Source organism: Vigna umbellata, chromosome 1 (genome assembly GCF_029865625.1).
Source record: "Vigna umbellata cultivar VRB3 chromosome 1, Vumbellata_1.0, whole genome shotgun sequence".
Classification (NCBI taxonomy): Eukaryota; Viridiplantae; Streptophyta; class Magnoliopsida; order Fabales; family Fabaceae; genus Vigna; species Vigna umbellata.
This window is the reverse complement of record NC_142165.1, coordinates 6777993-6848320: the sequence shown is the minus strand read 5'-3', so window position 1 is coordinate 6848320 and position 70328 is coordinate 6777993. Positions and strand designations below refer to the sequence as shown.

Below are 70328 nucleotides of genomic sequence, written 5' to 3'. Positions count from 1 at the left end.
CTTCCTTAACTTCATTGTCTATCAAACATAATGTTTAAGAAAAACAATTACATGAATGTTATGCATCTAGTTCTACCTCTTCCATAAAGAGCTAGCAGACTAAAAAACAATATTGTTCCAATTGATGTGCATTTATTTTTGTTCTTATGCCAGACCATCTCTAATTTTTGAAGACTCTAGATCACCAATTGCTGAAAACCTTAATTTCATCTATCTTTTTCAGATAAAATGCACCCAAAGAAGTGCACAGTCTTCCCTTTCCACCCGTGGGATCCGAAAGATAATAGAAGACATGGAATTGTACTATGGATTCCACACTCCATCGAAGAGCTAATCAAATCAGCGGCAGAACTAATAGAATTTTCTGGGGATTCTTGTATTTTATCAGAAGATGGTGGTAAAATTACTGATGTGGACATGATTAAGGATGATCAGAAGCTGTACTTAGTCCATGAAACACATTAATGCCTCTATATAATGGCTCTTTACAACCATATAAACAAAGTGCCTCTTAATGTGTTATGCGTCTAGAAATTAGCACATAATTCGATCTTATTAACCGCACAATAATTGTTTATACTGTCAAAATACAGACGAGTGATTTAGATCAAATAATGTGCTGATGATGTGCATGTGCTTTAGTGGTACAATTCTAAGAAGTTCGTGCTGATGAAGTGCTCAATAGTTGTTAGTTGTGTAGCACACGTCAGAGTTCAGCTGGAATAATATCAAAGATTAGGGTGTTATTGTACTAATCGGTCCCTCCTATATGCAGTATACATATAAATAGTAACTCCTCAACAATTGAGATTTAGAATTTGGTAGAATTCTGGTAACGTTAAAAAGTTGAATACATTAATTAAAAAATGCAAGCATTCAATAACTTTTCTTTAAATAACTTATCACGTTCTATAAAATCAAACCTTGATTAAAAACTGTCACCAACTCCTCAATCGTTACGCGTTTAGTCTTGATCGAGTTTTTAAATGTTTTAGTTAACTTATGTTTACGATGTTCAACCCAAAGCTTGTGACATAAACTAAACCATTGACTACTAAATTACAATCTTCTGGATTTGATTTAATTAGAAAAACCTTGTTTATGAGGTCATTGGCTCAAAATGTTTTTGTTTTTCTTGTCGCATTAACGCGCTGTTCGCTCGGGTGAAGTTAACTGTTCATGTGTATTGGAGAGATGGATTTGCGTTCGCTTGGAGGAATTCGGAAGATGATACACAGATTTTTCCATTTGTACTGATACCCTGAGATTTGCGGGTATATATGGGTGAAAAACCCTTTTTATCCTCAAAGAAAATGCATTGACAAGGTTCTGAAAACTCCATGCATGCTCCTGGAATTGATTCCAGGAAAAGAGAGAATCAATTCATGATGCAAGTTGCAAGGGAGCTGACAGCGTCCATAGTCGTCCAAATGGCATCGAGGATGAGCTGACAGAGTGCAAGGTGTCCAAATCAGTTGGAGGTTGAGCTCACAGCATCATTGAAATGGGCTCGAGGTTGACGATGAAGATGAAAGACTTCGCGTTGAAAAGTAAGCGATTCTAGAGGGAAATAGAATCGATTCCACCAAAGGATTACACGAACACGTAACCAATTACAGTGTAGCGAATAACCGATTTCCCCTCCTTGTAATTTGTTCCCCTCCCCACTCCTATATATATATATATATATATATATATATATATATATATATATATATATATATATATATATATATATATATATATATATATATGTCATATAATATAATAATAATAATATTATTATTATTAATATAATAGTAATAATAATAACAATATTAAATAATAATAATAATAATATATTAATTTTAATTACAAAGATAAAACAATAATCTTATATATTAACTTAATTTCTTTTAAATATTTATTAAAAGTCTATCCAAAGAATTTATCAAATTTATATTTTTTTATTTTATATAACTTACATGTTTCTTCTTTATTTTAATTATTTTTTAATTCTTTCTATTTCTACTATTTCAAATAATTTGTACTAAATGTTACTCATAAACATTATTTTATATTAATATTACTGGTAAGAGTAATGTTGTAATCTTCATTTTCTATTAATTAAATAAAGGATAATAATAAGTGGGGTTAAACATAGATAGTGTCACTCGCAATAAAAAAATTCTACTACTCGGTTGCCTACGTTGATATATGTTTAAAAAATATTTACCCGCGTTGATATCTGTTTAAAAAATATTTACAGTTATTTTAAAATTTGCATGTCCTAGTAGATACTTGTGAATATTTAAATAATATATTTTAGAAATTTTTAAAATAAAATTTAAATGAAACTAAAAAATATATATAATATAATATAAATTAAATTAAATATAAATTAAAATTTAATTTTAATAAATTTAACCTGATCGAATATAAATTAATTTTAATTTTAATTAAATTTAACTTAATAAAGTATAAATTAAATTTTAATTTTTAGTTTTTGGAGAAGTAGATACTTATGGATACAAATAATATAATATCTACATATGATACATTTATAGATAGATAATGAAATACTCGCTACTTGCGGATACCGTGCACGAGTATTTTTATTATTCGAAATATTTTTTTTAATCTATTACATCAATCAAATCCTATACAATTTTTCACACACTTTACTTACAAATTTATTTTAAATCACTTTCAAATCCATTCAAAAAACAATACACAATTTACTCTCAAATCCCTCCAAATCAATCCATTTCCTCTCATTCAACTCATCTCAACAAATACTAAGATATGGTTTCTTTTATCAGCATTTAAGAGTGTTGAGTTCGAGTGTGAAACAGAGAAACAAAAAACCCAGAAAAGAAATAGAGAAAACACAAAGAGAATTGATCTGAATATTTCAAGATTGAATTAATTCTGAAAAACAAAGATAGGCTACAATATATAGTCAATCCAAGCGACAAAAATAAAACTGAACAAACGTAAGCACTAGAGGCCGAACGTAAGCCGAGTACAACAAAGACCGAACAACACAACCAAGAACAAAACGATTGTACATAACCGAACACTCACAAGAGAACGTTCGAGCACAAATGACCAGAACAAGTCGAACGGTTAAGAACAAGAAACCGAACGGTCAAAAGTAATAGAAGAGTCTAACTAACAAATCTCCACCTAGAGTCAATTATTATAAGAAAGAACAAAATTACTGAACGATACACAAATTACAGACCGAACGGTAAAAAACCAATCCTGGACAACAACTTCAGAAACTTCTCTTTAGCGAGCGGCTTAGTCAGCATATCTGTAGGGTTGTCTTCAGATGCAATTTTGCAGATGTGGACATCACCGGATTCCACAATGCTCCTGACAAAATGCAGTTTGACGTCAATATGCTTTGTTCTAGAATTGTAGATCTGATGGTTGGCCAAATGTATGGCGCTCTGACTGTCACAATGAACTTGGACGGTCGTTTGATCAATACCTAATTTCCGAATCAAGCCTTTTAACCATAGTGCCTCCTTTACCCCTTCAGCGAGCGCACAGTATTCAACTTCAGTGGTTGAAAGGGCAACGACTGATTGCAATGTAGACCTCCAGATTACAGCAGTACCGAACAGTGTAAACACATATCCTGAACGAGATTTCCTTGTGTCCATGCACCCGGCAAAATCTGAATCAACAAATCATTCAATATAACTTCCACCTTGAAAGTTATTCTGGAAGAGTAATCCAGTATCAAGAGACCCCCGTATGTATCTAAGCATCCACTTCAACGCTTCATAGTGAATTTGTCCAGGATCAATCATAAACCGATTGAGAACACTTACCCCATGCGCTAGGTTAGGTCTTGTGCAGACCATGCCATACATGATGCTCCCAATCCCACTTGAAAATGGATCAGATTCCATCTTCCTCCTTTCAGCCTCGGTCTTTGGGCATTGCTCTTTGATGAGTTTCAAATGTTGACCGATCGGTGTGCCAGCAGTTTTGGATTCAGTCATCCGATACCTTGAAATCACTTTCTGCAAATAACTCTTTTGAGATAAAAACAAGTTTCCCTTCAGTTTATCTCTCTTTATGTCAATGCCCAAGATTCGCCTTGCTTCTCCAAGCTCCTTCATTTCGAAAGCACCACCCAGCTTTGCTTTCATCTCATGAATCATGCTTTTGTCACTACAGGATATCAAAATATCATCCACATATAGAAGAAGATACAGAACCTCACTGTTACGATGCAGAGTATACACGCAGTCATCATAATTGCACCGCTTGAAGTTCAGCTTTATCAAAAAATCATCAAATTTCCTATACCACTCTCTTGGACTTTGCTTTAAGCCATAAAGTGAATTCTGTAACAGGCAGACCCTATCATCCACATCAAATCCCTCTAGTTGCTTCACATAAATTGTTTCCTCCAGGTCTCCATGCAGAAACGTAGTCCTCACATCTAACTACTCTAGATGCAAATTGTAGTGAGTAATTATTGACATTAAAACTCTGACCGAACAGTGCTTCACGACAGGAGCAAAAATCTCATGATAATCTACACCTTCAATCTGAGTAAAGCCTTTGGCAACAAGCCTTGCTTTGTACCTTGCTTTCTCACCCCCTGGTATAGCTTCCTTTTTCTTGAAGATCCATTTTGAACCTACAACCTTCTTACCCTTTGGCAGATCCACCAATCTCCAGGTGCTAGTTTTCCTCAACGCCTCCAGCTCTTCCTCCATAGCACCCTGCCAAAGATGTCGATCGCTGTTGTGAAGAGCCTTCTTGTAACTTCTCGGTTCACCCGAGCTTTCAAGATCTTCAACAGCATTCAAGGCATAGCAAATTAAATCTGCCTCTCCAAACCGTTTGGTTGGCTTAGAGATTCTCCTTTTCCTATCACGGACAAGCTGATAATTCCTCAATTCATCACCAGCTCCTCTTGAGTGACTCACATCACCAGATATACCATCTGTATTATCACCAAGATCTGTACGTATTTCACCCGTTCGGTTCTCCTCTAATGACCGAACGTTTTCATCTTGCCCTTCACCCGTTCGGTCGTCCTCAGTTAACGACCGAACATCCCCATCAGTAGTATGTTCCACCTCAACGAGCGTTTTCTTCTCGCATCCAGGATTTTCAGCATGCATTGTCATTCTCGTTTCGTCGAAAACGACATCCCTACTAATGATCATCTTGGACGGTTTAATATCTAACCTCCACAACCTGTATCCCTTAACTCCTTCAGCATATCCAAGGAATACACTTCTCATAGCTCGGGCATCCAATTTATCTCCTTTGACATGAGCGAACGCCAAAGAATCGAACACCCTCAAGTGTGAGTAGTCAGCCGGTCGTCCACTCCAAACTTCCATTGGTGTTTTGTAATTCAGAGCCGAAGACGGACTCCTGTTAATCAGGTATACGACTATATTGGCAGCCTCTCCCCAGAAAGCCTTTGACAACCCTGATCCAAGCAGCATGCACCGAACCCTCTCCAGAATTGTTTTGTTCATCCTTTCAGCCAAACCATTATGTTGAGGAGTTCCCACCACAGTTTTGTGCCTCCTGATCCCTTTGACCTTGCAGAACTCATTAAATTCCTCTGAAACAAACTCATGACCATTGTTAGTTCTCAGACATTTCAGCCTATACCTCAATTGGTTCTCGGTCTGAGTATGCCACTCCTTGAATTTTTGAAACGTTTCAAATTTATTCTTCAGAACGTAAATCCACACTCTTCTTGAAAAATTATCAATTATGCTCAGGAAATACGCTCCTCCAGCATGAGTCTGAGTTCTTGCAGACCCCCACAAGTCAGCATGAGTGTACTCAAATGGTCGTTCGGTTAAGTGCTTCCCTTGACCGAATGGTATCCTGTGTGATTTTCCCAAGAAGCAATTATCAAAGAAATCCTGCTTCTGCAGTTTATCACCCAGAAGTAAGCCCTACTTCTCCAATTCTTCAAGACCCTTCTCGCTGATATGAACCATCCTCAAGTGCCAAAACCAAGCGGTGTTCTCAGTCTTCCCACTTGCTACCGAGACATGACCAATGATTGTGGATCCCTCCAGAATGTACAAGTCATTCTTCCTTCTGCATTTGACAACCACAAAATCTCCATAACACACCCTCATCACTTCACCCTCGACTTTCGTGGTGTAACCTCCAGGATCAAAGGAACTTATTGAAATTAAATTTCTCTTCAGTTCAAGCAAATACCTCACATCCTGTAGTACCATCTCTCGGTTATCAAACATCTTCAGCCTTACCGACCCCACTCCTTGCACTCGGCAAGCCTTATTATTTTCCAGCAGCATGTTTCCATTCTCCTTCTGATCCAGACTCTCAAAGAACTCCTTCACCGGACACATGTGATAGCTGCAACCAGAATCCATGACCCAGCTCCTTTGAGAATCTTCAGACGAAGCCACTAGAACACCAGCAGATTAATATCCTTCAGAAGCCTCTGCCACATCAGCAGTTTCCTGTGGTCGAACGTTTTTGCCCTTTTTTGGACAATACTTCCTGATATGTCCCATCTTCTGGCATTTGAAACATATCACCTGTTTCACACCTTCTGGCTTGGACTTCTTCCCATTTCCAGTCTGCTTCTTCCATTTCCCTTTCACCGAAATCAGCCCAGATGCCACCTCCTCGGTTGCTTGAAGCTTTTGAAACTCCTTGATTCGAATTGACGTCACAACCTCCTCTAGGGTAACCACCTGATCCTTACCATAGAGTAAGGCATCCCTGAAATGCTCAAAGGTTCTTGGAAGTGCATTCAGAAGAATAACAACTTTATCTTCATCTTCCAACCTCACGTCAATATTTTCCAGATCATCAACAATCTTGCTGAATTCTGCAAGATGCTCCTCTATGGTTCTTGATTCTGTCATCTTGAAAGAATAGAGTTGTTGCTTCAAACACAACCTATGAGCCAACGATCTCGTCATGTACAAATTTTCCAACTTTGTCCAGATTCCAGCTGTAGTCTTCTCCTTCGCAACCTCTCTCAGTGCCTTATCACCCAGACACAGTATGATTGCGCTTCTTGCTTTATCAACCATTCTTTTCTTCTCTTCTTGCGACATCTCAGCACCCATGTTCAACTCACCCTTCAATGCTTCATCGCATCCCTATTGTATCAAGATAGCCTCCATCTTGATCTTCCACAACCCGAAATCATTAGAACCATTGAACTTCTCAATATCGAACTTGGTTGTCATCGCTCCTTGAGTTTCTTGATTCACTGCCCCACGGCGGACACCAATTGTTGAGTTCGAGTGTGAAACAGAGAAACAGAAAACCCAGAAAAGAAAGAAGAGAAAACACAGAGAGAAATGATCTGAATATTTCGAGATTGAATTAATTCTGAAAAACAAAGACATGCTACAATATATAGCCAATCCAAGCGACAAAAATAAAATTGAACGATCGTAAGCAGTAGATGTCGAACGTAAGCCGAGTACAACAAAGACCGAACAACATAGCCAAGAACAAAACGATCGTACATAACTGAACGCTCACAAGAGAACGTTCGAGCACAAACGACCAAAACAAACCAAACGATTAAGAACAAGAAACCAAACGATCATAAGTAATAGAAGAGTCTAACTAACAAAGAGATTGTCAATTGAATCAAAAGGAAAAAAATTGATTGTGAAAGCTACATTCATATGCTTTAAGTAGAACTTGGCCTTTCTGTTTTCAAGCTGATAAGACTGGATGAAAATGAAATTCACCACCATTGAAAGCAATCGGATGCAGGCATACATACATGCATACCTCACAAATATTATACTGGATTTTGAAATTTGTGGTGTTGATGAATAATTGGTGAATAAGTCAGACAGGAAAGTTAATCATGGACACAAATGTCCCACCAAGTCATGCTCCAGTCTCACCTCAGCAAGACAGGAACAAACTAAGTTCAGGAAATCAAATCAGTGTTCCCAACAACACCATCCTCAATTTACGGACATATTATCACGGAGCCAAACTAAGTTGTCTCTGAAATTACCTATGGTTGAGTTGAGGTTCAGATTTAGTTTTCAGCTTTCTCTTTATCATCACTATGATGAATAAATTATTCTGTATTATACATTCAACATTCAGAATAGCAATGTTTGAGTTACATTTAACAACTTCTCTCTGTCAGTGCAACTCTCGCTTGTTTCCGCACTTCCACATCAGCTGCCACCAGCTAGTACTAAATTTTCTTGTACACCAGAGTCAACAATAGCAACCCTAATAATCAACTAACACAATACAAGAAGCTCTCGAACAACATCAACTTAGAAAATTAAACATGACTCCTAAACTCTATATCGCACCTCCAAAACTCTAATCCAAGATCCCCTTAACATATGTGCTGAATTTGGCGAAAGTGCTTCTGGGCTGCCACGTTAGCAGTGACTGATGCATCATCGTCTTTCTTCTTGTCAAACTCAGTTTCCTCGGACACTGTGTTGAAGTGTGGTTGAGAAGCAGTGGCAGCAACAAAAAGTTCCATGAAACAGCTTAAAAGAGGCAAAGCCGAGCACACAAGTAGTCCCACTCTGATGATATTATTCATGGCTAATTGCTTCACAAAGTTTAGATCAGTTTTTGATGAGTTTGTGGTTTTAGCACTGCAGATGGGAAAATTTATAGTGGTGGGAGAAAGTCTAAATGAAAAGTCTCCAACGTGTTGAGCAAGGTAGAGAAAAGGAAAGTTCTCGTGCTAGCCTCTGGTCTAGAGTCACTGAATCCATTTCATGATTAGAACAAATTGTTACAAAAGTAACGAGACTTTGATTTTAGCTAAAATAAATTCCAAGCAGAAAGAAATTTCTTTGCTCGTGCTTGGGAAGGAAGAAATTTCTTTCGCTCTCTTTTAGTCAACATAGTCACCTTAAAATATGGAGTGAATAATATCAATTTCAGGAGAGAAAATAGGAAAGCAAGGAAAGAAAACATTGACATGACTGGATGAAAGGAAGAGAAGATTTTTCTTCGCATACATAATTGAATTGCACTGATTAACTATTACAAAATTGAAAGAATTCGAACATGAAAAAAAAAGAGAAAGTATTTTGATGGTAATTAGGTTGTAAGTTAAGTGTTTTTATTATGATAGAAATCCAAAATAAATAAGAAAATAAAAGTTCTAATTTATATAATAAAACAGGTCAAAATATAAAAGAAAAATAAATTCTACGACATCATCTGTATGTTTTAAAATTTCATTATATAATAGTATCTTTCCCTGTTAATAACGAAGAATCTAAAAAATTAAATCATGATTTCGTGTGAAGTTTGAAATTTTGACGAGTTCAGTTGACAAGAACACATTTAACTAATCTAAGTATCTAAAGTAACATATTCAAGAAAGGCCTCATTTAATGGAAGTCTCTTTCATTCTCCAAACAGAAACCTCGGAAATTTATTGAGCAATAAGCTTGATAGCTCCTATCATTAATTATGAAGTCGGCTTTTCTCATGAGTTTGAAGTTACTCCCTCACTCAAAATGCTCTTTGGATTTCCATTGTCAAATTGAAAGCCACTAATCATAGGATAAGTTATTGATTCAACCTAAAGTGAAGGATATTTATTGTCATCAATAACCTCAGCTGTGTTTTTCTCAGAAATATTTTTTATTTTAAAATTATTTAAAAAAGTATCTTTCGTTTATAAAATAAATTATATATTTATTTTGTCCTTATATTTTATGAAAATCATGATTAACAGAGGGCATTTTTTAATTGTATACAGAAGACAAGGTGGAGGAAAATTGTGACAGAAGCTCTTATCCTGTAGAGACTAAGTTGTGGTTGATTGCTATGTGATTTGACTCCATTATTCATCTATCTATAAATGGTATTTGCATATATGGAGAAGAAGAATCAGAAGTGGGGACGGAAGCAGCTTCCTCCTCAACTGCCAAATCCAATTCCGGTGATGCTGCCGATGGCGAGAATTAAGGTGGGGTTTAGTTAAAAATAAGGGTAAAACTGGAAATACAAAATGTTGGAGTGTATGAGTAAGTGATCGGTGCATGATGTAAAGGCTTAAAGAAAAGGAAATAATGGGGAAAAGGGGTGTAGAATAAAAAACGCTTGGTGCGATGAGAAAATAATGTGAGGTGTATGCAGTGAAAAGTGTAGGTGCAGCGAGTGAAATTGGAAATAAGCTCAAAAAGATACGGAACACACATGGGACGAGGAATTAGCAGGGGGCTTCTTCCTGCACCCTAGCTTTTTCTTGCTACACCCCTAAAGTTTTTCATATTTTGCCATTTTACTTCAAAAGAAAGTTGTGCACCGGAATGGATACTCCGATTGATGACTTTGGATTCGGAAATATGTATCGAATTACTAAATTCATAAAGTTTGACAACTCGAAAGATGCAATCCGATGAACAGCTTTTGAGAAGGTGTAGTTATCAGAATGATCAATTCAAAGTATATCTCTAAATTCGAAAAACAATAACCGAAATAATCCAATAGTTCTCGCCACGAATTGAAAAATTCATTCCGGAAATGCCTAATCGGGATTCGTCAATTTGGTTATGTCTAATCGGAACATAGTGGCATGTGTAACACCTCTCTTCTCTTTTCTTCTCTAGTGTGCGAGACCTTTCAACTATAGGATTAATGAGTTTGTTAGTTTGTTAAAACTGTTAGAATTGTTACTTAGAAGCAATAATCACTTTATTAAGGACAATGTCGCAACCAGAATCGCGACAGAGAAGACTAGCAAATTCTTATAAAAATAATTAATGATGTTTGAAAATCAGAGTTTGGAATCGTCACCATAGTTTATTCTGAAAAACTACGGAAAAACATAAAAATAAGACATGGTCTATGAAACAAGAGATTATGGATCCAGGAGTCGGTTACGCATAGGGAAGGTATTAGTATCCTACATCGCATGCCCAAGAGCAATACCTTTAATTGTACAGAGATGATGTCGTTTTCAAAATGATTATTTCCACCGAAAATAACAATACAAGACAATACAAATGAAAGAAAAATATTTTTTATTTTTAGGAAGCCCGACAAAGATTGACCTTGCTCCTAAACGTAGTTCTTTTAAAAATAAGTTTGGAAAGAAGTTTGAGAAATTGATTTGGAAAATTGAGGATAACGTAGTTCTAGCTCAGATTAAATGCATGAGAATTTGATATTTTTAGCTTTTTTGGATATTTTATATTTTTTGGTATTTTGATATAATATTTAGATTATGCGTAATGAGTGATAACTTTTTGGCAAGTATACCAAATCGTTACAAGTAATACAGTGATAAGTAAAAATGTATCGTTCTCCCAAGGAAATTTGAGTTACGTTAACCAATTAAAATTATTTATCAAGATCAATTACTGATGATATTTGTGATTTCAATTTGGATTTAAGCATGAAATTAACAATGTAAAAAAAATAAGATTTGAAAAATGCGATAAAAGATCACTGGAATTGGTCTTTGACTAACATTACAGTAAGATCCTGAACAACATATATTCTCTGTTCAAGCATTCACATGAGAGTATCTTGGTTCAATTCCTTAAAACAAGTTCTAAAATTATCTATTGAATTATTAATTCCTTAATTAATTCATCAGATAATTTTGCATTAAGTTCAGATGTGAGAATGACCAAAAATCACAGAAGTTATTCCTAGCGTAATTTACTTTTAGTTTCTTTTCTTACGTTTCTGGTTCTAAAAATACTTTCCAGTACAAAAGAACTTTTAAAGAGATTAATACTTCCGTATAATCAAAAGCAAGTCAAGAAAAGAACATGAACAAAAACATATATTGCACAGGAAATTAACATTAATGTTTCGTCATACAACCAATTCCAATGAACAGAAAATTTAGCCTATCCTAGACATCTCAAACGTACTCTTTACAGCAATTCCTTGCATAAAGTGAAGTCTTGATGTCTTGACAGGTCTCCTGGTCGTCTCCTGAATTCTCCAGTATTTCTCCGGCTATTTTCGTGTGTCAGAAGATGCTTTATGCCTTTCTGTCACGTCTTTTAAAACCACATAACTTCATTAATTTGCTCAGCGCACCGGTGTGTGTGCTATGCGAATTTCGTGTAACTGCTGTCTCTCAACTGATGTAATTCGCACAGCGCACAGGTATTGGTGCGCTATGCGAATTTGCTTTTTCTGGCAGTGCGAATTGAGTCTTGGGCTATGTGAGAATTGGCTGACAGACTCCCAATTATACATCTTTCCTGTACAATAATTTACAAAACAATCTACTTCCTATTACAATATTTCACTGAGTAATAATATGAAAAATGAGAAGATTGAGATCATTTATAAGTGTAAAAACAACTCTTTTTCACACTTATCAATGAGTACTAGGCTGATGCGTAAGATCGCACGAGTACTCACATGACTTTTTGTTTATTTTTATTGTTTTGCGTAATGAGCACTAGGCTGATGCGTACGATCGCACGAGTACTCATACGTTTTTTTTTATTTTATTATTTTGCGTAGTGAGCACTAGGCTGATGCGCACGATCGCAGGAGTATTCATATGGTTTTTTTGTTTATTTTTATATTTTGGATAATGAGTACTAGGCTAATGCGTACGATAGCACGAGTACTCATACCGCTATTTATATCATTATTTTTTTTAATTTTATATATTTGTTTTTATTTGTTATTTTATTATTATTTTTTAAGAGAGATTAGTTGAAGGATTTATGACACACAAATGTAAGAAAAACGTAACATAAAATAAATATTGTAGAAAGCAAGATAAATTTATAAACTAAAAAAATGATCAAAATGTGTAGATAAATAGAATAAAAAGAATATGTGTACCTTGTTGAAGATTTGCATGATGGAGGAAAACCTTACTTGCAATAAGTTGTGAGAAGAGGTAGATGGAAGGTGAAGAAGATGACCTTGGAGTAGAAATGGGGTGTAAGAGAAGAACGAATCAGAGTTTTGGTATGGAATGAAGAAGTTTGGTGCAAGAGAGAATAGATGGATATTGAGTAATGGTGTGTGTAATGGAGTGAAGAGAATGTGAGTATTGATAGAGTTAAGGATGGAGAAATATTAAATAAAATATAATCTTTTTAAAAATGAGTGGGAAAATGAGAAAAGGTTAAGGTGGAAATAAGCAAAAGAAATAATATAAAATGTTGGTGGAGAAATTAGGTGAAATAAAATATAGTAAATAGTAAAAGTTAATGTGAAAATTAAGTGAAAGAAATAATATGAAAAGTTTGTGGAGAAAGTAGGTGAAATAAAATATAGTAAATAGTAAAAGTTAATATGAAAATTAAGTGAAAGAAATAATATAAAAAGTTGGTGGAGAAAGTAGGTGAAATAAAATATAGTGAATAGTAAAAGTTAATATGGAGAATACGTGAAAGAAATAATATAAAAAGTGGATGGAGAAAGTAAGTGAAATAAAATATAGTAAATAGTAAAAGTTAATGTGAAAAATAAGTGAAAAAAATAATATAAAAAGTGGGTGGAAAAATTATGTGAAATAAAATATAAGAAAAAAAGTAAGTGGAAAAATTAGAAAAATTATGAAAAAAATAAAAATTAAATAAAATATATATATAAAAAACGTAATAGTAAATTTAATAGGTAGGTGATGTGGAAGGATGTGGAGGGTGATGTGGAGAGTGAGGTGTGATAAGAAAATAGGTGGTGAAGAAGTAAAAAAGTGTTGAATTATTTTGGGTCATTGGACTAAGGGTTAAAAAATTAATTTGGGGGTGCAAAGAGTAAAATAAATAGTATTTTTCATTTTTTTTCATTTTTTAGTTTTTTATTTTTCTGATGAATTTAATTTATCCGGACAAAATTGGGTGTTGATAAACAGTATGCAAGAATCATTCAGTTTTCAAAAGATTTTATTATTTTTAACGTACTATATATTTTATATTTCTCTTTTAATCTAATATATGTTTAAAGTCTAACTAGGACATAAATTGCACTCTAACCTTATCTACTATTATTTGTCAGAGATACAGGACAACTTTACCTTGAAGATGATTGGACATAGTAATGTCTACAAAGACCTCTATTACTTACAATCATTTTCTATTTTCGATCAAAATTTTGTTCCTAAATTTGTTCTTTTTTATAAATGTGTTGGTAATGACTTATGGCATTATATATTAGGCCATCTTGGACACAAAATCATATAACATATATGTAAAATTTTTCTTATGTTCAAATCCATCTAATATTGTTTGCTGATATCTTCCATTATGTCAAACAGCATAAACTACCCTTTCCCCAAAGCACCTTTGTATCTATTAATTATTTTGACTTGATGCATTGTGGTAAATTGGCCTTGTTCCTATACCCTCTATTCATGGTCATAGATATTTTTTTTACTATATTTGATAATTACAGCAGACACACTTAGGCCTTTTTGATGCATAATAAAGGTAAAAATAGAGATTTACACCAAATTTTTGTTGTAAAAATTAAAAATCAGTTTAGCAAAACCATTAAGATCATTAAATAAGATATTGGGCCTAAATTTGACTATGTTGCATTATATAACTCTTACGGTATTGATCACCAAAATAGTTGTGTTGAAACTCCTCAATAGAATTCTACTGCGGAGCGCAAATGATAACGATAATTTTTACCATTATTTGTGGTGCATTTTTATACCAAATCAACTCTCTTTGAGCATGAATCTTGCTTAATCCTCTCTTTTGTCTTACTTTTGTGAATAGGTTTAGTCTAGGTTATACTTAATGGTTTTCATCCCTAATTCCCTCATTTTGTAGGCAGATTGTGTGCATTGGAAGAATATCAAAACCATCAAGGAGTTGGAACCCAGGAGAAACAGCAAAAGCACCAAACTAGAATGTTGATGAAGGCTCGCAAGCTCACCTGGACGCCCCTTCCAGGGGCGTTGAGTGCCATTGTCTCGCAGTCTTGCCTGGGCGCTCCCTCTAGGGACGCTGAGCGTCATTGCCTCGCAAGCTCGCCTAGGCACCCTCTTGTCTAGGCGTGAGTGCGACACTTGTTGATGTGACACCCTAGACCTATTTAAGGCTACCATGCAACGAGGGTGCCATCTTTTGGCTGCTGAAGCACGAACCTTAGAGTTTTGGACCTCTTGGAGCAAGTCTGGGTGTGTGGGAGCTCTTCCTTCTTCTTCCTTGGGTCTCCATTCCTTTCCATTTCTTCCATTGTAAGCTCAAGTTGTCATTGACAAAGGATAGCTAACTTCATTTCTTGTTAGGGAAATATGTAACCTATGAACTTCATGTATATGAACATGTTTTGAATATATTAAGCTTCTTTCATTGAATGCTAGTGGTTTTCTCCTACTCTTATGTTTGTTATGTTTTGGCCATTCATAACTTGATGTTTGGGTTTGTTTGTTATTGGAAGATAGCTCATGAACCATGACTTGGAGTAAGCTACCTAAAGGAAATAGTATCTAGAAATGGAGCTAGCACCTTTAGTTGCCATGAACTTCTTTTCTTAATGCAGAGTTGATTATTAGGATTTTCAAGAGATTAGAGTCTAATAACCAAGTCTAGGCTTTTTACACCACAGAATTGGGTTCTAAGTAATCTAGTAAGTTGACATTAGCATTTTAATGAAGAAGATGAGTTTTAATATGCATGAAAGTGAAGTAGGTGAAGTCTAACCCCAACATTACCATTTCATTCTTTCAAATCTCATTCATTTCCAAGTGTTTTTTGCTACAAAAGATCATTTTACTATTCACACAATTTGTTTACTTTAAGTGCATTTAAACCTTACTTAATGGAATCATTCTTTATTCTTAATTAGTTAAACAATTATACGATCATTTAGTGTTACACGAGTCTTTTGGGAAATGATATCTGGTCTTATCGATTTATTACTTGATACAATTCGGTACGCTTGCCGAGGTCTTAACAACAAACATTAAAATATATTGGATAAAACCCACAATCTTCTTTTCCAATCAAATATTCCTAATACTTACTGGTCTTATGTTGTCTCTCATTTCATTTATTTGATAAATAGGTTGTCTACCCCTGTTCTTAATGATAACACTCCCTATGACCTAATGTATGACACTTCTCTTACTTATCTAACCTCGAAAGCCTTTTGTTGCTTATACTTTGCTTCCACTCTAAAAAACATCAAAAATAAACTTGACTCCAGGGCTAGAAAGGGTGTTTTCCTAGGCTATAAGAATGGTGTGAAAGGATACATAGTGTTTAACATTAATACTAGGGAAATATTTTTAAGTAAGAATGTCATCTTTTATGAAAATGTTTTCCCTTATAAAAACTAATCAGGCAACCAACAATAATAAAGAAATGAAAATGATTTTTTAATAACTTTTTATGTGATTATGACTGTGATGAAATATAAAACCTTGTTGAGAATGACAATACTCGACAAACACCTACTGAAAGTGAAGATGCCAACACCAACAATAACACCAATCCTACTGAGGACAAAGAAGGTCACAGTTAAGAAGATTCACCAAAGTCAGAAGAACCTCTAGATACCTAAATGACTATATACATCAGGTTAATCAATCCTTATCTAAATCCTTATTTTGTCTCAATTTAGTCCTTTCTTTTTAAATTAAACAATTTTGTTCCTCCCCAAATTCAAACAAAATTTGATTTATATTTAAATCTTTACAAATATTTTTCTTAAAATTGATATTTTTATTAAATATTTTTAACAAGATTAAGTTTATTTATATTTATGTTTAGTTAATTATATAAATGTTAATTATGTTTTTTTAAAAGAATGATAAGTCAAAATTTATCCCCACCCGCCACCGTTTAACTAGTACAATATGACTGTGAAAAAGGATGTGAATTAGTTTCCAATAATTTAAGAAAATTTAGAGATAATGAAAATAGAAAGTGTTTATAAAGACTACGAAACATGGAAATGAATAATGAAATATATAGGAGTAATTAGTATTTTGGTTCTATATCCAAAGCAAATATTCAATCAATTTTTAATAATTTTTTTATTCAATTTAGTCTTAATTTTGTTTAAATTTGTGTAATGTTGACTTTTTTTATTAAATTGGTATTAACATCGTTTTATGGATACCATATAATAGTATCTTGAATTTTTATTTTTGTATTTTTTGTTTTCTTTTTTTTTAATTTTTTTCATTTTTCTTTCACTCGTCGGCTACCATGGCCAGTCATAGGCGTCGTTGTTGCCCCTCCCTCCTATCTCGCCAGAAGTGCTATCAATCAATCACCACCAGAGACCTTGTCGACGTTAATGCATCATTTTTCCTCTTCATTCTTCTTTCAATGTGCATACCGAATAAATCATGAAAAAGTAATTCGCCTAAATCTGCATGGATCCAGATAGAGAAATCAAGTATTTGTAGGTCTCAAATGTTATCATGTAATCCTATTTCAATTTGCTGATCACCTTTGATTCATCAACCTTGAAAAGTTCTTTTCTAAGGTTGATAAGTGTGAAAAAGAGTTATTTTTACACTTATAAATGAGCTCAATCTTGTAATTATTCATGTTGTTCCTCATTGAAAAGTTGTAATAGGTAGTAGATTGTTATGTAAAATATTATACACGAAAGGGTGTGTTATTGGGACTCTGTCAGCCAATTTTCGCAAAGCGAAAGCCAAAATTCGCATTGTCAAATGAAGGAAATTCGCATAGCGCACCAGTACATGTGCGCTGAGCGAATTAATGAAGTTAAATGGCTTTAAAAGACGTGACAGAAAGACAGAAACTATCTTCTGACACACGAACAAAGCGAGAAAAATACTGGAGAACTCATGAGACAATCAGGAGACCTTTCCAGACATCAAGACTTCACTTTCTGCAAGAAATTGTTGTAAAGAGTACGTTTGAGATGTCTAGGATAGGCTAAATTTTCTGTTCATTAGAACTGGTTGTATGACAACATATTAATGTAAATTTCCTGTGCAATATATTTTTCTATTCTTGTTCTTTTCTTGACTTGCTTTTGATTATATGGAAGTATAATTCTTTTTAAAAGTTCTTTTGTACTGGGAAGTATTTTTAGAACCAGAAACGTAAGAAAAGAAACTAAAAGTAACTACACTAGGAATATCTTCTGTGGTTTTGGTCATTCTCAACATCTGAATTTAATGCAAAATTATCTGCTGAATTAATTAAGGAATTAATAATTTAATAAATAATTTTAGAACTTGTTTTAAGGAACCATGAGCCCTCCACCACCACCAGCCATCATGGCATAGCGACCACCGTCACCCAGCAACACGCAAAGCGACTACCTGCGCACCACCACCCACCAAGAGTCGCCTACCAACCACTAGTCGCGCCACTCTCGCGTCACCGTGAAGCCACTATCGTGTCACCACTGTTACCCAAATTGCCATCAGGATCGCGCCACCACCACTGCCACTAGGGTCGCACTCGCTGCATCGGCACTGCCACCAGCCACCAACATCCACTATCGCGCCACCACCTATGGTGTTTTCGATTGGGGGTTGGCGGAGGTTGGGGTGAGGGCTTTTGGTGGAAAACAAAAATGGGGAGAGTTAGAAACCAAGTTTTGATTTCATAAACTCGAAGGTTGGGGGAGGTTAGGGGAGGGTTTTTGGTGGAAAATGGAAATGGGGAGAGAGGGAAACCAAGTTCTGATTTCATGACTGAGGATCGTTACCGACGATATTACCGGTGAATACATTCGTTGATAAGTAACGAAGTTCATTATCGACGACCATAGACCCGTCGGTAAATATCATTCTACACTCCGTTGGTATATTATCGATAAATATGTCTTAACAACGAATCATTAGTAGTCGATAATAATCAGTCAATAATATAGTATTTTCTTGTAGTGAACATTGAACTTAATTAGGACTTATTTTTTGAATTATTCCAACTAAACTAATAAAACATAATTAAGATAGAAATAACAAAGTTACATAATTATAATTATATAAGTTAAAAATAATTTATTAAACTAACATTTTTTTAACAAAGCGGTTTAATGTTTCGGTAGGTCCCTATTTTCGTCCAAAATATCAAATAGATCCCCTCCTTTTTCGACGTCTCAATTGGGTCCTTATTTTATAAAAATTGCATCAATTAGACCTCTACCGTTAAATTGAAGCTAACAGCGTTAATGTATCTTTGACGTGGCACAATATACTATGTTTTTAATTTACGTGCCTGAATGACGGAGATTTGAGTTGTTTTAAAATTAAAAAATTAAGGAAAACCATCGCCCCCTCCTCCCTCCGCCACTCCTCCTCCATCGGCCCCTCCCTTTTTTCACTATCGACCCCCTCCTTTTTTCACCATCGCCTCCGTCCTTTCCACACACCCCTCCTCCTCCCTTCCCAACCCCAACGTCGCCACCATCGCCGCCACTAACAACAACCCCAACACTGACACCACCAACAACACCTCCTCTGACTACTCTGTCTCCCCTTCCGTGAGCTCTTCAGAGAACACATCTGATCCCTCGAAGCATTAAAAAAAAGAATTAATTGTTTAGTATGTAAACGATAATAGTAAGGATACGTGGAGGTAGATGTTGCCTAAGGGAATGAGTACTTTCAAGATTCCTGACGCCTGCATGTCAAAATCTAAGGGCCGACGCGCCCACCACCACAACCATAGACTAATTCCTTATAATTTTTTCAAAGAAAACAGTAAAATCATGAATTTTAATTTTATTTTTCTTCGAGATGGGTGACCTAAATGCCAAACGGAGAAAATATAAGAACCCGTAAAAGTTTATCATTGATCCTACCTCAAAGCCCCTCTCTGCGACGCCCAATTTAGGTTTTCCAGTTTAGGTTTTTCCGATTGCGAAGCCATCCCGACAATTATCTCCGATTAATCCCGACAGTTATCTCCGATTACGGTGAGTCCGGTTTCATTTACCGCGCTGACAACGAAGATTCTACCACCTTGCCCTGACCCTTGGTCTTCATAAACCCTCAGAATGGTGGTCACCACGACCCCACTCTCAAGCAGAGACTCCAGCAACTCTCTGGTGGATCCCAATTCTTTTTTAATTTTTTATTTTTAAAACAACTCAAATCCACGTCATTCAGCCACATCAATTAAAAATATAGTCTATTGTGCCACGTCAAATATACATTAACGCCGTTAGATCCAATTTAATGGTAGGGGTCTAATTGATGCAATTTTTATAAAATAAGGATCCAATTGAGACGCCGAAAAAGAAAGAGAGATCTATTTGATATTCTGGACGAAAATAGAGACCTACTGAAACATTAAACCTAACAAAAGCATTATTTCCGTTACCTTTAATATGATAATGTATTAATGTTGAACTTTGAATTTGTTGAAAAAATCATTATTAGTCTTAAATGGTTGTTATTCAAATAATGTAGCAATTAATCTTTTGTATAATAAATATTTTGATTAGCAAATGGCCTTTTCTGAATTGAAAACATTAATAAATGTGTTTGTAAAGGAAGTACAGTAATTGGGGATAGGGCCACAAATGAGAGTGAAACGGCTAGAGGTAGTGTTTGGCTCTCATCGATTTTTGAACAAGTTGAGCACAAACGCTTCCGTTTCACGCCTATTCCGCGTTGTCTTTGTTTGTCCTTTTAACTCATTCTTCTTCAAACACTACAAATTCCTAGGTAATCTATTCTGCGTTACTTTTCTTATTCGTCTCATTCATGCAATTCCTCCTTCAACATCTTTTCATTTTCAAATATTAATCTAATTTCATTTCCATTTTATTCTGCAACAAAGGACATCATGAGTGCTTCTTCCTGCAGAAAACTTCACATGGTATGTGCCCACAAAACTTTTCCTCTATATTTTCTACTTCTTAAATTAAATTCAGTGCCATTTAGCATATACTTTAATTTCTTAGCTCTACTCTTATAAATTTAAATATTTCCCCTTTCACACAAAATAGTTGCGTAGGAAAAAATATGCTTATTTTACCAGCTTTATTTTCTATGCTTAGTTCAGTTTATAAAGAATTTATAGAGCACAGTTTGTGAACTAAGGGGAGAATGATATTATCAAATGCAATTGGATTATTATTTAGCCGGAGAAGAAACATGAAATGAAAGAATTATTAACATTTGATTTCTTCGGTTCAATTTCATACAAAAATCAAGAAGTAAAAAAAGTATGATAAGTTTTAGGTTTTTTAAGCTTTTACAACATTTTGTTTCAATGAAATTATCACACTCTTCAAGCATAGAAAGCAAGAAAAATTTCAATCAAGCTTCAATATTCTATTTTATTGATATTTTTTTATCAAAATTAGATTGGTCTGCTAAAAATTAAACTTCAACAAAAATTATTTTTTGTCAAAAACTATATTGATTAACCCTATATATATATATATATATATATATATATATATATATATATATATATATATATATATATATATAAGAGATAAAAGAATATTTTTTTCTTATAAAACATTTATTGCAATATATATTCAATTCAATATAACTAATATTTGAACATTATGGTGTATGTTTATTAAATATCTTACTTTTAATATAAATTTTATATTAAAATGTATTATTTAGTAAAAGTAATCATTAAATACACAAACACAAATATTGAAATAGTGATTACTTTTATTGTCATTTAAAAAATTAACTTACAAAACATACTTAAAAATCGAATTCTTCTTTCAAAGTATTAGTTATTGTATTTATTGACATTAATAATAATATTAAATTTTGGTTTTACTACATAGATGTAATATATCATGCGAACCTCTACAGATGAAATATATTTAATAAACCTAGAGTAGTTTTTTTCAAAATTTAATGTCTTAACATATATAAATATATAAAGAGAGCTTAATTTCTATAAACATTCCTGTGAATTGTTAGTCAATACATTAAACATTGTAATAAATATGACTTTTAATGTATTATAGTAAAGGACAAAGAAAATTAATTATCATAAAAAGTTATTTTAGTGATATTATAGAATTTCTTTGTAACGTCAATCCTAACGCTGTTTTATTTAAAGCAGTTAGTAAATGTATTATTTAGATAAATGAATTTCTAATATATAGACTTTTTCAATAAACATAAAATTTTGGAATTTGATTGATAATTTTAGATTGTTAATTTATTCATATTCATTTATTTATATGATCTTGCAAACAAGTCTTTAATAGATTCTTATTGAATAGTCGTTTGCGACTTTGTATTTATTTGAGGATGATAAGTTAAATTAAGATCAATTTAGTCATATTAGCTTTATATAGTATCTATCGCAACCTAAAAGGAAAGTTAGAAGAGAACTTAGTATCTTTGTTAAATATTATACTTACAAGTACTCCAGGTAATCTATCTTCATAATAAATAAATAAAATCAAGTTTTAATATATTATTAGGATGAAAGACTTGACATATTCTTATAACCCCATCAATAATTATTATCTTTAACTCATCATTAGTAGATAAACATACTCTTTTAAACCTTAGTATCTCATTTGATCCAACTAAAAAATTAGTTTGATTAGTATTAACAATTTTCTGTACCTTTTTCAGACAATGTCAAGAAAATCATTAGTTCATATTACAACTAATATGATCATATTTTATTTAATTCAACCCAAAACACTCTATTCGCATTTTCTATTTCATTCAAAGGTTGATCTTTATAGATCAATTGGGTTAAAGGAGTCATATATTTGTGACTTCCTTTATGAACCTTCTACTGAACAGTCAACTGCACAAAACTCTATCTTTAAAATTGTCTTAGAATGACTCTAACTAGAGAACAACCTTAACTTCATAAAAATTAATAAAGATTCCCTCAATTGAGAAAACATGTTCGAAGAAGTACATCACTAGCGTCTAGAATCCTTCCTTAGACAATTCGACATACAATTACTTTTCTCTCAAAATATACAATATGGTCCTCAAGTGTAAAATAAACATCACCACAAATGGATATTTATATATATATATATATATATATATATGGTTTGAAAATCCTATTCCTATAAGATATAGTTGAGCATTAATCATCCGATGAGGCATAATTACATACATGTCTTAAAAATTATCCTTTTTCCATCTTTAATCTTTACTCTAATATAATGATCCCCATATCTCAAATAAATCTTGGAGAGTACCACCACTCCATGTAGCTGATCCAAAATAATTGTCAATGTTTGACAACAAATATTTATTGTCAACTTATTCAAGTGCTTGTATAATCAACGCATAATCTTGATTATTCATTTTTCTTCTTTATCAACGACATTGGAACACCCCACAGAAAAACACTTTGTCTAATTAATATTTTCTACAACAAATCTACAACCCATTTATTCAATTTTGCCAACTCTACTAATGTCATCATGTATGATGTCATGGATATTGGTCCACATTCTACACTATATCAATAAAGAAATCTATCTCTATTGAAGGTAGTAACTCATGAATCTCATTTGGAAACACATCCATGAATTCCTACACAACTTTCATATTTCCACTAAATTATCATCATTTGCCACCATTATAAAGCACTTTGCATCATCTTGTACATCTTGGAAAATGTACCCTTCTTCTAAAGACTAGCATACATAATTTTTTTTCATAATATATAAGAATGAGATTGATAAATAATTAATACATCTCTAAGATCACATTCATGTCCTTTAGAGTCATAAACAATAAGATTTATCTTGAACTTGCATATCCCTCAACAAACACCTTTCATCTAAAACATACCTAAGATGCAATCACCATACTAGATTTTGGGATAGACACCAATATATCACATTTCAGCTCTTAATGGAAGTTTCAACTATTCAATACATAATTTGAACACAAAAGAATGTGTCACTCCAAAGGTATACAACATTTTCAAGGATGAACCTTCTTAGAATATATTTTATGCATCAAATTATCTCATTGTCAACTCTACTGATATTAGACTTTATTGGTTGTCTTTGCTCACTACTATGGAATTCTACTACACTCAACTAAATGAAGTAACATCAATCTTAATCCAACAATCTTTAGACAAATAACTTGGCTTATGACATATAGATGATGTCTTTGAATAAAAAAATTATTAAATAACGACCAAGATCAAAATAATTAGCCACTAAGTTAGATATGTTTTATAAATTAAAAATTATTGATATCTAGAATACCTTTAATTATGAATAAAAGATTATAATTGATTTAGTAATTGAAATCTAAATTCATCTCTAACACTAGCTACCAAGATTTTAATTACTTACAATTAGTGATTTTAAATTATCCTTTAATCTTAAATTAGAGACTAATTTATACATTAATTTCTTGATAGCTAAAACTTTAGTGATGAATGTTAGTTTTTTGTTGGCCAACAATTTTTTGTCACCATAATATTGATGTAAAGTATTCATTAATTTCATCTTATTAATACTTTTCGAAAATATGAATTGGTGTACGATTTTAGAACTTGAACTCATCAATATACATTATAACGTAATGATATGGATTTCAGACAGTAAAATCTCAACACTCATTATAGTATTTATAAGGGAAGGGAAATAATAGCATTGACAAAAAAAATCAAAGGATAAATAATGATGGAATGAACATTGATTTCCTTTTATAGTACAAATTTATTTGACATTATTTACTTTGTAGGATGAACAAGTGACTGAACGAAAAATCCACAGACCAAGGTGGCTTGAGTCTTTTCTGAGAAAAATTTTCTTTAACTCGTGCTCAACTCATCCATTCCGTAAGAATGAGTTGAACAAGTATTGTATAAACTGCAATTTGTCAGTTTGCCAATACTGTCTAGCTTCGGGTCCTCATCGCCATCACAAAATACTGAAAATCTATAGACATGTTTATAAGGATGTTGTCTCTCTTGCAACCATGGAAAAGTATATTGATATCTCACAAATTCAGGTATGATATGATTTGATATGTTTTTATTTGTGTTAAATATTTTATATGTAACATTCAACATGAATGTTTTTCATGTTCTTCAAGAAATTATTTGGATAAATTGCCTATAAAAATTTATATTGTGGATTTATAAAATGGGAGTTTCCTAGGTGTTCTTTCAAAAAAAATGTTGGGAAATGTCATATGTAATAATTTTAAATGATGTCATACTAGTTTAGTTGGCTGTCAACTTTATAAAAAAATAAAATAAAAATTATAATTGATGTCTTCATATACAGTATAATTGTCATCTAAAATTGTCATAGCATTTGAAATTATTACATATAATATATTTTAATTGGATTAAGGTGAAATAGCAGCAAAACGTCTTTATTTAAAGCACACTCATGTAAAATTTATATCCTTAAAAGAATATAACCTATGTGTGATTTGGTTCCTTTCTGGTTGTTGCAGCCTTACAAATGCAACAAGCGACTGGTTATTTCACTGAATCCTCTACCACATTCTGGTTCAACGGCAAACAATGAGGCATCATGCAATACTTGCAAAAGAAAATTGACTGAACCTGAATTATATCGCTATTGCTCCATTTCTTGCAAGGTGATGATGATAATTTGGCAATCACAACCATGTTTTGTTCTTCATTGTGACATATTAAACTAAATTTATAATTTTAATCTCTTGCTGGTTTACATCTAAACTTGCAGGTTAGAGCTGTTTTAAGTAACCCTGATGATTCAACTCCTCCTTTCATTTCCATCCAGACTCCTCGTCTTCCCCCTCAGCAGGAAAAGCAAGAGGAAACTAATTCTGAACCTCAAAAGCCACAAAAGAGGAAAAGAAAGGGATCACCCCATAGAGCTCCCTTCTTCTGAAAGTCTCGTGTATGTCACATGCCCTTAATCTGGATATGGAAGATTGGAATAAATTGCATCTTGGAGTTTATTAACCCTGACATTTGAACTAAATATTATTACTCACATACTGTGTTTCAATTCTTAAATATTATGGATATTGGTATTTTCTGGATTGAACTTTGATATTATCATGTCATGTAGTAATATATATATATATATATATATATATATATATATATCGTGTTTTATTGTTGTAGATTTTGTTGTTGAAACAGAAAGAAATCTTTTAGCATTTCAGACACTATTAACACCATGCTTATGACAATATAGTAGGTCAATCTGATAGGATGGTTTAACTACTTTCTTTCATTTTAAAGAAATATAATCTAAATTGTCTAAATGATGAAGATTTCAAATTTCACAATTTGGGAAAATTATTCATCTGGAGAATATAAGAATCATTTTCGTCCCAGAAATATAAGAGGACGATTAGATATATTTTTGTTGTGCAGTGATAAATGTGTAACCGCAAAAAAGAAGACTCTATGAGAGATGGCTGATTCGTTTTCTCTAAAACTACGTTTTCAACTAGATTAAATTAAGAAGGTATTACAAAATAAAGAGCATTAGAATAGATGATTTTGTAGGTTAAGCTCAAACTTCTAAGAAAAAACTCAAAGGAAAGTATAACACTTCTTGATGATTAAACTTTAAAAAAGTAGCTGTAGACTGTCCTTTTAAGATATATCATATCGTCTACGTTTTGCTGAATATACAATATAATTTAATTTATTAACGGGTTTTTGGTATGAATTAAAACAATATTTTCAATTGCCAATATATATTAGATCTATTTACTAGATATAAATAGTCTATACGGGATAGACATTTTTTCCTTCTAAACGAGTTTTTCCTACGATTGTGAACTTTTTTTTGTAAGATTTCTTCATAAATATTAAATCCTCTTGATACACCTTGTGTTAACATAAGTTATCATTATGATTATTACGCATCTCAAGATGAAAACACGAGATTTTTTTTCTTATTTAAATGCTTAATGAATGGCCACATGTTATTCAATCTACAATAAGTTCAATACCATGCCAAATTTCACTACCAAAAGGTTTAATTTAACCTCTAAACTAGAGGAGAATCACCATGACCATTACATTAAGATATTAATGCGCTCAACTTTACCTTTTTATTGCGGTAGTTTATGATGTCAATGAATCAATTATTTTTTTTTATGTTACTGGTGCTACTTTTCAATCATTAATTAAATTATAACATTTACAAAGTTGATGAAGAAGTTTATACAATAACATCTAAAAGCACTTTAAATTGTTAACCCAAACCAAAGGAAAACACTATTTATGTGGAGTTTTGTAGGTAAAGCGCAAATTGAGACATGAACAAATCTAATTAAGACAAGTACTATTCCTTCCACTTACTATATCTTTCTTCACTGAATGAAAGTATCAGATCACCAAGGGGGAAAACAAAACGTTATTTCAAAAGGGACATTAAAACACCACGTTAACAGAAAGAAGTGTGAAAAAACTATAAGACGAAGATATATGAACAAATGAAACGAGAACAGAGACAGGTATTTCCTAACTTTGAGCAGCCAATGATACAGTAGTTTTTCCTCATTGTTGATTCCTTTCAACTTTCACATTGTTTTTTCTTCACTTGAAAGTATAAAATCACCAAGGAATAAAAAAACAAAGGGAGCTATTCTTTGGTATCACCCACATAAAACCAACGTCTCACATGGGAGACGTTAACATACCTCATTAACGAAAGGAGGTGTGAAAAAAATAAGACCAAAATATATGAACAAATGAATTGAGAATAGAAAAAAAAAAAGGTATACTCTAATTCTAAGCAACTATGTTACAACAGTGTTTAATCACGCATATACTCGTATTCTAGTATAAGAGAAGGGTCTGCTGGAATGAGAAAAGAATCAGGAGAATCTGAACAAAAGGATGATTCGGTCCTGGAGGGTACGAGTGAATCACAGCAACCAGTGCAGACAAAAAGTGGTGGCACTGTCTCAGAATCGTCTATGCCACAGCAGCGAGTATGCTGCCACACTTCACAAATGTCACAAGCCACCATTCTCTCCCCATCATCATCTTGAGCTCCACACTCGCATCTCACCTTCCAGTTGTCAGATCCACCCTGATACTTCAAATTGGTGCACAAATCAATGGCAATTCCCCTCACACAAAGTTCTACACCGGACTGGATTAGTCCAAACAGCACTTCCTCATCACTTACTCCCATAAGTTGTTTAATGTCTGTCACTATAAGCCTTTCTGCAATGCAGTAAGTGTCCCTAAGAGCAGCCTCAGAAGCCCTCTTCAAGTCTCCAACCGTTGCATGCAGTGGAACCACCACAACCTCACCACATGGTAGACCTTTCAACTCATACTTCTTGTCCACAAAATTTGGTTGCAGTCGGCAAATGAATGTCAATGACTGCTCCTCTATTTCATCCCTCTCTGCCCACTCTTTTACGAAATATCTGCTGTCTAGAATTGTCTGAATGGCCAAGTCCACTATTTCTGAATCGGGGTAGCCCAATAGCACATTCTTGTACAAAAACAGTACGTCGCAGTAAACATCGTTACCAGGCACCCAAGATGACTCTACAACTTGTTGATCTACATAAGCCATCACCTCAGTCTCCAATTCAGGGGCTTTGTACCCGTTGCCAAGATCGTGAATTGTGTACTCTAGAATTCTAGTTGACGGATTCACCATCCGACGAACAACATAGTTTCCAACAATGACATTGTTGAGTGATTTAAGTACATAATCAAGTAAACCTGTGTCACCAATGTGAAGCCTAGCTGCATCTCTCACATCTTGCCTTGCCATCCCACCTGTGCCTGGTTTAACAGCCTTGTTTTCTTTCAGTGCGTCCACAATCACTTGAGCGGCAAACTCTAGCCTTCTTGTGGGCCACCTACTATCCATGTTAGTCACTGCATTGCTGAACTTCTTATACCTAACAGATTTCTCCTTCATGGAATTTGATCTGGTTGAAAGAGTGTGTTTGGTTGAATTTCTTGACATTAATGCTGAACAGGTAGAATCAGCAGCTGCGGCGGCGGCAGAATAGGAGACTGTTGTCTTAGGCGCTGGAGCACGGGAAGACTTTACGGTAAGCATAAACCTTAGAAGATCCCTGAGTGAGATAATATGAGTCTCACTCATATCTCTATAGCACCGAATCATTTGTTTGATTTCTTTGTTGTACTTTGTCTTACTCAAATCTTTTGCAATCATGTCTAGCTCCAAGGAGCCAAGCGTTGTCATTGCTTCATTGTAGTCTGATTCTGTCACTCCAAAGCTTCCACGGCAAAATCTATAACCCCATCTGCCAAACCAGGAGTGTCCATAGGCGACTCCATGAAGTAAGCGAAGGTCCATAGACCTCTTACACGAAACATCTTCAACTGCAACTTTCCTGCCATACAAAGCAAGTATCATATAAACATCGACCCTTGAACGCTCAATAAATTAATTTAAAACAACGAGAATGAAGATGAACGTTGAGTTGGGGTTTTATTTACCTTACTCGGAGGTTGGTACATACCCTATCCCATAGATCCATAATCTCTCTGCCACTAAGAACCTTGGAACCTCCTTCAATGCCATTTACACAGAGCAAATGGCCATATCCATTGCAATGAATCACCCCATGCAACAGATGCCTCTGACTATCTATAGAATCTTCATCTAAGGGCCTATGCCACCCACTGTCCATCGGGATTATAAAATGATACCTTCTCTTTGATACAAAATGGCCACTCCAACCTATCAATTATTAACCAAACAGGGTATTTATATCAGCATCATCCAATTTTAGTTTCTAAAACCCACTCAGAAGTCATCAAACCTCCAACCAACAGTATTCATAATAAATGAATCATCACTTTTGGAAAACTAGTCGAAAAAATGCTTCTTTTTTCGTTTCTAATGACTAAAATATCATTTTTTTTTTCACTTTGTCTCTGTTTTCAGAAGTATGTATGATAAAAAATGAATGAAAAGTTTTTTTTTAGCTTTACAAACTTTTAAAATTGAAAAAGTATGATTTTTTTTAATTCAAAATGTAAGATAAAAGTTAAACTAACATTTTCTCAAACTAACTAAATCACTAATATATCCCTCTCAAGAGTCATAGGCTAAGTCTACCCTGCGATAGAAAATTCCAAAATTAGAAACAACCATCAATGTCAAAACCGGCACCCGAAAGAGCTAACTCCATCTCGACGAGAACAAATTACGAAACACGTAAAAAAGAAACCCTTTTCACGAGCAGAACGCAATCACCGCCATTTCAGAAAAGAGCTAAAAAACCCAAACTTGAGCCAACCCCATTTCAAGAAACAGAAACCAAAGGAAACCCAAGAAATCGAAATCGGAAACGAACCTACGCAGCGGCAGTGATCGCAGAAGGGGTGCGAAGAGTGGTAGACGTGCTCTTCGACGGTGTAAAGAGGAGCCATTACGTTGGACTTATCATGGATGAGAAGGGTACACCATAGGGGATTCCCGGAGACACTATAATCTTCAGGTTCTCCAGCTTCTTGAAGGAAAACCCGAACGTTATCGCGGAAAGTACCCAAAGGTACAATTGGGATACCAGGGTCACCGAATGAATGAAACCTGAAAAATTTTGGCCATCGTTTTCGCTTCTTGCAAGCTTCGATGAGAGCAAAAGACATTGCGAATTGACGAATATGAGAAAATGGCTTCGGCTTCGATTACGATCACTCTCGCATCGTGATTTGGTGCGAGGAACAGAGCCCAGTGCAAACCAGAGAAGAGAGCAGAAGAGAGCTTTAACTCAACAAACTAATTCCGTTATAAAGCATTGGCGCCTTTGAATAGCTTCACGTGGGTATATACGTCATTTCGCGTGGAAACTTTAAGTTTGGTGGAGGAGCTGTGCTAAGCGTTGATGATGTATCATCGACGGTCAGAACCCGGACAACGAGTAGAGAAAAAAAAAAAGTAAAGTTCATTGTCAAAATTTATCTAATAACATAAAGATTTCACCATGGAATTTTTTTTTTAATTTAAGTTAAATATGGTTTTTATTTTCAAATTTTAAAAAATAATGTTAATATCTCTAATTTAAAAAAAAAAATACAAACTTATTGTTTAAAGATTAAAAATGGTTTCGAGAAAACATGTTAGTCTTTGAAATTTAATATTTGATACTGAAAGCATATTTCTTTTTAAAATGGGACACTAAATTTAAAAGAAAATTGAGAAACTAAAGTATTTTTTTTTACATGTGGAAGTTGGTGGCAGAGGAACATGTTGTGTATGGACTCTAAGATTTGGGAATGAAAGATTTGTGTATCTTTAGTGGGACAATGAGGGTTGTCTGATAATTTTGCTTCTACGCGGCACGTCGAAAACGGATGGGGTGACCTACTTTTCTCGGCCAGCTCCATAATTGTGGGCTTCAAGGTATTTTAGTCACATATTTAATAAAAAAAATTGAAAAGAAAGAAAACTTTAGCAAAATTATTGGAAATATTTTTATCCCAAGTCTCAAATCCTCCAAAAATTAAAAATTTTACATATTTTTCGATGATTTTGGTTACCAATATCTTATTGGAAGCAAATTTCACTAACAAAAAAAAAAGTACTAATAAAGACTTAAATAAACGTTATAAAATGTACAAGGATGGATAGATTGACCTGATCTTTATGAAAATCTTTAGCCCGAGAAAAATTTATTGGAGAGACAATACTTAGATTTTTCAGCACTTTATTCACAATACATAATAAGTCAAAAGAATGGATATAAACTAATGTATCATGTCCTATGTTTATAGTAAGTGAGAACCTTACTTTACATGGTTGACTTTACAGTATGAAAATCATTTTATGAAAAAAAAAAGTATTTTTTGAATTATGTAATATATAAGTTTATTTTAATGTAAAAAAATAATTTGTAGATTGTGTAACTTAAAACTCAGAAATGACATTTGTAGTGTGAAATATATAATAGAAAACTAAAATTTAGATTGTATAATATGAAATTTTCTTTTTTTATGCAAAAGTAAAAATTGACTAAAAGCTGCTGAATTATACAATTTTAATTTTTTTATTTTAAAAAGTTACAAATTGTATAATCTAAAAGTCATTTTTTTTCATAAATCATAAGAATAAAGTAGATATTAGGAATGAAAAATGAACATCTTCCAATATATATTGTTTGAACTCGCGACGAAATTTATTTTTCATACGGAATATGATAGACATAAGTAAAATTTTATTATTTTCTTAAAATCAGGTAATCTTTCATTCCCATACTCATTTGCGTTGTCATAACCATTCTTATTTTAAATTACTAAAATACTTTTAACTTATTAAGTATTTAATATATATATATATATATATATATATATATATATATATATATATATATATTAACTTTAGTTTGATTGTCATTTTTCCTGCAATATTAACTTTTTTTTAACTATTGAGCACTAGATCAAGTTCATTTTGAATGCATAATTCTATATGTAATTCATTTGATAAAATATTTGAAAAGTTCAATCTAGTTTATATGATATGAATTTCAGACAGAGAAATAATCTCAGGGTCATATCGAGCTAATTCACAAGCACAAGATAGATCATATATTCGTCTCAAAACACATCTATAACTTCCACTATCAAATATTATATGCTTCACTTGATCGAACTCTTGAGCAATGAATCTCAACATATTTTAATACATGTTCACCCAATCTTTTATATATGCTTACTTTAAAAGTGTCACTCATAAGATTTATACATTTTTCAAAGGACGTCTTTATCTCATTATGTTGTAGGATTATGACGTTATGTATTGCATCCCAACACGAACAAAGGTCTCTCATATTGTTCCATAATACTTTCTTAAGGTTCCAATGAGTAGACTCAACCTTGACACAAATTACATGAACAATATCATAAAACATCAAATAAAGCAACTAAATAAAATAAAATTAAAAAATACTTGTTTGATATTGTGTTTCCTAAATGCATAACTCGGTTTGTCTAGACCTTTACAAAGTATTTCTTATACATAATGATCAAGACTTATTGACATATTCAAAGAATAAAGGTCATGAAATACAAACATGATGAAGGCGATTGACACAATCAGTAAACCTTAATTCATGTTCACAATCTTGACATTTAACCATGCTTCCATGATGACATTCCATGTCCCAACAAAATTGACTAACAATTTGCACTTGTCTTTCACATTTTTCTGAAAGTGGAAGCAACATAGGAGATGGTAACATTCAAGGAATGCAGTGCCAATGACATTCATCAAAGTTAGCTCTTTGTCGCTAACAATGACTTATGGTCTGTCCTCATATGTCAAAAATAATTCTCTTAGTTTTTCCAGAGTCTAAGTGAAATTATTTTGTCATTCACTTGATAAGAATATAAAGACCGCTGAGAAAATCAACCTTATTGATGTAACCCCAATTATCTTAAGCAATAATAATCAATATTTGTTTGTTTTGTATGTGTTATCCATCAACAAAACAACAATAAATGCATTCAACGAGTAACTGCATCAAGATGTGTCCAAGATGTCACTTATCACCTTAGATTCGTTCACACATCTATTCTAGTGGGTGTATTTATCATGTTTTAACATCATCATTAATTATTGTAATTCAGTTATCAAACCTCTCAATGATTGGTTGTAAGTATATCTTGCATCATATACTTGTTTGATTGTTGACACATTATAATAATTATTTTCTTTGAGAATAAGGAGAATGTTTGCAACATTCACTTAACTCTTAGTCATACCAATAAGAAATGATTGTTCAGTGGAAAAGGGTGACCAACTAAAGTCTGTGCCAAATCATGATTATGATATTCAGACATTACCTTTAATACTCACCCCTCTCCATTAGAAATTGGTTTGCCTATCAATTTAAAAGGACACTCGCATTTTCTTGTGCCAAATATAGTAGGATGAACATTAGATTGCATTTTTTTATACTTTTCACCCCTTTCACATCCTAACAATACAAACGTCTTTCTCCTAGGTTGACCATTAACTTTATCCGATCTTATAATGACGAAAACAAAGTCAAGGTCAAAAGCAATCGTTGGAATCCAGTTATTTAACTCGTCATATGTGAGGAAAATGTGATCAGTTGTAAAATTATTTGTATAATCTCCCTTACACATAAAGAAAAATTTGACATAAAGCTTGAATTTAGTTATAAATCCATTAAACTGAAGTAACATCATCATCATCAAATACCTTACTTTTGTGGTAATAATAATAATTGGAGATCAAGAGATTATTAAAATAAAACAAGTAAAACCAATTTTTTAAAAATAAATAAAACAAAAAAGAATATCAGATTTCAAAATACAGGAGAAATAATTAACGAATTTCAAATTTTTTAGGAGTGTTTACCAAATTTTGAAATCCAAGAGAAATAATTATCGAATTTCAAAATCCATGTAAAATATAATAAAAATTATCGAATTATCCTTAAGTGAATTTCAAAATCCAATAATTTTTTAAATCAGATCTTGAAATCTATTATCAAATTTCAAAATTCGATGAATTTGTTAAATTAAATTTCAAAATCCAATACATGTAAAATATAATAAAAATAAATATAAATTTCAAACGAAATAAATAGAAAATTCCAAACTAAACTTAACCAACAATTATACTTCAAAGAGAAACAAGATGAAATGAAGAAGATTAACAAAATCAACTTAACAAAAGAAAAGCGAGGTCGAGCTACATAAAAGATGAAAGCACACCACCATATCACCAAAAAAACCATGAAACAGATGAATACTTGGGAATGCATGCTTCAATAAATATAGAATACACAGTGTTTTGGTAATCAATTATTAATGCTTATCTAATTCTTTTTTATTTTATAGATATTTTTAATTAAAGATGTTTCAGTCAATTTGGAAGTGCAAGAAGAAAAGTTGAAAAGATAGACAAAGCCCTTTTGAGAGTTGCTCCCTCCACCACCACCAACCGCTCCCTGCACCTCCCCATACCTTATTTGCCCTTCTATAAAACGGATGTCAACATCCGTTTCACCTTCAACGGATGTTGACATCCGTAACATCCATTTACATATTTCATATTTTAGTTTATTATTTTTATTTAAAAGAAAAAAACTTCAACGGATGTGGCCACATCCGTTAACGGATGTGCCACATCCGTTTAATAGATTTTTAAAAAGTTTTTAATTTATTATTTAAATAATAATATATAAATTAAAATAATAATTATTATTTTATTAAATAAAATAAAATTAATTTATAAATAATTAAATAATAATTTTTAAAAAATTAAATAATATTTATATATTAATTTAAAATATAAAAAATTAAAAAACTAAAAATTAAAAAACAAAAAAAGGAAACGGATGTCGCCACATCCGTTAACGGATGTGGCGACGTCCATTTTAATATATTTATAACAAATTTTTTAATTATTATTTAAATAATAATACATAAATTAAAAGTAATAATAATTATTTTATTAAATAAAATAAAATTAATTTATAAATAATTAAGTAATAATTTTAAAATAATTAAATTATATTTATATATTAATTTAAAACAAAAAAAATAAAAAAAACTAAACTAGAAAACAAAAAACGTAACGGATGTCGCCACATGTGGCACATCCGTTTTAATATATTTATAATAAATTTTTTAATTATTATTTAAATAATAATGCATAAATTAAAATTAATAATTATTATTTTATTAAATAAAATAAAATTAATTTATAAATAATTAAGTAATAATCTTAAAATAATTAAATAATATTTATATATTAATTTAAAACAAAAAAAATAAAAAAACTAAAAACTAAAAAACAAAAAAAGGCAACGGATGTCGCCAGATCCGTTAACGGATGTAGCATGTCCGTGGAAGAATTTTTTTTTCAACGGATGTTGACATCCGTTGAAGAAAAGGGGTGGGGTGTGGGATATTTTAAAATATAAAGGATAGTTTTGGCATTTTAAAAAAATGTGGTGGTGCAGGAAGTAAAGTGGGGTGGTGTAGGGAGTAAAACCCAGCCCTTTTTAGGAGTTATGAAAGAAGCCATTTAGGACCAAGAGGACACGGCCTAGAGGAAAACATTCTTGGGGGTTACTCCCTACACCACCCCACTTTGCTCCCTCCACCACCACATTTTTTTAAAATTCCAAAACTATCCTTTATATTTTAAAATATCCTACACCCCACCCCTTTTCTTCAACGGATGTCAACATCCGTTGAAGACAAAATTCTTCCACGGACGTGCTACATCCGTTAACGGATGTGACGATATCCGTTGCCTTTTTTTGTTTTTTAGTTTTTAGTTTTTTTATTTTTTTTTTGTTTTAAATTAATATATAAATATTATTTAACTATTTTAAAATTATTACTTAATTATTTATAAATTAATTTTATTTTATTTAATAAAATAATTATTATTAATTTTAATTTATGTATTATTATTTAAATAATAATTAAAAAATTTACTATACATATATTAAAACGGATGTGCCACATCCGTTAACGGATGTGGCGACATCCGTTGCTTTTTTTGTTTTCTAGTTTAGTTTTTTTTTTTTTTTTTTAAATTAATATATAAATATAATTTAATTATTTTAAAATTATTAATTAATTATTTATAAATTAATTTTATTTTATTTTATTTAATAAAATAATAATAATAATTTTTAATTTATGTATTATTATTTAAATAATAATTAAAAAATTTGTTATAAATATATTAAAACGGATGTGCCACATCTAACGGATGTGGCGACATCCGTTGCCTTTTTTTGTTTTTTAGTTTTTAGTTTTTTAATTTTTTATATTTTAAATTAATATATAAATATTATTTAATTTTTTAAAAATTATTATTTAATTATTTATAAATTAATTTTATTTTATTTAATAAAATAATAATTATTATTTTAATTTATATATTATTATTTAAATAATAAATAAAAACCTTTTTAAAAATCTATTAAACGGATGTGGCACATCCGTTAACGGATGTGGCCACATCCGTTGAAGTTTTGTTTTTTTTAAATAAAAATAATAAACTAAAATATAAAATATGTAAATGGATGTTACGGATGTCAACATCCGTTGAAGGTGAAACGGATGTTGACATCCGTTTTATAAAAGGGCAAATAAGGTATGGGGAGGTGCAGGGAGCGGTTGGTGGTGGTGGAGGGAGCAACTCTCAACATTCTTCCATACAATTTTTCCTATATTCGGACCTGACCATTTCTTCCTACACCCGTTTTTTCTTCATGCAGTCCTATGAAATGTAATATACCCATTTTACCTTTGATAAATTTATAATAAAATATGAAAAAAGTTAGCATGCTCTTCTCCTCTTCACTCTGGTGTGTGGTGACTAGGGTGGGGGTAGGATCTGGTATGTGTTTTTTTAAGAAGTTTGGGATTGCAATCCAAAATGTTACTGGTTCCTGAAAAATGTTTCAAATTCACCGTTCCAAAATATTTGTATTCGAATATCTTTTGAATTATAAAATTTGAAACATAAACATGTATTTTAAACTGTGCAGTCTGAAGTATGTTTCCAAATTTGTAAGTATATTTTGCTCCCTCGAAAAAGAAAGTAACTCTAATATATAGGCTACTGCACAGAAGTCTTACTTCCTTCTCGTCTTTAAACTAAACTGTGAAACCTTACACAATTGCTTGGTCTCCTCTAATCTATGGCTCATATCAGTATTCTTTCTTAGCCATTAAGGTCCAACATTTTGGGGCAATCATAATAAAAATCTAAAACCAAACACGATGCCATTTTAAAAAAAATGTGCAACAGTTTTTCTTTCTAAAATAGTTGAAATTCGATATTCTTTCAAAACAAAAATTAATTAATTTTGGTCCTTCAAAATTTAAATTATGTTGCTTTTAACCTAAAAGTCTAAAGTTGTTGGTGAATTGTTTGCGTGATTAACGCATGCTGATGTTATCATGGAGTGCATGGCTATCATGTGTAGGATTTGATTCGATCTAAGCCTCAAATATTTGATTCGATCAAAATCGAACACTAATATTATTGGACCGTGTGAGCATGAGTTTTCTTTCTGATATTTGGATTTTGGGTCAAACAAATATCAAATACATGAAAATGGATTTGAATTTGATATTATTGCGGGAAGTTTCACATCATTATAAATTAGTACAAACTTCACTTAACTAATAAATTTTATAAAATTAAAAGTAATGAATGTTTAATATATTCATAAAAAGTATATTAATTATTAAAAGTTCAAGTATGAGTTTAAATTTTAAAATAATTAGAAATGATAACTTTAATAATATATAAGTAAGAAGATACATAGATTCTTTATTTGAATTGAATGTTAATATTTAATGTGAGTTTATATAGAATTAATTCATGTAGCAAAATCTGACGACGGAGTAACAAGCTTGATCACGGAGTTCTATTAGCTAGATGATGCATCTTTCGATAATTGTTCCGTGCGATATTTTTAAGAGCTAATTAGAAGTTTCCTCTATCAGGCAATCCATAACTATATGCATGCATCTTTTCATATAGAGATGCTTCTATTTGCGAAGTTGGTAGATACTAGTTCTGGAAAATCGTATAATTTAAAACCATCGAATAATGTCTTAACCTAATAAAAAAAATGGGTAAATAATGACAGTGAAAAAGAAGAGTTATATGAAGATATGGACACTTGATGCAGTTTTTTAAACCAGTATGTTTGTTTTCCATTGAAAATTAAATGTGGATTTTTCTGATATATATGGATACGAGATTTCGAGCGCCAAGATCACAACCAGGTTTTCAACATTTTCATGCAGGAAGACAGATACCTACGTGTAGCTTAAAATTTTAATAGTAGCTTCTTCGTAAATCTGCTTCCATTTGGAAGGAATAGCCTATGGATCAAATATCCCATATTAATCAGTATATTATAATTTCATAGACGGGTGGTTAAGAAATCCTAAATGAAAAATGAATGTTTGTGAGGTTGCATACATAAACCGAAACATCTTTTATTGTAGCTCTGAATTTGTGAATTATTACAAGAAGCTTTCAGCATCTCCGTATGTATGTGTAAAATCTAAAACTTGCTTAAAAAATGAATTTCAAAACTTGAATTGAGTGTTAGAGATACATTTTGTATCGTCCGTATGAGAGTGTGTGTGTTTGTACAATATCCTGTTTCTACAATATATATGGCCTATACAAAAGGGAATTCGAAAGTCGCCATTCAAAATAGCAGATGAATTAGAAGGGTTTCTTCAAGTGCTTGAAATCCAAGGAGGAGTCCACACACTCAGCTTTGCTCCTGCAACCATTCAATGATTTCAACAACTCCGTAGCTTTCTCTTTGGTGCCCTCAGCACAACCCACTTGCAACAAAACAAGGAGTTTATGAAATACTCCAATTTGAAGAGCCTCGACCAACATCTCTTCTTCTGTCTTGTCACAAACCTTCCAAAGAACCGAAACAGCAAAGCTGGAACTCAACTCGGACACCCTCAAAAGCTTCTTAATCACAACAGGCAAAGTCAAAGCATTACTTTTAGCCATTTGCAACCCTTGTTTAGAATCACAAAGACAATCCAATACCCCCAAAGCCTTCTCACACACCCCTTTCTCCGCATCAACAAGAACCTCCAACAACACCGAAACCAAACCCAACTCCACCAATCTCTCGCAACTCCTACCCCTATTACTCATTGATGAATTAACCAACTTAAAAATCGTTGATAAACATGCCTTTGAGGAAGCACTACCGGCTGGCTCCTTAACCATGTTAACCAAAGCTTCCAAAACCCCTTCACATTTCACCAACGCCTCAACACGCATTTCCTTCAGCAACAAAGCAGCGTTCTGCCTTGTCGCCAATTGTTTACCATTCATGAACCAAACCATGCAACCAATAGAACTCACTGACCCCAACACGGATCTACCATCTTCGGAAAGAGGACGCATCCACGTCAAGGCCCCCAGAATCTCATCCAACACAACCACGTTCTTCTCAACCACCCCACGTGAGAAAATGTTAAACGCATTAGCCAGTGCTAGAGCAGCACCGTTGACCACTATGCACCTCTTGTTCCTCTCACTCTCCTTCCCCCACGCCTTAATCTTCCTCACCAACTCCACACACTTGTTCTCGTCCCCGTGCTGCGCCGCCGACAGGATCTTCGTACACGTGTCAGCAACCTCGTACGGAGACACCGGGATCCGAGGAGTGGGGATCCGTTCGATCCCGTAGGAACGGTGCTCCACGCACCAATCCTGAATCATCCTCCTAATGGAGTGGTTCGGGATCATCTCGAAGCTGTTCAACTCCGTCTTCGTAACCGGGCAGGTGCGGTTCCCGGACTCGATCCACTTCTCGATGCTGTCTCTGTCGTAGGTTATCCCCGTGGACATCGTCACGGGGTCTTTCATCATGTCCAAGGTTACCGGGCACCGGAAGTGGGTGGGGATCGCAATCTCTATCTCCAAATCGCTACCGGAACTCAACTCTTTCCCCTTCCGAGCACGCCGGAACACTCTCCCTTTGGTCCACGACAACACCATTTTTCTTCAACGGTAAAAATTTACGATTTTTTGTATGTATGTTTACTGGGCAGATCTAATTAGAAAGGTTGTATATGCGTGAATATGATGGGGGAAAAGAAAGCTGTGGTTTGATATATATACTCACGGGTCAAAGGTAGCGTGATGAGACCGTGAGGGATGAATAGTTGAAGAAGAATGCGTCAAATAAAGGAAAGAAAAATAAAAAAAGGGTGATTTTTATTTGTTTATTTTGTGCGCGTGTGTGTTAGGACTTATAGGGATTATAATTTGAACGTTGAACGTTGAAAGTTTGAACACAGTCACTCGGAGCTCGAAGATGTTGAAACATATGTTATTTAGTTAATTGATTAAACTGAGGAAATAAAGTAGTAGAGGAGTAGTTGGTTGAGGTTGAAGATGAAGTTTGAACGGCGTGGGATGGAGTTGACTGGGACTGAGTCAGCAAGGTCGGTGTGCTGACTTGCATTCCTTTCATTTTTTGCATTTGCAATTTGCAGTTGCATGCACTTTTTTAAGGAAAATGTTATTTGGACAACAAAAGTTTGACACAATTTTGACAACGGCGACGTGGCAGCTGTGCATTGGCTCAGTGAATTGAAAACAAACCAGAAAAAACCCAAAATACCCCTCATCCCGGTTCACTGAGCCAATGCACATCTGCCACGTCGTCGTTGTCAAAATTGTGTCAAACTTTTGTTGTACAAATAACATTTTCCCTTTTTTAAATGTTCTCTTTTTGGCTTTTTCTAGTTGTAAAATTGCGTTTTTGCTTTGATAATTTGTGGCGATGGCGTAGGGTGAGTCTACGAGTGCCTGATTGTGCGTGTTTGATTGAAGTTGTCCCCGCCGCTTACGGAAACATGGGTCGGTGTTTACTACTTTTACCAAATTCTTTTCGTTCAACTCAAACAAGGTGGGTACTGCCACTTCCTACTGTTCCTGCCATGCCAATACAACGCGGAAGAACATGCTTCCTTTTGTTTTTTTTCACGCGTGTTCTGTGCTTATTCGTTTTGCCATTTCATAAAACGTGTTAGAAGAATTATAGAAACTACTCCATGAAAAAACCAAGATTATAAACGTTACTAATAACGCGTATAGTGACATGCGAAAGCAATTTTAATATTATTAGTTTTATTTCAATGCAAATAAAAATATATGAAAAACTAAAAAGAAAAGAACTATAAAAGTTAATCATTATAAAAAAAATGCTATAATATTTTAATTTATGTCCCCAACCTATTCAATTCAATGAATAAACAATTTAATAAAAAATGTAAGTTAAAATAAATAAACTTTCTCAAACATGTTTTAACTATACAAGTTTAATATGATGGGTTTAGTAGACTATACAACAATGATATATGACTTAATTTATATAAGTGGTTGACATTATCTTTATTAATTCAAAAAGATAATAAAGTTATTGATTTATTTATCTTAGAAAATGTATGGATTATTGACCTAACTTCTATATTTAGTTTAATGTAACAAAAAATGAAAGATATAGATTTAGAAACGATGTAACCACTCTTTTTTCTTTTTAACTTATTACGTTGTCTTATGGATAACCAATATTGTTCTTCCTCTTTCTTCTCTGGCGATACTATCCATGTAATTGGTTATAAAGTTGATTTAAAAGCATTATTCATATACAAAATACATACTTAATACGATGAGAGTAGATGATATATAGTGTAAAATAGGATGTTGACGTAGATTGTTTGATAAAATAAAAGTCAAGTTGGCATATATGTGGGTGTGGCTGGGGGAACATGTAGAGAAGAAATGGATTGTATTAGATATTACATATATATGGTTGCTGGTCCAACTACGTACAGATAAGGGTATAGCTGGATTCAACTTTGACTTCAACCAAACTCCCTTTGTCCCATTAGGTAAGAGAACATCGCCTCAATTCTTAAAAGCTACAAAAATTACTCTCATACTCTACCATGTTTTCTTATCTATTTGTCATATTCTTACAATTTTATCTTTTTATCCACTTGTATATTTTCGTCTTGAGTGTGAGATTTTAAACATAGATGGTCTTATAACAGATGATATAAAGATTGAAGAAACAAAAATTCAAGTTTGGATAAGCTTTTAAGTTAGTTTTGATATCATATTATAAGAAGAAAACTTTAAATCAACCTCACAAAATTAATTTATAAAGTGGGATTTATATTTAATGTACTCTTAACTGATCTTCTCTATAATTGATGTGAAACTTCGAACATCTTCATATATCATATTATTACGATTTAATCTAAAAGAATTTTAATTTAAGATTAATTATTATATTCAAATGAATGACTTATCTTTATATATTTATGTAACTATAAATATCTTTAAAAAATAAATCCTTCAAAAGACATAATAATATTATTAAAGATGCTTTATTATTCCAAATTCTTTTTCAAGCTTCTAATTTACTTAATAAAAAACTTTACATGAGATACTTTACATAGAAAAGCTAATTAATGAACATGATCGTGTTGAATATAGGAGGAGATTCACCGGAGAGACACAAACATCAATGAGATATAAACTCAATCATGTAAGGGATTGACACCACTCTCTACCCTAATGGTTAATGGATCTTTTACCTTTATATAATACTCTACTTTTTTATTTTTATCTAATGTAGAATTTAGACTCACACTTAAAAACTTGAAGTTGGACATTGTACTCAAAGAGTTAACCTTGACCCCAAAAACAAAATTTATCTTTCTCTTTTAATTTCTCTAAAATTTTATGAACTGGATAAGCTCAAATCAGTAAACTCTCTGCTCAACAACAAGATTAAATTTAAAGAAATAATATGTGAATTAACATATATAGTAATTTATCGGCTAAGAATATCATGTTCAAACTTAAAAACTAAAATAATGAGAAATTCTTATTCTCATACGAAAAGTTGTTCTAAGACGAGAAAACACATACAAATAATTTACTTGTCACTGGGTGCTGCCATCATTTATTCAATGTCAATTTGTTCGTTCAAATATTCATATTATATCGTTTTCGACTTCTGTTCACACCAGCCTTTAAATTTGATATTATGTAATTAAAAACAATAATTTATATTAAAGATATGCATAAAAATAAAATAAATTCTTTTTTTAATTTCTTTATAAGTAGTCTTTAATAAAATAAAATTATTTGTTTTACATGATCCATCCTAAATAATTTAGTATCTTATTTAAAATCCTGCAATAAATGAAATCAATTTACTGTATATATATATATATATATATATATATATATATAAGCGTGGATAATTATCACCTAATAAACCTTGTGAGAATTTTCTAATATACTATGACTTTGTTATAAAAAAAATTAATATCAATTACAAATAAAATTAATTTACATTATTCAAATGAAGTTACTTTACAAGTTTATCCGTCTTGTTGTGACCATGAATCCCATTAAAGCATACTAAATAGGTTAAATCTTTCATTCCTTTGTTCATTTATTTATTCATATGTGATTTAAATTTCATGAAATAAGTCTATCCATGAAAAAGCCAATTATATTTGCAGCATGCATAAGCTACCAAAAATCAGTGAGGTTGACATGTTGAACCTCTAAATAAAACCAAAACTTCATCTATTTCCTCTTTCTACAGCTATGCATAAAATTTGCTTTTATAAAATGTTGGTGTTTTCAATAATGCTGGAAAATTTTGGCTGTCATTTTGACAGTTTCTTCTCTTCCATATTTCAAACTCAGGATTATCATCAACTTTTATACTAAAATTCATTCAACAATCACTGAAATATATTTATTGACAACCTTCTACATTTTACGTTGTCTTCTAATCTGATCATTATATTGAAAATTAACTGTTTAGAAAAGAAGTTAAATATCGGAAACATTATTTAAGTTTTGGTATTTTCAAATATTATATTATATACGAATATGAAATTGTAGTTTAATTTTCTTAATATTTTTTCATTTATATATGCATTATTTTTTAACAGTTTTTTCTTGCATTAAAAAAATAGTTGTGTTAAAATTACCTTTTAGCGAACTTATCCGTTTAAAAATTATTATTATCATGATTAATTATAAGAATAGTTAAGAGACAATAACTCTTTTACTGCTACCTGCGATTAAAACTAGTGATTGTTTACTAAGATGATTTATCTAAATGATGAGAAAATTAATTATTCTTTTAATAAAGTTTTAGAATAATAAATCATGAGTGCAAGAGGGTGAGTTTCAAACAAAGAAGTTATATCCCATCATAATAATACTGAATTTGACTCGTGGAATTAACTGAGATGGAATGAATTAACTGAGATGGAATGATGGAGGGTTATTACCAAATAATTAATCATGTTTATTATAATTTGTTATGTTTTTGTCTTTTTTCTTCATGTGAACAGTTTTGTACACTTTTTCTTTCCTGAAGAGTTTTGTACAGGTTGTTATGACACCTGTCCAGTTTGTTACACATGGATGATTTTCTTCATCTTAACATATATAGGCTTTGCCTTTCTTGTAATGACACTAGTGCAGGCAGGGGAAACGACAACGGTTATTTTTGCGAATAGGCAGCGGTTCCTGAACCGAAGCATATTCAGACGAGGTAAAAAGTGATAGACTTTTTGCCTCGGGTTAGAACCGAGGCATAAAAAAAGTAGGATTTTGCCTCGGTTCAAAGTTAACCGAAATCGTAAACTTTTTAATTTTTAAATTCTTTTTTTGCAGAACTTTATGCCTCGGTTCCCTGTGAACTGAGACCGTATGTCCTCCTCTACTGCCTCGATTGGACCTTGAACCGAGGCAGTAGGGTCTGCTTTTTTTTCTTCTTTCGCCAGATCATGCACCATGTATTCAAATACAAGATATAAACTGCACGACATTCTAGAAGTCACTAAGCCTTCAAGTTTGATGACATTGGGATGATCTAGACGACGGAGAATCAAAATCTCTCTGGCCATTAACTTCACACTTTCAGGCTCTAAATTGTCAAAACGGACCTTCTTTAGAGCAACAATTTTTCCCGTCAAAGAATCCCTAGCTTTGTAAACATTATTGTATGTACCTTGCCTGATCAAATTGAAAGATAGCAAAATCACCAACAAAAGATTTAATATTTGTCCGGTAAGTAGCCAGAAGAAATAACTTTTACACAATTTGTTGGAAGGTTTTTAAATTTACAAATCCCAAACCCTAGAAAAAAAGGCTAAATTCCAAATTACTACTTTACCAGAGGCCCTTGTTTGAATAAAGATAACAAAAGAAAACCAACATATTGTCAAAACTATGTTAAAACAGAAAATGGAAACCCAGTAGGATCAACACCTTGTTGAAGGAAAAGTCCAATGGAGAAGATCACAAGAATCCACATATTGTCAAAAATCAAATCCAGACAACAAGACCATATTAGCATTCACCAAACCATAATTGGCAACAAAACTAAATATTGTTGAGTGAATCTGAGATGTTCTTTACCTTATCAAGCTTCTCAAAGGTGTAAGCTTTCCGAGGCGTGATTCACCAGCAACCTTAGAGAGCCAGAAGGGCCACTCTGCTGCAACCTGCTCACCATGAGCATGGTTAGGTGGGTTGCTCAACCTCGGATTCGGCTTCGGCTTCGAAGATCGCCTCCTCTCTCCCCTTGCCCTTGTCCTCTTCTCCTCTCTTTCACCCTCAATCTCCTTCTCCTTCTCAATGTTCTCATTCTCAACAACCTCTGCTCTACTCACATCAGCTTTTGCCTCTCTCACTTCCTCTCTCCTCTCCTCTCCTCCCTCGAAGACTCTCTCCCAAATGCATACCCCATCTCTCAAAATCTCTCATTTACTCCCCCCACTACCACCAGCCATATTTTTCGTCACTTTCTCGCCATCCCAACACCACCCGCAACCACTCACCCCCCTCCAAAACCCTAATCATAAATCTGGAAAAGCTACACTGTGCAAGCAAACGCTAATTCTAAAGACCCTAACTTTGGCAGACAAAAGTGAGATAGCAATGATTTGGAGAAGAAAAGTGAGCCCACGAAGAAGAAAAGAGCACGCGATGAAGAGATAAATGAACAGTAGGGTGAACATTTTGAATTTGGGTAAATAAGCCGAGCTCTATTACCTCAGTTCCATCTTTGACCGAAGCATAAACAACCTTCTACACTGGTTTTTCAGCAACCCGAGGTCGTAGGTTAGAGCAGGTCAGGTACAGTACAGTCAGTTGACAGTGAAAAAGGTGGGATTTGACAGACCCTTAGGCCTCGGTTCTGTACTAACCGAAGCATAAACCTATTTCGACACCGGCTCTATAGAGAACCGAAGCACTAAATCACGTGTCAGAGTTTTCCAGAGGCGCATGTGACTTTTTCATAGAGTATTAGGCCTCGGTTATGTTTTGAATCGAGGTAATATGCGCTATATGCTTCGGTTCTTTTAAAACCGGAGCATATAAGTTCGTCAAAACTATAAGATTGCGATCACTTTCGGATAGGCTTCGGTTTTCCTTTGACCGAAGCCTATTAGGCGAGTTAAAATGCGTACTTTTTACTAGTGTGATATGGAATTAATGAAACATTCATTTTGAGAAGGATATAAAGAAGGAACTAAAGGATACTTATTGTATGATATTCAATCCAGACAAATTTTTGTTTCAAGAAATGTGGTCTTTTATGAAAATTCTTTTCCTTTTAAATCAGGGAATGAATCTAACATTACTAGTCCAACTCTGCCAAAACCAATATGTGATAATGTGATAATATTGCACCTTTGGATATAGATGATCTCACTATTTTTTCAAATCAAGAGAGTGTAGATAATTTTAATTCAATTACTGCTACAACATCACATCCCACAGTTTCACAACCTTCTAAACACTCCATGAGACAAAGACAACGTCCACACTACTTGAGAGATTATCACTGCTATTTGTCTGTTGCTTCCCATACCAATCTGTCATATGGTAACCATTCTTCCTCTATACATTATCCTTTATCTGCTTTTCTTTCTTATAATAAATGCTCCCCAGTTACATAAATTTTTGCTATTGTGTATCTTCCTTGATTGAACCAAAAACATTCACTCAAGCTTCTAAAATGGATTGTTGGGTGCAAGCCATGAATTCTAAGATTAATGCTCTTGAACAGAACCATACTTGGGAGATAGTTAATCTTCCTCCCAATAAAAGGCCTGTGGATTGTAAATGGGTTTATAAGATCAAATTACATGATGATGGTACCATAGAGAGGCATAAAGCCCTTTTGGTTGTTAAGGGATACAAACAACTTGAAGAAGTAGATTATTTTGATACTTTTTCTCCTGTTGCCAAACTCACAACAGTGAGGGTCATTCTTGCCATAACTGCTGCCAAAAACTAGTTCCTTGAACAATTAGACGTTAATAATCCTTTTTTACATGATGATCTGCATGAAGAAGTTTACATGCACTTATCCCCTGGTATGACAACTTCGCATCCCAATAAAGTTTGTAAATTAAAAAAATCATTATATGGGTTGAAACAAGCTAGCCGGCAATGGTATGCCAAGCTCACCACAACTTTATTAGCTTTTAAATTCACACAATCTTCAGTTGACCATTCTCTCTTCATAAAGAAAACAAGGGCATCTTTTACTGCATTATTAATCTATGTTGATGACATAGTTCTTGCAGGCAATGATTCTAATGAAATTGAATCTATTAAGGCACACTTGGATCATGAATTCAACATTAAGAATCTTGGGAAACTTCGTTACTTTTTAAGTCTTGAAATATCCCGCTCTTCTACTGAGATTGTGGTTAATCAAAGAAGATATGCTCTTGAATTGCTGGAAGAGAATGGTATGCTTGCTACCAAACCTATATCCACTCCTATGGAGCCTTCAACCAAATTCAATAGCTCTTCAAGCAATCCTTTATCTGATCCACAACCTTATTGCAAATTAGTTGGTCAGTTGATGTACCTTACAACCACCAGACCAAACTTAACTTTTGTTACTCAACAGTTGAGTCAATATGTTTCTCAACCAATGGATACTCATCATAATGTTGCCATGAGAGTTCTTCGCTACATCAAATGTTCTCCTGCTAAAGGTCTTCTGTTAGGAGGTTAAGAGTGTATGAAAGAAGAAAGAAACATTAATTAGCCTAACTGCCTTGGCAGTTAGGAAAGGTGGGAAGGGATTGTATAAATAAGCATTGTATTTTGTTTAGAGGGGGTTTTTGGAAGAATTATAGTTTGATAGGAATTCTTTAGTCCTGTAAGGGGGAGGTTAAGCTCTCATCATTGGTATACTTTATATTCTTTATTGTTGATCATACAAAGAGAGGTTATACAACATTCTGTGAAGTCGTTTGGAGTGTGTGAGTGTGCGTTTCAATAGGTTTCTTTATCAGAAACCTATTAATTTGGTCCGACCTGCCGGATCGAGTGTTGGAGGAGAAAGCCATGGAAGGGAGAATGGAGGCACTGTAAATCACAATGGAGGGGATGAAGGTGGAGGCTGCCGCTATGCGATGGGATATACAGCAAATGATGAAGATGATGGGGGTGAGAACGAACAATCACGACGGAAACTCTGAAGGGAGTGACAGTTCGGTGAATGATAATGGGGAAGACCTGATCATGTGGGGATACAACACAATTGGCGAAAACAGGTGGATCTACCATCTTTCGAAGGGGGGAACCTCAGTTGGATTAATCGAGCAGAACGTTTCTTTCACATTCAGAAGGTAGCAGAGGAGGACAAGGTGGAGCTTGCATATATTAGTATGGAGGGTAGTGCGAGTTACTGGTTTAACATTTGGAAGGAAAAAGCCAAGATTCGTTCTTGGACGGTCCTAAAAATGGAGTTAGTTAATCGATTTGGAGGGAGACCCAGAGGAACTTTGTTTGAGCAGCTTGCGACAATACGGCAAGAAGGATTAGTGGAGGAGTACGTCCGAAGCTTTGAAATACTAATAGGTCAGACTCGGGGGTTATCGGAGGAGTTGGTGATGGGGTTTTTTCTCGCCGGTCTGCGAGAAGACATAAAGAGACAAGTCCGCATTCAAGATCCTCAAGAGTTCATGGTTGCGATCAGGATCGCGCGGGATGTAGAAGATGCGATGATGAGGGCGAAAGGAGGTGGCTGAAACGGAATGAAAGTTAACCCATCGGGGTCGCGCATGGTAGGAGCGATAATACGTGGCGAAACCGAACGTCAGTCCACAAACCGAATAGGTGGAACAGAGGGTAATGGACTAGCTAGGAGAGATGGAGCTAGGGATGGCAACGGATCGGGTCGGGCACGGATAGTGCCTACCCGCAACCCGACCCGACAAAAAAAAATCCACCCGCTACCCGACCCGCTACCCGCACGGATATCCGCTTAAAAAATATCCGCGGATATTTTAAAATCCGCGGATATCCGTGGATACCCGTGATATCCCATAAATATTTAAAAAAATATATTTTTATAAAATATTATAATAAAATTTAAATAAAATTACAAAAAATATATAAAATATAATATATATTAAATTAAATATAAATTAAAATTTAATTTTAATTATATTTAACTTTATAAAATATAAATTAATGTTAATTTTAATTAAATTTAACTTAATAAAATATAAATTAAATTTTTATTTTTATTTTTTGCGGGTAGCGGATATCCGTGGATACGGATAGTATAATACCCGCACCCGACCCGTTTATAAGCGGGTATTAAAAAACCCACTACCCGCAACCCGCGGATAGTAAATATCCGCGGGTACCAACTATCTGTCTCGGATTTTATCCGCGGATATCCGCGGGCGCGGATTTTTTTGCCATCCCTAGATGGAGCGATGCCGGCGAGCAGCGCGAGAGGGATTGTGACCGGAGGCATCGATAATCGGGGAAGGATGGTGCGAAACTTACCGTATCCTGAATTTCTTAAAAGGAGAGAAGAGGGTCGATGTTTCTGATGCGAAGGCCCATTTGCACCTGGCCACCGCTGCTCGGAGAAGAGTTTGTGAGTATTGTTGTTGGCGGAGGATGAGGAGGATGACGCGGAAGAAGGGGTAGATCAAAATCCAAAACCTATGGAGTTATCGGCTTGTTCCGCGGGAGGGTTAACCCAACCTAAGACGATGAAATTGAGGGGAAAGATTGGGGACAGGGAGGTATTAGTCCTCATCGACAGCGGGGCCAGCCACAACTTTATTAGCCGAAGACTGGCGAAAGAGCTGAAGCTACCCATAAACGATATGCCCCCTTATTAGGTGAGTTTGGGGAATGGACAGAGGAAAGAGACTAGAGGGTGTTGTGAGCAGGTAGAAATCATTCTGGTAGAGGCCGCGGTTGAGGAGAGGCTCCATTTATTCGAGCTGGGCGGAGTAGACATCATCTTGGGGGTTGAATGACTAGCTAAACTAGGGGCGGTGATGATAAATTGGAAAGAAATGACAATGGGGTATAACGTGGATGGTAAGAAGGTGATGATACAAGGAGACCCAGCTTTGGTCCGACAGCTGGTGGAGCCTCAGTCTTTATTAAAGTTGACAGATGCCGAGTCATGGCTGATAGCTTGGGATTTGGGCCGAGTGGAGAAAGAGGTGGACGGTGAGGGGCCAGTTGATTTGACAAGGGAGCACAATGCAGAGTTGGAAGCCATGTTGCAGGCGCACTACCACGTTTTTCAGGAGGTGCAAGGATTACCACCATCTCGGGATATGGAACACCGAATTACACTGAAGGAAGGGGAGGATCCAGTAAATGTACGTCCCTACAGGTACCCACACCTGTTGAAAGGAGAAATTGAAAGAAAAGTGGCGGACATGCTGAAATCCGGGTTGATCAGACCAAGCACAAGCCCTTTTCCTAGTCCAGTTATCTTAGTAAAGAAAAAAGACAACAATTGACGTTTATGCATGGATTACAGAGCTTTAAATAGAGCCACAATACTGGATAAATTTCCTATACCCGTAATTGAAGAGCTCTTGGATGAGTTGAGAGGAGCTACCTATTTTTCGAAGATCGATTTAAAAGCGGGTTATCATCAGATTAGAATGGGGAAAGAGGACGTACAGAAGACGACTTTCCGCACACATCAAGGCCATTACGAGTTTCTAGTGATGCCCTTTGGTCTCACGAATGCGCCATCCATGTTCCAGAGTGCGATGAATGGTCTCCTACAGCAATACCTAAGGAAGTTTGTATTGGTTTTCTTTGATGACATTTTGGTGTATAGTACTAGTTGGGAGGAGCATCTTGGGCATGTGGATCTGGTGCTAGGCATATTTGAAAGGGATGGTTGGGTCACTAATAGATAGAAGTGTGAATTCGGGAAAAAGCAGATAGGTTACCTAGGATATCAAATCTCAGAGAGAGGAGTCAAGATGGACACGGAGAAGATCAAAGCTGTTTTAGAGTGGGATGAACCTAAAACCCTGAAAGCATTGAGGGGTTTCCTCGGTCTAATAGGGTACTACAGGCGATTTGTGCAAGGATATGGGAAGCTTGCAAAGCCTTTAACAGAGTTGTTAAAGAAGAGTAAATTTGTGTGGTCGGAGCAGGCTAGAGCCGCGATGGAAGCACTGAAGGCTGCTGTTACTTCTGTGCCAATCTTGACTTTGCTAGATTTTACTCAGGTGTTCCATGTGGAATGCGATGCTTCTGGAGGGGGTTGGGGGCTGTGCTGACTCAGAACAGGAAACCTATTGCCTATTTCAACAAAGCCCTATCGGAGGGTTCCCTGAGTAAATCTATCTATGAAAAGGAGCTAATGGCGGTGGTCTTGGTAGTCCAACATTGGAGACCCTATTTGCTGGGAAGGAGGTTTATGGTACATACTGACCAACGCAGTTTGAAATACCTACTGGGAGCAGAGGATTACAACCTATAGTCAACAAAATTGGATAGGCAAGCTAATGGGCTATGACTTTGAAATTGTATATAAGACAGGGAGTTCCAATAAAGTTGCAGACGCCCTGTCTAGAAAAAGAGGAAGGCGGTATGGAGGAAGCAGCATTGCAGGTGACATCCCAGTCATATTGGCAAGACTTCCAAGAAGTGTTGCGAGAGGTCAAAGAGGATGAAACGCTGGGCAGAATCATAAGAGATATTAAAAATGATCCAAACTGTCATCTAGCTTATACATTGGAGAATGACAGACTGCATTACAAGGGGATGCTCGTAATATCCGCCAAATTGGCTTGGATCCCCAAGTTATTGGCTGAGTTTCATGTGACCAGCACAGGAGGCCATTCTGGGGTGTTTCGCACATATAGGAGGATCGCCCAAGCTTTATATTGGGTAGGCATGAAGAAAGTAGTCACGGATTTTGTGGCAGAATGTGTGGTGTGTCATAAGCACAAGTACATGGCTACCTCGCCTCAAGGGTTATTACAACCCTTACCAATACCCCAGGCAGTGTGGGAGGAGGTCAGCATGGACTTTATTGTGAAGCTACCCAAGTCTTAGGGCCATGATGCCGTATTGGTGGTGGTAGATCGATTGAGTAAATACGCCCATTTCATGGCACTCAAACATCTCTACTCGGCAAGAACAGTGGTCGAGGTGTTTATTAAAGAAGTTGTCAGGTTGCATGGGATTCCGGTTTCGATTATTAGTGATAGAGATCCCTTATTCTTAAGCATATTTTGGAAGGAGCTTTTTAAGATGCAGGGAACCCAGCTCAAGATGAGCACAGCATATCACCCGCAGACAGATGGGCAAACGGAGGTGGTGAATAGAATTGTGGAAGGATATTTGAGGTGCTTTTGCTCGGAACAACCCAAAAGCTGGAATGCAATGCTACCTTGGGCGGAATACTGGTATAATACCAGTTATCAGGGGGCTGCGCAGTGCACACCATTTGAAACGGTGTATGGTCGGGCTCCTCCATCTTTGAGCAGGTTTGTCCCAAGAGAGACACTAGTGGAAGTTGTAGCCCAAGATCTAATGACATGGGACGAGGCATTGAAGCAATTGAAATTCCATTTAAATCGGGCCCAAGATTTAATGGCACAGCAAGCAAACAAAAGGAGGAAAGAGGCAGATATTAAGGTGGATGACTGAGTCTCTTTGAAGATTAGACCCCATCGACAATCTACCATGCCCACTCGGTTGCATCCCAAACTCACAGCTCGTTATTTTGGGCCGTTTCAGGTGATTCAGCAGGTGGGAAAAGTGGCATACAGATTGCGGTTGCCTGAATCCGCAAGGATACATTCAGTCTTTCATGCATCACAGCTGAAGAAAGTCGTGGGGGGAAAAACAAGTAGAGAAGGATCTACCAGCTGAGTTGCAAGCAAATGGACCAACTTATTGGTCGGTGAGAGTTCTGGGGGTTAGACAAAGGCAGCAAGGAGACGATATAATACAACAAATTTTGGTCGAGTGGCAGGAAGGAGGCAGAGAAGGAGCAACCTGGGAAGATAGGGTGACTATCCAGGATCAGTACCCTGAATTCAACCTTGAGGACAAGGTTGTTGAAGGGGAGGAGGGTAATGTTAGGAGGTTAAGAGTGTATGAAAGAAGAAAGAAACATTAATTAGCCTAACTGCCTTGGCAGTTAGGAAAGGTGGGAAGGGGTTGTATGAATAAGCATTGTATTTTGTTTAGAGGGGGTTTTTGGGAGAATTATAGTTTGACAGGAATTCTTTAGTCCTGTAAGGGGGAGGTTAAGCTCTCATCATTGGTATACTTTGTATTCTTGATTGTTGATCATACAAAGAGAGGTTATACAACATTCTGTGAAGTCGTTTGGAGTGTGTGAGTGTGCGTTTCTATATGTTTCTTTATCAGAAACCTATCATCTTCACTTTCCTATCAACTCATCTCTAATGCCTTCCAGTTTTGCTGATTCTGATTGGGGTAGTTGTATTAAAACCCGAAAATCTGTTACTGGGTATTATGTCTTTCTTGTCTCTTCCTTAATTTGTTGGAAAACTAAGAAGCAGACAATTGTATCTCGTTCTTCCTTTGAAGTTGAATATAGGGCTCTTGTAGCTTTGAGTTGTTACAATGGCTTCATTTCTTGCTCACTGATTTGCAAGTTCCTCCCACTACTCCTATTTCAGTTTTTTGTGATAATCAGTTCGCTATATACTTGGCTCACAATCCAACTTTTCTTGAACGGACAAAGCATATAAAGATTGACTATCATGTCATCCGCGAGAAAATTCAAAGTGGTCTTCTTCATTTGCTGCCCATTTCTTCTTATGCTCAATTGGCTGATATGTTCACTAAGGCTCTTCATCCCAAAGTTTTCATACAATGCATATCCAAGCTTGGACTATTCGATGTTCATAGTCCCGCTTGAGGGAGGGTATTACCAAATAATTAATCATGTTTATTACAATTTGTTATGTTTTTGTCTTTTTCCTCCATGTGAACAGTTTTGCACACTTTTTCTTTCTTGAACAGTTTTGTACAATTTGTTATGACACATGTTCAGTTTATTACACATGGATGATTTTCTTCATCTTTACATATATAAGCTTTGTCTTTCCTGTAATGATATGATGAAATCAATGAAACATTCACTCTGACAAGGGTAAAAAAAAAAAGAAAAAATCGTCATTATTTATTGGACACTAGTCATAAAGGTAATAAAGATGAAAACCCCCCACAGTTAAAATAAAACAAAAACATATAAGTTTGGTACGGTATAAATCTAGAATAGTTAAACAGTTAAACTGTTGTTGTTTCAATCAGTAATATTAAATCCTCTGCAGATCTACATATACAAAGTACTATCATCATTCAGTTTTTTTAGTTGGTGTATCTTTGTTGGTCATCTGGTTTGGTGACACTCTATCTCTTAATTAGTTGCAATAATTGGAAGGGTTTGGTGTATTTGTTTTCAAAGAAATAAATGGAGGGAATGAAAATAAAAACAAAAGATTGAGAAAAAATATAATATAAGTAAGAAATAAATTTTAACTACTTAATAAAGTATATAAATATGAGAGAATATAATTTTTTTAAAAGGTATATACTTTAATTGATTGGACAGAAACCAAAAAAGGAAATAGAAAGATAAATAAAAGTATGTGAGAATTATGAAGAATATTAATTTCCTGCAACATAAAATAAATTATTTTCTAATAAATACATTTTACTAATGCTAAACAGCCAAGCCTTTATTAATTAAATTATCTTAAAATATAATATAACTCATTGGAATTTTAGAGTATAAAAGTAAAACGATACCAATTTTCTTGAAATCAATACTATAATTACATGTTCTTTACACAATTTCTTTAAATAGTGTCAACTAATTAACCCATCTCTATAAAGTTATAATATTCATAGAAAATTGTTAACTTAAAAGGCTAAAAGGGCCCTTCGTTTTGGTTCAGCTTTCCTTATTTCCAATGTTGAAGCTTAATTAACATATAAGAAACAATAAAGTGGGTTGTGGAAGCCAGTTGGAAAGTTTGACAGCACAGCTTTTATCTTTTGGCTTAACTTGCATTCGCCTTTTGCCACACTGTCACCTTTCACAACCAGGCCGAACAGCAACATGCAGCAAATAATATTTGATTCTCTCTTTTTAACTACTTCCTCTCCTGTCTATTTTGTCCATTTCACAAATTCATGCTCATCCAAAACAGCTTCACAAACGCCAGATTCCCTCCAACATTGACACGACAGCAACCATATGTCATGTAGCCACCAAGTTTTGAAATCATCTCTCAAAATGAAACAAACTCAAGTTGTGCATTTCAAAAACGGTGCCAGTTGTTGTGTTGATCCTCATGTGTCATGTCATCGGCACTCAATACTACTTGCAAATAAATTGGTTCAACAAGTGTAACATATTAACATTAGCTAATCAACAAGTTCAACAGTGATATTTGATTTACACATCTCAGAAGGGGGAAAACGTGAATGTGAGATGATGAAAAGTACATTATCGGCTCAGAATCTCTTCCAAGTTTGTCAGTAAAAGTTCTTAACAAGGGCTAAGATGGTGTAGAACTAATCTACACAATGAGAAAAGATAAACAAGTTCACAAAGAATCGCCAGTACATGAAACAAGGACCGGAGAATGAACAAACACACTAAAACAAATATTTACAACCGAGCATGATCACCTACGCATGATCACCTACCATCTGCTGATGTGAAAGAATCAGCAAATCCATATGGGCGAGTAGGTATACTTGTCTGTGTGTTATCCAAGCTTGGTAGAAGCGAAGATGAAGAAGAGGACTCCATTTGACTTTTACCTTCATAAGCCTGCCACTTCTTAAGTGCTTGTGGCAAGGACATGTCAAGGTCAATGCCATATATATCTTCAGAATTCTGATCAGATGGTTTCCAGAGTTCAACGAGAGAAGAAAGCACGTTAACAGTATGACCCATGTCAGGCCTTTGATATGGCTCCCTGGCACAGCAGTGGCCAGCTAACTCTGCAACAGTGTGAATACTGGCAAGAGTTTCCTCGTTGAGATCAATTGCGGAGTCAATGGCCTTGCGGAATGAGTCCTTATTTATGGACATTCTGCGGAACCATGTTACAAGGTGCATGCTATCCTCGGGTTGAGTCTCATCAAGTGCTTTTCTTCCTGTTATCAGCTCCATCAATATTACCCCAAAGCTGAACACGTCAACTTTAGTTGTCACACGGCCAGTCACTGCAATCAGATAGTCATTTGCATGGCGGTGTTAGAGATGCATATGGCTAAAAATCAATGAACATTTATACCACCAAGCAACCAAGTCAGATAGCAAACATCTAATTGATCCAAATAAACCATATCTTCTGAAGACAAGATAAATCCAATGGGAAATTTACATTTTGAATGAACATTTAAAAACTAATGCCTTGGAAGGAAAATAGTCATGTCAATTCGTATGCATTGAACATGAATAACATGGATGTAGAGGCTTCATTCTTGAGTCCTGAGTAGAGAGTATTTACTTCAGTGAATTGGTGTAATGATTGAATGGTTACTTCAACTAACTTCCTAGTAAGTATAGAAGTTGGTTAGATAGTGGTGACAAGAAGAATGTCATATTAGCTTCCTACGAAGAAATGAAATGTCACCAGTAGCTCTTAAAGCATCATGGATCCTACCAGGAAAAAAATATGCTAATTAATCAAACTAGATTTTTCTAAGGTATACTATTCCCAGGAATACCATAATACTTGAAATATATTTATTGCCTACTCTATTCCAACTGTTTATTTGAGAAACTGACTCAATACGGCATTGCTCACAAAGACATGGTGTGGTGAAGGGAAGTTATAAAACTAAGTGATACCTGCATACTCAGGTGCCAAGTATCCAAAAGTGCCTGCAATTCTTGTCTCTATAGAGGCTTTTCCTTCCGGAGCAAGACGCACAAGACCAAAATCAGCAACCTTTGCCCTCATATCATCTCCAAGGAGAATGTTTGAAGGTTTTAAGTCCCTGTGTATGAAGCTTTGATGGGCCAAGCCATGGAGGTACTCGACACCCCTTGCCACATCCAAGGCAATCGTCAATCTTCTGTTCCACTCCAGTGGTTCCAGTCCTTCCTCTGGCCAGTTGAAAAGATGCCTGCTCAATGTTCCTTGATGCATGTACTCGTACACAAGCAGCTTCTCATTCCCGTCCAAGCAGTAACCTAGAAGAGCCACAAGATGCCGGTGGCGAACTTTTGTCAAAACAGCAATTTCCGACTTGAATTCTGCTGCACCCTTCCCTGTTATTGCTCCACACTCCATTCTTTTCACTGCTATTCTTGTACCATCATGGAGTTCACCTCTATAAACCGTTCCAAAACCTCCTTGTCCCAATATGTTCTTCTCACTGAAGTTGCCTGTGACATTTCTCAGAACTTGTATGGAAATGACCATGTTTCCAGCTTCAACCATTTGGATATCTCCTGCCTCACTGCCAGGTATGGTTCGCGTTTCACTGACACCACCAACACTGACATTTGAACCTGCAACGGTTATCTTCACACTCTCGTTATCCGACCCAGAATGCCTAGGATGAATAACTAGAGCATTTGGGCTCTGGACCCTGCTCAACTTCTTTTGCTTCATCCTAAACAGGCAGAAAATCAGGAAACCAATCATAGAAACCACAAAAACCGCCCCAATCACTGAAAACACGATCACTCCCACATGGGAAGACTTTTTGCCACCATTTCCAGAACCCCCACCGTTTTCTCCCTTTGAATTGGGAGCCGTTGGAGACACTGAACCCTGAGGGGACTGGCTACTCTTATCCTTCCCTATATCAACATTACCATTAGTACTCACAACTACATTACTCCTAAAACTCGGCACCTTCCCATAAAGCTGATTGTTCGCAACATTCAATAGACTAAGCCGAGGCAAAGTAGTAAGCTCTACTGGAATTGAACCAGTGAGATTGTTATCCGCAAGTACTATTCTTTGCAAAGATTTAATCTTTGAAAAATCCGGGGATATCTCACCACTAAGTTGCATCTTCTGAAAATTAACAACAGTTATATTCCCATCTCCACAAGCAATTCCAATCCAATCAGCACAAGGATCATTCCCCTTCCAACCCTCGGCAAACCTTTGAGGATACCCCATAAGCCCAACAACAGAAAGAAGAACCTGCACCCTGGAATCACAATCACCAGGTCCTGGCAAACAAAAACTGTTGGAATCCTTATCGTTATCTACCTCAACTCCATTGCCAAACACCGGCATAGGACCCTGAAACAAGTTATTAGTCAAGTTCACAACTTCAAGTGTCTTGAGACCCACCAACGAAGGCGGAACAGGACCTGTAAACCTGTTATCCCTCAAACTCAAAAGCTTCAAACTCTTCAACCCGGACAAATCAGGCAACGGACCCGTAAAAGCATTGGAGTGCAACCAAACCTCCGTCAAGAAAGTCATGTTCTGCAAAACAGCAACACTGCCACCGAGCCTGTTAACGCTCTTCTGCCCATTCAACCACAAAGACTGAATCTGAGAGCCAGAAAAGCTCAAAGGCAACGCCCCCTCGAGGTTATTGATGGCCAAGTGCAAAACCGTCAAACCAGGAAACACGTCGGAGCTGAAGAAATCCGGCAAAGTGCCTCTGACATTGGCAGAGTTGGCGGAGAAGTTCTGAAGCACAGAAGCGTTTCGGAGAGTCTGAGGGATCTCCCAGGGCTCAAAGGGGTTGTTGTCGATCTCCACCGCCTGGAGCTGCGACATGCCGGCGAAGAAGTCGGCGGGGACGGCGGAGAAGCGGTTGTTGCTGGCAATGAAGACACGGAGGTTGGTCAAGCCGTTAAGCGAGGGAATGGGACCCGAGATGTTGTTGTATTGGAGCTCCAACTGTTCCAACTGGGTCAAGTTCTGAATAGTTGCAGGGAGAGTACCCTGGAGATTGAGGCGGCCGATTTGGATCCGTGTGACCCGTTTATCTTCGGAGCACCTGACGTGGTCCCACTTGCATGGGACCGGGCCGGTCCATCCCGGCGGGTTGAGGCTGTTCTTGAGAGCCAGCATTACTGAAACATCGTCCTGGGAGTTGGCGAAAAAGGTCATCATGGTTAAGAAAATGAAGAAGGGTAGAGGATTTGGAAAGTAGGTGGTGGTGGTGGTGGTGGTACTGCTCACCATGCTGTTGTGGTTCTGTCCGTTAGCCGTGTGGGAGAAGGTAATGTGATGTGATGTGAGGGAAAGTATAGAAATTAGAAAAGAAAGTGTTTTGTTTGTTGAGTTTGGGTTTGGGAGTTGAAATGAGAAGGGAACGGGGAAGAAGGAGAAACGCACATGGCAGTGGGCCCCAGGTATCTGGCTGTCGTGACCATTGCTGAGTGAGTGAGTGAGAGACTCAGCGAGTGAAGCTCTCATGCATGGCCCATCATCATCATCATCATCTGCATTTTATTATTTTACTAATACTAATCTTAATATTAATGATTACAGTTTTTATTACAAATAAATTATACATTTTTTTTATTTAAAATAATGAAGTTCCATTTTTTTATACATTAAAAAAAGGAAAAGTTCGGCTCTATGGTAAAGCAATCACATGCAAATATGGGCTAATAATGTCTTAATGGTTGGCAAGGGCAAAACCAGGTCCAGCTGTTCTCCCAGGTTTTCAGACATGTCTGTTCTCCTATAAACTCATTTCCTTTTCAATTTCATCTCTTATTTGTTAAAAACAAATATTTTTCTCATTTATGGTTTAATTATACTTTTATTTTATTTCATCTATTAAAAATTTGAAGTTTGTTGTTTTGAGATTCATGTTAATGGTCCAAATGAAAACAAAAGAGTGTTTATTTGTTATATATATTTGAAGAGCATAATTATAACAGGTAAGGCTGAGAAAGACATAGGTTGTTCATAACCCCACAAACAAAAAAGTGATGGGAATGGAGAAATAAAATAAGAGCGGAAGCAGCAGATCATAAAGTTTTGAGTTTATGATTGTTGTGTTGTGTTCTGGATGTCTTAGCTGGAGGGTATATATATTAATAACCCTTGCTAATGAGGGAAGAGGGACTTTAAATGATTTTTAATCTTTTTTTAGTAACTAATAATGGCACAAGCAAACTTTTTTTAATGTCCTTGTTAGAGATGTCAACCATAGGTAGATAGGTACCACCTCTCACCCATATTTTAATTTTCATCTTTACATTTACGTTTTCTAACACAATTTATGTTTATATTACTTATAACCAGAGGGTTCATTTCAAACATTTTCTTATATATGTCGAAATTGTATTGAAGAAAAAATCAAGTGCATATCATTCGAGTTAAACTTAAGCTTAAATTTAAAAAATGTAACAACTCCTTTAACAAAGGAATAACTTATGAAAATTTATTGATTTGTAAATTTGTAAGTTTTATGTATTCTCTATCCAAAATATTTAGTAATTTGCGAAGTTAAAGTCATATATATATGAAATTAATTCTATGTAATAATTTCTTTTCAAATAAAAAACCTGCATTTAGAAGCATTGAGTTCTTCTCGTATTTTTACAGTTTTTTATTTTTATTTGTTATAATAAGAATAAAAATAAAATAATAAATAGTGATAATAATTGTTTTATTTTATTTTTATTCATTTTTGTTATCGGTTTCTTTCACCAAACCATTATTTATCATTTTTCATTTTCTTCCTCTGTTTTCCTTCCTTAGTTTCTTTTGTTTCTTTCCTCTCCAACATAGACCAGAGACATACAATAATAAACAGATTATAAAAATGAAATAAAGTTCATTCTTATTAGCAAATATTCGTTCTCACACTCTAATTTTTTTTATATAGATATAGTTTTGACATGTTGCTCCAGGTGTCACCTCTAAATCTTTATATAAAAAAAACTACAGTGGCATCCCAAATATAATATATATATATATATATAAAAAGACATCACAAATTTATAATATTAGAAAGCAGTTAAGAGATGTACTTAAAGTATTATAGGATTACAGTCTTCCAGAATTTTTTAAGAAATTAAAACTTCAAGCACTAGAGTATTTCAAAATATGCCCAGAATTTGAAACTTAAAACATAACAAGGTTCTTCAAAATGACATAAGAGAACTAAGAATTCCTAGTGAGTCTAAGCTACAGCATCATCTTCATTTCTCTCCAATGTTGCCTCCAAAGAAACCTCATCTTCCTTTGCTCACATCCAAGTGGATGATCATTGCAAAAGAAAACACATACAACAAGCACACAAACAAGCAAGGGTGAGTTAATTATATAAAAGCATGCATCATATCAAGCACATAACATACAAGAGTTAACTCAAATCAAAGCAGTTTAAGGCATACATCCTAGCATGTTATCTTCTAGACTTGACTCGTCCGGACTTTAGAATGATAGTCGAGCTATGGCAGGTCTTGTACTCGTGGTGACTTATGAAACTTGGGTTCCCCACCTTGCCACACTCACGAGATTAGCCTGTTCCGGGCCTTGAGGCATACTGGAAGCCCCCAAGACTAAGACTTCCTTCTACTCCTCACCACATGGATTAATCCCTCTACTTGAATATGATTAGCCATTGGAGTTTCAGAATGTCCCCCAAGATTGAGCTCCTACTTTCATTCTAAAACACTAAGGATCTCACCAAGAGATCCTACACAGATGGAACTTGATTTACAACTTGGATCATACTTTCATCACTTTATAATCATATACTTTCTGCCACAATCAACATATACACAATCTCAACAATATACAATACTCACCACTCACAAATTATAAAAATAACATCTCCACAATTGAATTTAAGTTAATCAATACCAAGAACCAAACAGCTCCAACTAACCCATAACAGCTCATAAAATACATCAATTTATACATACCTACAAGTAATATAATTATTGATTAACACTCACGTTTCAATATAAGAAACAACTATCCTTATTTTATTATATATATATATATATATATATATATATATATATATGATACGTACAGTATCTTGTAAATATTCATATTTATATTATATTATATTAGAAGCATATCAAACTCTCTTTTTAGGCACCTATTTTGTTGCAATCAAGGCTACTATGGATTCTAAATTAATCATAACTAACTGCCCACCCAGTAAATCATAAAGTGCAAAATGGATATTGAAGAATACCAACGCACCATTAAACTAATATATATATATATATATATATATATATATATATATATATATAGTACTTATTTTATTTTATAAATAGATATATTTACATTACATTATTATATATATATATATATATATATATATATATATATATATATATATAGGATACGTAACGTTATAAATATATATTTTTATATTATATTAAACTAATATATATATATATATATATATATATATGTATGGATCTTTACTTTAAATTCCAAACACACGGTGACTGATTTCCTAAAATTATATTGACTAGAAATTAAAATGATAACTTTATGCATCTACAATCAACTTGTTTTATTTTATTTTCATCCTAGTAAAAATCTTTCTTTACCCCAATTGGTCACCGGAGAGGACCCAGATGTCTGAACGCATCAAACTCACCTTCGACGCCAGCACATAAGACGAGTCACAACTGACTGGACCAGGCTAGAGTTGCTTTATGATCAGGGATGTGCCAACTCAGGTTTTTAAGGTTCCTCTATTCTACCAACAAAGAAAGGCTCGCAACAGTTAACAATTAATTTATTTAAATTATCTACCTTGTTCTCTTATGCTCTAAATCTGAAATGCCTAATTTTAATATTTTCACTTCCTCTCACAGCAACCTCAAACAATACATGTACATCTATTTTATACCCATATACATGCTATTACAGAACCCTTACTCCAGACCTTCCAACAAGATCAATTTCAGCCAACAAACTCATTCAAAAAACATTAAATTCATCACATCACAATATGCACAATTTCACAGTTTCAGTTATAACACCCAATACAATAAAAGTCATAAAACAGTTTCACAGAGCACACCAGTTGAACATTCATATGCATATAGTTTTATAAAATAAATTCATACAAAAATAATTAGCTCCCATTACCTGGAAAGCTTAACAGTATCACTCCTAGGAACGCTCTATCAGTACCTCCTCACAGAGACGAGTTTGACAGCACCTATAAGCCACCAAAAATTGGTGTAGAGCACATTTCTTAGAGTTGGAAGGGACAAAGAAACTAAAGGAAAAATTACCAGTAACAGGCAACCAGCAAGTTGCATGGCTTAGGTTCAAGAACGGTTGAAGAAAAGGGAAAAACACTTACCGGTCGGAACGGAAAAACGTTCGGTTCAAACTGAAGCCCTTGGTGCAGCGAGCGCGGAAACACCTTCAAATCAAAATTTGATCAGTTTAGTGAAAAGAAAATCTAGAGAGAAGGCAGAGAGAATTTTAGGGCAAGGGTTTTAGAGAGAGAAAAAAAGCTGGCAAAATGAAGGAATTATGATCTTTAGAAAACCCCTTCCTAAGGTCATGGGTCCTTAGCTTATGGGTTGACTGCCTCAACATAAGGCCCAATAGCCTTATTATTTTCAGACTCTTACACTACTTATATAATTATTTGTTGTTATTAATAAAATTATTAATTAATATGATTTCCACGTAATATTATAATTATTACTAATTAGAGGATGAATGTTGGTGAGCCAAGTAAGTGAGTTTTGGTAATTAAAACTAGAAATTTGGCCTACCTATATCTCTCACTTATTTTGCTCCTCTCAGTCTTTTCACTCCCCTCACATAAAACACAAAAACTTGGTAGTTTCAATTAAGGAGGAATGAAGAAACAAAGGAAGGAAGGAAAAGAAAGTGAAAATCAAGTTGTTAAAAAAATAGAAAGTGTGTTGAAACTTATAATAGATATGATTGACTTAGAAGAATAAGTTTTTTATAAAAAAATCTTTTTACAAAAATTTTAATACAATATTTTTAAAATATGTAATTAGAGTTAATATAAATTTTAAAATAAAATAAAAAAATATTCTCAAATCTTAGTAAATAAATAAAATTATATTTCAAAATATAAATATGCTAAAATAAACTACTATATTAAATATAAGTTAAAATTAATTAATTATGTATTATTATTTTGAGATTTTATTTTATTTATTTATTAATTATGATATATATATAATGGATTTTTATTTTTTGTGTACATTTATTATTTAAATAATTATTTTATCAATATTATTTTTAAGGGAAGATTTGTTTAAATTTAATTACCTTTTTTATTTGACTTTTATTTAAATTAACTACTTTTAATTAAGAAATCACTTACAATATAAATAAAAGCTACTTACAATAAAATTATAAATATTATTTATATTTAATTTTATAATAATAATAATAATACTAATTTTATTATTTTTTATTATCATAAAATTCTTATAGTTTTCATACATATATATACATAAAAGATACATAAAAGGAATAATAATCATAATCGATTACTGGCTTTTAACATAACTGAAATTATATACACTTTTTTCGCAAATCACTTTATTTGACACGGAAAGTTTTTCATTTAAAAAGTGCATCGTTTTTCGTATTTTCTTTTTTATGTTCATGTTTTTTTCCCTAAATGCCCTTGTAAAACTCAACAAATCCAAACATACATTTAATCCTAACGTTATTAATTTAAAACTAATATTGCAATTATTAAATTAAAATTACGGTAGTCATAAAAGGTCATATCGTTATAGCTTAATAATGATAGTATTACAACTAGCTTAAACAAATAGCTTTTTAACTCAGATTATGCTTCAGTTTTAAAAAAAAACCGAAGCGTATAAAAGTGTGGTGACAATTTCGTAATTTTGAAGATATTATATGTCTTGATTTAGTTCGAACTGATGTCTAAGAGGGTATACTGTCTCGATTTTCTGACGAACTGAGGCAAAACACCTTGACAACTTTTTGGAAATAGGCCTACTGTCTCGATTATCTAACCAATCGAGACAATATGTTCTGTCAGAAATTGATTTTGAACATTTCAAATCAATCTTGTCAACCTCTACTGTCTCAGTTCCATGTCATGGCCCCTTTATGCCTCGGTTTAAGAGCGAACCGAGGTCTATAATTAGAAGATATTTTCAAAATTTTCATTTACAATTTTATTTTGAATTTTTTTGCAAGGTTTACGTATTGGTTGTTTTTATAATCAAGATAATAGTATCTTTAATGGTTAAATTCCAAAAGCGTAAAACAGTAAGCACATTTAACTTTTTCTTCTTCTTCTTCTTTTTCCGCTAGAGAGTCGTTTCTCATCTCGTGCAAACAACTTCTTTGTGTCGCTCTATTGTCGCTGCCTCCCTCACGCTGCCTACACCACTGGTCGTCGTTGCATCTGTCGCACGAACGTTGTTACCTCCATTTTCCTCGTGCGGACTACACTTTTCGTTGTTGCCACCGTCGTTCGTCGTCGCTACCGGCCGTTCATCGCCGCTAACGGCTATTTGTCGCCACCTTTGACCCTTCGTTTCCGCCTTCAGCCCTTCGTCGCCGCCTTCGGCTGTTTCACGCCGCCTCCGGGCGTTTCGTTCGCTGCCTCTGTTGTCTCATTATAAATAAAAAAAGAAAAAAAATATTTTGAATAGGCAAAAGACCCAATTTCTGGAAAAAAATATGGCATCTACTGCCTCGGTTCGAAACCCACCAAGGCTAAAGACCCCCACATACTACCTCATTTAGAGCCGAGGCAAAAAGACTACCCCTTTTTCCTTCGATTGTATATGCCTCGGTTCATGAACCGCTGGGTATATACGAAAATAACTAGTGTCGTTTCCCTTTACTGCACTAGTGGTGTTTAAAGAAAAGTTTGATTGAAAAGAAAAAAACAAAAACAAAAAAGGGGAGAAAAAAACAAACAAAAAAGGGGAGAAAAATAGATAATAGAAATCCTGCTCCAAAACAACATTAATGCTAAACATGAAATTGCAAATCAAATTCTTTCAACAATGTTGAATTATATTTGTTGTAACCATGTCTAAATTATCTATATGTTATCACAAAATAAAATGGGAAAATACATCTAAGGTTCATTGGATGTAAGAGAATCTTTTTTAAGGAAAACCCCTCACTCCATACCAAGAAGGTTCTAGAGTTGTTTTGCACTAAGGGATGTGGACCACTGCAAATCAATTACCTTCCATTCAAACCATCCATAAAAACATCAATATTACATTGGGTGATAAAATAATAAAGAAATTATCTTCAAATTTAAATCCTATATATTCAACAAAGATAAGAGATATTAATTACCATACAACATGTATCAAATAGAAAGACCAACAAGCAAACTACTTCTTCCAATTATAAAACGTCTAGAAACAATGTTCATTGAAGCCAAAATTAGAAAGTGAATTTATGATTACACAAATAACAAATTTTCATCCACATTCCAAACTTTAATGGAAAAATATGTCAACATTGATTTAGAGTGAAATTATAGTATTCAACCTACCGATTGAAATGCTTAGGCAGTGAAGTTACATACACTTTATATGTCTTGAAGAAAAATAATAATTAAGTGCCTTTATTTCAATAATTCAAGTGAGAAAGATACATATTAGCCATTTTGTAGCAAACAATTAACAATAAAAATTGTCATCAAACCAAATAAAACAAAAGGTGTATGATAGTTGCTCTATATTGTTCAGATATAAAACAATGTTTTTTTCTAACGAGGGAAGAGGGACTTTAACGCCGTGTTCGCATCAACAGATTTTACTACTCATGTGGGTTTGCGAGCGATGAATCAAAACCACAGTGTTGTTCACTTTCGTGGATTTGTGATGACGGAATTGAGGACATTTGCGGGATACCTCCTTTTGGTATCACTCGCCATGCTGAGAAGATTTGCGATGAATTGAAGGGAAATGACTCTTTACCCTTAATACATATGATAATACCAGCTGAGAACACGGTGGAGGATGCTCTGACGCCTACACTTGCGCATGAGAGTGAGAGCGCGGTCGAGATTCCTCGTCGTCTCTGCAGCGACGTGACAGATGGGACGCTCGAAGAGTGGCGGCGGCATGACGGAGGTGTTGGTGGTCATGGCAAAGCGGACGAGGGTTCAGAGCATTTGTAGGAGGCGATCGACCTGCTTCCACATCTCTAAGCACTCAGCTTTGAATGAGTCGGCCTCATCCACCGCCGAGCGAACTCGCTCCGCCTAAGAACTCCTCATCCACTGCTTCCATATATATTAGTTCAAACAAGTATAAAAAAGATATACAACACAGAGAGAACAAAAGAAAGCAGAATACTATCTATTATTCTGTTAACCACTGCAACCACATACATCATCCACATAACAGTAAACATAACAAAAGAAAAATAATCAACCATAACTTTTGAACAGTTACGAACATTTATGTACAAGAAAATAATAAAACTGTAATAAAGAGTCAAAAGAAAGAAACATATTAGCCATCTTGTAGCACACAATTAACAACAAAAACCGTCAGCAAACCAAATAAAACAAAAGGCGTTTGGTAGTTTCTCTTTATTTTTCAAGTAAAGAAGAATGTTTTTGTGATATATATATATATATATATATATATATATATATATATATATATATATATATATATATATATATATATATATATATATATATATATATATATATATATACACCATGAGAAAAGATAAACAAGTTCACAAAGAAAACCTAACACAAGAAGCAAGGACTGGAGAATAAACAAACATGCAAGAGGCCGGTGACGAACTTTTGTCAAAATAACAATTTCATACTTGAAGTTTGTTGCACCCTTCCCTATTCTGGCCCCACACTCCATTCTTTTCACTGCTATTCTTGTACCATCATGGAGTTCACCTCTATAATCTGTTCCAAAACCTCCATGTTCCAATATGTTCTTCTCACTAAAGTTTCCCGTGACATTCCTCAGAACTTATATGGAAATGACCATGTTTTCGGCTTCAACCATTTAGATATCTCCTGCCTCACTGCCACGTATGGTTCGCGTTTCACTAGCACCACCAACACTGACATTTGAACTAGCAATTGTTATCTTCACACTTTCATTATCCAACCCAGAATGCCTAAGAAAATTATTGTTAACCACTACAACCACATACATCATCCACATAATAGTAAACATAACAAAAGAAAAATATTCAACCATAAGTGTTGAACAATTAGGAACAATTATGCACAAGAAAATAATAAAACTGTAACGAAGAGTCAAAAGAAAGAAACATATTAGCCATCTTGTAGCAAACAATTTACAACAAAAACCGTCATCAAATCAAATAAATTAAAAGGCGTGTGGTAGTTGCTCTTTATTGTTCAAGTAAAGAATAATGTTTTTGTGATATATATATATATATATACCATGAGAAAAGATAAACAAGTTCACAAAGAAAAGCCAGCACAAGAAGCAAGGACTGAAGAATAAGCAAACATACAAGATGTCTGTGGCGAAACTTTTGTCAAAACAACAATTTCAGACTTGAATTTTGTTGCACCCTTCCCTATTATTTCCCCACACTCCATTCTTTTCACTGCTATTCTTGTACCATCATGGAGTTCACCTCTATAAACCGTTCCAAAACCTCCATGTCTCAATATGTTCTTCTCACTGAAGTTGCCCGTGACATTCCTCAGAACTTGTATGGAAATGACCATGTTTCCGGCTTCAACCATTTGGATGTCTTCTGCCTCATTGCCAGGTATGGTTCCCATTTCACTAGCACCACCAACACTAACATTTGAAATTGCAACTGTTATCTTCACACTCTCATTATCTGACCCAGAATGCCTAAGAAATTTTTTTTAACCATTACAACCACATACGTAATCCACGAGTAAACATAACAAAAGAAAAATAACCAATCATAATTGTTGAATAGTTACGAATATTTATGCACAAGAAAATATAAAACTATAATAAAGAGTCAAAAGAAAGAAACATATTAGGCATATTGTAGCAAACAATTAACAACAAAAACCGTCATCAAACCAAATAAAACAATAGGTGTGTGGTAGTTTTTCTTTATTTTTCAAGTAAAAAAGAATGTTTTTGTGATATATATATAGAAAATCCACCACAAGAGGCAAGGACTAGAGAATAAACAAACACACTAAAACAAATATTTACAACTGAGAATGATCACCTACCTTCTGCTGATGTGAAAGAATCAGGAAATCCATATGGGCGATTAAGTATACTTGTCTGTGTGTTATCCAAGCTTGGTAGAAGCGAAGATGAAGAAGAGGACTCCATTTGACTTCTACCTTCATAAGCCTGCCACTTCTTAAGTGCTTGTGGCAAGGACATGTCAAGGTCAATGCCATATATATCTTCAGAATTCAGATCAGATGGTTTCCAGAGTTCAACAAGAGAAGAAAGCACATTAACAGTATGACCCACGCCAGGCCTTTGATATGGCTCCCTGACACAGTAGTGACCAGCTAACTCTGCAATAGCATGACCCATGTCAATTTGTATGCATTGAACATGAATAACATGGATGTAGAGGCTTGTGGCAGTTTCTTCCCGTACCTCCGTAAATTTCTCAAGCACTTCAATAATT

At 34.3% G+C, this 70328-nt stretch overlaps 5 protein-coding genes across 5 annotated transcripts in view; 2 read left to right on the top strand and 3 right to left on the bottom strand.

Annotated features, from left to right (window-relative positions):
* Nucleotides 1–626, top strand: part of LOC124829065 (potassium channel SKOR) — an 11888-nt gene extending 11262 nt beyond the window's left edge. The window contains exon 13 of the mRNA XM_047302509.2: nucleotides 224–626. Coding sequence (XP_047158465.1) covers nucleotides 224–465 — 242 coding nt within the window. The 3' untranslated portion in view covers nucleotides 466–626. The remainder of the gene's footprint in view (nucleotides 1–223) is intronic.
* Nucleotides 627–9844: 9218 nt separating this feature from the next.
* On the top strand, nucleotides 9845–25877 carry LOC124829078 (protein RGF1 INDUCIBLE TRANSCRIPTION FACTOR 1-like). The gene is made up of 4 exons (XM_047302531.2): nucleotides 9845–9952; nucleotides 24599–24868; nucleotides 25322–25468; nucleotides 25576–25877. The coding sequence occupies exons 1-4, from the start codon at nucleotides 9845–9847 to the stop codon at nucleotides 25741–25743; spliced, it is 693 nt and encodes a 230-aa protein (XP_047158487.2). The 3' UTR covers nucleotides 25744–25877.
* Nucleotides 25878–27313: 1436 nt separating this feature from the next.
* On the bottom strand, nucleotides 27314–30548 carry MMD1 (RING/FYVE/PHD zinc finger superfamily protein). Its single transcript, XM_047302532.2, has 3 exons — nucleotides 30176–30548; nucleotides 29313–29556; nucleotides 27314–29206 (listed from the first exon to the last, which is right to left on the bottom strand). Exons 1-3 carry the CDS (start codon nucleotides 30468–30470, stop codon nucleotides 27634–27636), a joined length of 2112 nt encoding a protein of 703 aa, XP_047158488.1. The 5' UTR covers nucleotides 30471–30548; the 3' UTR covers nucleotides 27314–27633.
* An 8267-nt stretch (nucleotides 30549–38815) lies between these two features.
* LOC124829066 (U-box domain-containing protein 21) lies at nucleotides 38816–40663 on the bottom strand. Its single transcript, XM_047302510.2, has one exon. It carries the CDS (start codon nucleotides 40372–40374, stop codon nucleotides 39067–39069), a length of 1308 nt encoding a protein of 435 aa, XP_047158466.1. The 5' UTR covers nucleotides 40375–40663; the 3' UTR covers nucleotides 38816–39066.
* A 15495-nt stretch (nucleotides 40664–56158) lies between these two features.
* On the bottom strand, nucleotides 56159–59927 carry TMK1 (transmembrane kinase 1). The gene is made up of 2 exons (XM_047302511.2): nucleotides 57599–59927; nucleotides 56159–56967 (listed from the first exon to the last, which is right to left on the bottom strand). The coding sequence occupies exons 1-2, from the start codon at nucleotides 59910–59912 to the stop codon at nucleotides 56435–56437; spliced, it is 2847 nt and encodes a 948-aa protein (XP_047158467.1). The 5' UTR covers nucleotides 59913–59927; the 3' UTR covers nucleotides 56159–56434.
* Between the last annotated feature and the right edge of the window lie 10401 nt (nucleotides 59928–70328).

Excerpts from the sequence above, each read along its gene's own strand:
- LOC124829066 (XM_047302510.2), bottom strand. The coding sequence starts at position 40,374 with ATGGTGTTGTCGTGGACCAAAGGGAGAGTGTTCCGGCGTGCTCGGAAG.
- MMD1 (XM_047302532.2), bottom strand. The coding sequence starts at position 30,470 with ATGTCTTTTGCTCTCATCGAAGCTTGCAAGAAGCGAAAACGATGGCCA. Across the intron at positions 29,557-30,175 it reads CGATCACTGCCGCTGCGTAG|GTTGGAGTGGCCATTTTGTA; the intron begins GTTCGTTTCCGA and ends AATAATTGATAG. Across the intron at positions 29,207-29,312 it reads TGTACCAACCTCCGAGTAAG|GAAAGTTGCAGTTGAAGATG; the intron begins GTAAATAAAACC and ends TTTGTATGGCAG.
- TMK1 (XM_047302511.2), bottom strand. The coding sequence starts at position 59,912 with ATGGTGAGCAGTACCACCACCACCACCACCACCTACTTTCCAAATCCT. Across the intron at positions 56,968-57,598 it reads CTTGGCACCTGAGTATGCAG|TGACTGGCCGTGTGACAACT; the intron begins GTATCACTTAGT and ends ATCTGATTGCAG.
- LOC124829078 (XM_047302531.2), top strand. The coding sequence starts at position 9,845 with ATGGTATTTGCATATATGGAGAAGAAGAATCAGAAGTGGGGACGGAAG. Across the intron at positions 24,869-25,321 it reads TTGATATCTCACAAATTCAG|CCTTACAAATGCAACAAGCG; the intron begins GTATGATATGAT and ends TGGTTGTTGCAG. Across the intron at positions 25,469-25,575 it reads ATTGCTCCATTTCTTGCAAG|GTTAGAGCTGTTTTAAGTAA; the intron begins GTGATGATGATA and ends CTAAACTTGCAG.